Source organism: Python bivittatus, unplaced genomic scaffold (genome assembly GCF_059951505.1).
Source record: "Python bivittatus isolate LINGU-HERP-01145 unplaced genomic scaffold, Pbiv_v1 ctg000480_np1212, whole genome shotgun sequence".
Classification (NCBI taxonomy): domain Eukaryota; kingdom Metazoa; phylum Chordata; class Lepidosauria; order Squamata; family Pythonidae; genus Python; species Python bivittatus.
Window position 1 is genome coordinate 68,139,556 of NW_028277075.1, and position 56,975 is coordinate 68,196,530.

The 56,975-nt window shown below is 40.6% G+C and overlaps 1 protein-coding gene across 6 annotated transcripts; it reads left to right on the forward strand.

Annotated features, from left to right (window-relative positions):
* Positions 1 to 1,355: 1,355 nt before the first annotated feature.
* On the forward strand, positions 1,356 to 38,357 carry LOC103049811 (guanine nucleotide exchange factor for Rab-3A). Of its 6 annotated transcripts, none has more exons than XM_088146174.1 (12): positions 1,356 to 1,625; positions 18,380 to 18,629; positions 19,865 to 19,960; positions 22,546 to 22,623; positions 24,530 to 24,748; positions 25,391 to 25,519; positions 27,945 to 28,073; positions 28,170 to 28,282; positions 30,426 to 30,449; positions 31,820 to 31,919; positions 33,974 to 34,040; positions 35,035 to 38,357. In XM_088146174.1, the coding sequence occupies exons 1-12, from the start codon at positions 1,615 to 1,617 to the stop codon at positions 35,115 to 35,117; spliced, it is 1,299 nt and encodes a 432-aa protein (XP_088002300.1). In that variant the 5' UTR covers positions 1,356 to 1,614; the 3' UTR covers positions 35,118 to 38,357. The 6 variants fall into 6 exon arrangements, with proteins under 6 accessions (XP_088002300.1, XP_088002302.1, XP_088002301.1 ...); XM_088146176.1 differs by having other exon boundaries at positions 25,442 to 25,519; XM_088146175.1 differs by lacking the exon at positions 30,426 to 30,449.
* Positions 38,358 to 56,975: the final 18,618 nt, after the last annotated feature.

Below are 56,975 nucleotides of genomic sequence, written 5' to 3' on the forward strand. Positions count from 1 at the left end.
TCAGAATGCTTAACACCATGATACATTGAAATACCTTATGTGGAGTATAATTCCAGTTCCAGGAATAATTCAAGGAAGTTGACAAATCAAAAAAGAGTGTGGGCAGAGCTACAATGATAATAAAATATCTGCAAGGCAAATTACATTAACAGAAGTTGCATAAACTTTGCATGTTTTGCCCGCTGGAAGAAATCCTAGGAGATGTAAGTTTATAGCTTTCAAAATATTTATAATGATGTCAAAAAGAAAAAGGAGAAACATTTGTTCACTATTGCTGCTGCTGCTGCTGCTGCTGCTGCTGGGATAAAAAGCAGAAAAGAGCAAGGGTGGATTTGCAAACAAGCAGTTCTTCTTTCTCCCCTATTTTATCGACTCTTCCAGTAGAGAGCTGTTTGGAAAGGAAAGGTTAAAATATCTCTACTGTATAGTCACTTGCATTAATCACACAAACTGGGGATGAGAAACAAAACTGTTGCTATTTCAATTGTATATGCACACTTAGATGGAAATAAATATCATTGAATTCAGTATGGCTTATTTCTAGGAAAAGATGCTCAGGGAGATTTCCAAGTTTGGAAGAGAAAATTTGAAAATCCTAAAGCTGTTGAGATGCTGGTCTAGGGGCCATATGAATGTATCCTAAACTAAATAGGAATGATTTGTGAGGGAAAGAGGGATCCTAACAAAGGGTCAGTCTACATTTCCCCTTAAATCTCAGATGGAAACAATAGAACAAATAATGTGATGGCATTTTCAGCTACTTTCAACGTAAGTTTTCCTAAATGTGACTAAAGGGAACACTGAATTTTAGCCTCCTTCCCTTTCCCCCTATTATTCAAACATAGAAATGCACCAGATCCAACCCCCCACCCCCACCCATTTATTCAAGCAGTAGGGGAAGCTACCGTGCGGATTTCCAGGGGGTTTATTGAATCCCACGGAAAGGCGCTTTCAGCTTACATCGAATATAAAAAGAAGCATCGTACTGATCTGGGCCGATCCATCACCAACGTGGCCCGGCTCTTTTCTCATTAACTGTTTATTTATTTACTATATTTTTGTACCGCCATGCACCAGAAAGATTTCTAGCGGTTCTTCCACCGGGTCCTTCATAAACATGAGAAGGCAGCAGGGGTGGCTTCGCTGCAAAGTAAAATCCTCATTTGCAGATCGAAGGAAAACTAGCGGTAGCGGTCAAGCAAAGGCAGAAAGAGAACCGCAGGGACTCGGCGGAGCCTAACCTCACGCGCGGAGTAGAATGGAACTGAATGGGAGGCGGGTCATGTGACTCGCTGCCGCGCCGGGATGTGCACGTGCATCCTTGCGATGGGCAAAGGGAGGGAGGAGAGGCTTCGGAGAGGTCACGTGTCTCTCCCGGCTCTCCTCCTCCTCCTCCCCCCCAGCTGCGGAGCCAGCCAAGCAGCTGGCTGGGAGGGCTTCCACCACCGTCCAGCGACTGCCGCAGCGCAGCTGGGAAGAAAGGGGAAGGGAGAGGCCGCCGGCTCCGGATCGATCACCGGGTCCAAGCACGGCCTCAGGGGGATCGATGGCTAGCCCGTCCTGCTCGTGAGGCACGCGGCGCGGTGGCGCCTTTGGAAGTGCCGCGAAGCCAGCATGTGGACTGGGTAGGAAGTCTGAGTCTGCAGTGAATTTCCGACTGGGGTGGCGGTGATGATAATAGTGGTACTTTCTGTGTCTTTTGTCCTGTCGGTTTCTTCTTTCCATCTCTGGCCAAAACCCCCGTAGTCTGCTTTTGGAGGCAGGGGCGGAATCCAGAGATGGGTCCCCGAGCGCCGGCTGGGGGAAGCTCGATTCTGGGATGACTAGAGGGGAGGGGATGCGTTGTTAGCTGGCTTGCATTTTGCAGATAAGAACTTGGGTGAGTCTGATTACAGAGAATAGTCCCTCCAAGACAGTTCCGTGGCTGACGTGTAATTGGAATGATTGTGCACCGCGGCCAGCAAGGAGTCTAGGTTTGAACTGGTGTAAGGCACAGTTGGAGTAATCCAATTTTACGCCATAAAGCAGAATACTCTGCTGTATTCCAGAGGTGCTTCGACCACGACTCCCAGAACTGCAGAATCCTCATCTAGTTGGGGGTTCTGGCGCCTGCAGTTCCAGGACCTCTGATAAGCTCCGGGTTTGAAAATGGCAAAAGAGTTGCTTTCTGAAATTCCAGAAATTCCTGTGCAAATATACCCAAATATATCCTGCAGGTATATGAAATACCTGTCCAAGAACTGACAACACTAAGATGGGTTCGGGTGGGGGGTGAGTGGAAGTGCCCATGCACTTCCAGGTTTGGGGAGGTGGAGAAGGAAACATTCAGGAAGCCTCTGAGCCCATCTGGCTACCTGATTGTCTGCCCTGCTCCCTCTGCTTTCTCCTCTTCCTTGTCCCCACTACTTCACAACCACTACTGCCTCCTATTCCTTGTACCAGCCAGCCAGCCAGTCAAACAACATGGAAAGAAAGTGCTCTGCTGGCCATCCAACTATTCCTGTACAACATTTTAAAATGCCTGGCTGCAATTTCAGCCGCTGGTTGACATGTGTCCTTTTGTGGAGCCCCAGAAGTACACCTCAGAGTCTGGCCTTATTGATGCCTCTGTACACAAGAATCGATGATAATCACTTTAGATCAGTGTTTCTCAGCCTCATCAAATTTAAGACATGTGGACTTCAACTCCCAGAATTCCCTAGCTGGCATGCTTCCTGGGAAATTCGGGGAGTTGAAATCCATGCATCTTAAATTTGATGAGGTTGAGAAACATTGCTTTAGATCCAAAATCACTCTCCCCCAGAGATCCAGTTCTGCACACTGTAGAGAAAGGTACAGTACTTCTTTTCAGTGTCTCTAGCTAAAGAGTATTCTCATGAGCTGAAAAAAGGGGATAAAGGGAAGATCAAAGGTGGGCTGATGATATTGCCCGGATGCTCAGTGCCCTTGAAAATATTCAGGGGGAAGCAGTCAGAGGTTCTTTTGGCATAATAAAAGACTGGTATTGGCATCTTTACGGGACAGAATTTCAATGTATAGGCAGCAGAGCTTTATTGCAAGCTTCCAGAAGCAAGCAGCTTTGGCATATCCATATCTTCATGCTCAGGACTGTAAAGGAAGAATTAAAGTCAGTGTGAAACTATTTAGGGCAGTGTTGTCCAAACTTGGCCACTTTAAGATGAGTGGACTTCAACTCCCAGAATTCCCCAGCCAGCATGGTTGGCTGGGGAATTCTGGGAGTTGAAGCCCACTCATCTTAAAGTGGCCAAGTTTGGACAACATTGATTTAGGGGAAAGAATCTGATTCTGAATCTAGCTCTTTTGGCTCTTCAGCACCTACTTCTGTCTAGTTACTGTCTTTGAAGGGGTAACGGGCCGACCTCAGATGGGATGCAAAAAGATAAGGAGTAGGAAATTATATTTCCTTTTCCTTCCAGTAACGTTTTGGTGTTGGCATGTGCAATGGGCACATCAAAACCACAAGTTTACTTTGGTTCAATTGTTGATGTGCCTTTGAAGTCCTAGGAACTGTGTGGATCTTGAGACAGCCAGAGATTGTGGACTGTGCTGCCAAGGAATGTGTAACTTATTTCAAGAATCCTGTGCCAGAAATCCTACTAAAATGATTGTGTATCAACATGTTTATATATACTGTGTAGCATTTTGGATTTAATTCCAAAAAAGTTTAAGTTTCAGTTAAGATGTCAGTGGATTTCCCATTCAGAATTGTGGTATCAGGTTGATGATGTGGTAATAGCAGTTCAAGAAATATTGAGTATGGGAAAAAAAGACCTTGGTGAAGTAGCATGACTCTTCACCAGAAGAGCAGAAAGCCAGGAGCATATAGCCATGTGAATGTTATTTCTGTGTTAATAGTCAGTGCTGTTTCTGTTACATGTTTATGTGTTCAGACAGCTTCAATTAGCCTTTGTGAAAGCTTTGAAAAAAGATGATGATGATGCCTTGTAGTTTCCCAATTAATAATTTCTCTCCGGATATATATAAGAGGAAAATTCACTGCACAGTGGAATGTAGATTGCATCTCTCATTCTGGTGTGGAAGAGGAGATTTCTTTCATTGAAGAGAATATTTTCGTTTCTGGCCCTGCAGATTCCTTGCAGAATTCTACCAGAAGTCATCTAAAGGCATTTCATACAGGAAATTGCTATGTCAGATCAGCTCTGCAGGGAACTCACTGGGCCTTTCGCTAAAAGTGCAGATCTGGCACATTTCCCTCTCCCCTCCTCCTGTTTCGGCAGAATTAGATTTTTAAAAAGATCCTGCTAACAACTTCCCATTGTGAAGAGACTTTATGAGGCAGACGTTGGCCTCCCTCACTAAATGGATGGAATGAGCCAGAGGGTTGCAGCCCCTTAGTTTGTCTAGATCAGTGTTGCAGGGAGGAGCATCTGTAGTCTTGAAGCCTGGACTGAGGGCTGCCCCCTCGGCGGCTTCAAATTAAAAAATACTTTTCTAAGAAAATGACTGATGATACTCACTGACATTTACCCCAATACTTTACTGTATTATATTGCCCTCTTAATCCATTCCATTTAAATTTGGTTTTTTTTTCCTTCACAAGAAGTTTCTTCTTGAAAAGGGATACTACATTTGACTATTAAATAGCAACTGTTCCTGAAAATAAGGACCAGATTGCAACTTTAATCCAGACTGACAGTGACAATTGCACTGATGAATGCGCTGAGACTCACCTTTAGTGTGGTTGCTTCCAAATAGTGACACTTGCGCTGATTCCACGGCTACCCCAATCAGCTGATTCAAATAAACATAAAGTGCTGGAGTTGAGCAGAAACCAGAATAACTGGACAGTGTAATATTCTTAGATACTATATTGATATGGCTGGAAACTATATAACTCCATGCAGGTCAGAAATGACATCTGCAAAGTAGGAAGGGAACAGAAGCTACTGCAAGAAATAGACAACAGACAGCAAAGCCCAGAGAAAAGAGCTGTGGCCCATCTCTTACACTGTAAAGTAGGGGGAAAGTAATCCATGATTTAAATCCTGAGTGTTACCTATATAGGTGGTTAGAGTTCTAGACTTTGGAGAAACTGATCTTTGCTGGGACTAAACTAACGCCAGATCTGCAATAATAATTATTTACCTGTTCAGGCCTTGTGCTGATTTCCCAGAATTGCTGTTGCGGGTGGGCTCTAGTTCGGGAGGGAGGTTTATTGCAATCACCTGAATTTATTCTAGACTATGCATTCTGAAATCCAGGAGGAGGTTCAATACACAAGGGCATGTATTCAGTACATGAGAGCATTTAATAGACATGTTCATTCATCCCTGCTACATCCTATAGGATACCAGTTGCACTGTGACTGCAGCTGATAGGCATTATAGAAAGACAACATTTTCCCAGTTGTCTAATCTTGGTAGAGCACATCCCAAGTTCATTCCTCAGCATCTCTAGGAAGGAGTAAGGAAAGACTTTTATAAGAAAGGTTGGAGACTCATTCCTGAATGTTGCAGGCCCCATGCATCTGAAGAGCATCTGGTTTGGGGCAGGGGGTGGTATAGATACTGAGCTAGATGGACCAATAATCAGTGGGTGAAGTCTCTGAAGTTTGAGCTAAGTATGAGAGGCAAAGCTAGAAGAGTAATAGGGGGAGGGAAAGTGGCATGAAAAAAGTGAAGAAATATTTTCAGAAAGAAAATCAGGGAAAGGAAAAAATATTTCTGAAAGTACAGGAGCACTTCTTAAATGTATTGTTTTTTATTACATAAAAGTCTACTGTCTTCCAAGGATTTGTGAAAATTAGTTTTTTGCATTCCCAGAGTTTTCATACATAAGCTACCCAAAACCTGAAACCTTCAGTTTACTGCCTTGAATAAAATAAAGTTCATACTTTTATATTTTACTAGGGCTCAGTAAACTTAATATTCTCTGATTCCTGCTTGTTTATCTTTGCTGAGTTGTCACTAGACAACTCTTTCTAATAGAATCTCCAGCCTTGAAATATTTTTAAAGTAACATCTGATTTCCACATGAAAGCATACAAATGTAGTTACAATTTCTGTAAAGTGGGTAAGAAGCAGTTCATAAGCATTTCCAGAGAACTGGCAATAAAGAAGTACATGTGGGAATGGAAGGACTTTTAATGTAATTCACCCTCTGTTCTAGGAAATGATTTAGGACCTTAACTATTTTGCTCAATTGACAGTTGTTGTTTTTTTTAGGAAACTCTTGCTGACTGAGCTCCTTTTAAACTAGGCAAGCAAAAGTTTGGATGTTTCTTTTTATGAATGAATGGTTGCCTTCATCTGCTTGTAAACTGTATGTGTCAAATGTGGGTGAAATTTCATTGCACAGCAAATCACACTGCAGTAAGTTTTTATTAGCTATTATATATGGAAGCAGAACAGCTAACTGGTGTGTCATCTTACAGAATGTGTAGTAGAAAGGGAAGATCAGCAGGAAGTCCTGAGAAGGTTTTGGATCTCTTGAACTTGAGAAGCTAAGACATAGACTCCCAGCTCTGCCATGGACTAAATGAGACGATTTTTTCCGTGTTCTCCTATGGTTTCTGCTGTTCCAACTAGCCCTAGAATAATAATTACCTAAGGATGTTTTCAAAAGAGCTGTATATGCTGACTCAGTATATCTGATATCTCTTAGCCACACAGGAACCAAGACTTGCTGGTTCATTTTTACTTTTCCAAGAGGCAGACCAGACTCTGCCAGGATCATAATGGAATGCAGGGCCAGTTGCAAAAATAACGTAGGTTATTTGGTTCTTTTCTCCTCACTTTTGTGTTTGTTTTTAATGCAGCATGTTAAACTGATCATAATGAAATTTCTTGGACAAAGACTACTTTGCAGAATTTTCTAAAACATAAAAGAAGTGGAAAGTTTGTTCTGCAATTAATTACAAAGACAGCCTGTTGACCAGCAATTGGATTTGCAGTGATAGATGACCATCTAGTAAACTTCCCATAAATATAAAGGGAAGTAATGCTTGTTTTCTGTTTTTCTTGAAGAAGCTCTATTAGATCACTTTTTTTTTTATCAAGACTTTTATTAAGATATATAAGAAGTACAATTAAAATACAAAGCAGAAAGGATAGAAAAGAAAGAAGATACAGTAGAACTAAAAGAAAAAGACAAAACTAAAAGAGTGAGATCAAGTAGAAAGATAAAACAGAAAGTGACTTCCGACTATCTCCAATACAGATAAGAGTACAAATTAAAAAAAAAATCTCTTACCACTATTTAATCATAATTCACATTATTTCTATCAACATAAACCATCTAATCATTAAATCCCACAATCAAAGCTTCATTTTTCCCAACCCAAGCACGTAATCTAGGAAGGGTTGCCATGAGGAGACAAATTTAGAAACAGTATTATCTCTTATTAAAGCTGTTAGCTTCGCCATTTGAGCCAAGTCCATTAGTTTAATAATCCAACTCTTCCACTGTAGGTATTTGTGAGTCTTTCCATTCTATTAGATCACTTCTTTTGATGTCCCTAGTCCTTTAAATAATGTAATTCTTCTTTTAAAACATCATCTATTTTATTTTAGACATTTACATCCAGCCTATCTTATGGAGAGTGCTAGATGGCTCTCAACAGTTAAATTCAACTCCCAGCTATAAAAACAAAACAAGTCCCTACTGTTCTTCATCTTCAAGGTTTTTTTTTCAATGTTATTTCAGTTATTTGTAGATTTATATCCTGTTTTTCCTCCAGGACCTCAAGGCAGTGTACATAGCATTCCCTCCCTTTCCCACAACAACCACCCTGTGGGGTAAGTATATTTATTTATTGAAGTTTCCACATTGTGGCTGCTGCAGAATTTTCTCGAAGCCTCTCAAGGCTTTAACTAAGTAAGACAGCAATGGGCAGAGATTATTGGTTTGGTTCCAGAGAAGTACTGGTAGAAAGCAATTTCTCACCTTTCTCTCCTTCCAGCAGTCATCCAAAACCTCTCTTGAGAATTGGCGATCCCTCAGTGGGTTCAGTGGTGATATAGGAGGGTGAAGAGAAGGGTTCCTGAAAATCAGATGCAGGCATCTTTTGTGACTCTGATTCTTCAGTCTCTCTCTACTCCCCAACCCCCTTTCCACCCATGCAACCCATTCTTCAGCCTTGACATTTAGGGCATTTTTTGGGTAGGAGGAATAAGGACAGGAGCATCACCTTCCCATCCCAATTATACTAGGCCTTGTTTTGTCACTTATGTTAATCTTTCCATTAAAATCATCTAAATGCTCTTTAGATGTTAGTTTATTTCTCACTTGGCTCTGAAGGATGGTGAATATTTTAATTCCAACAATAAAGCCTACACTGCGCCCCTATTTATAAAATGTTGTTTTAAGATGAGCATAAAATCTAGTCTGGAATAAAAATGTCTCCAGTTGAGTCCCATATTTCCATTATGTGAGATGGAATAAATTTGTCCCTCATTCTCTCCGTCCTCCACTTTACTGAATACTAAAAGGCTTTCTAATGGGATTCTTAATATCTTGTTACGTTGATCTTTGAACCAAGGGTTGCATTTATTACTATTAAACCAGGCCTTTAACTGTGCTAATTGAGTGGCTTCATAACCCAACATAAGGTTGGGATTGCTAATATCTTATTTGTCTTTTCCTTTCTTTTTCATGATCAGCTAATTTACTCTGGGTCTTCTACTACTGCAAATAAAAGTGTTTACCCATTTTCTGTCTTCCTATTAGCACACTTCTATTAATCATAAATTGAATATAATAATGTTTAAATAATTCCTTGAATTAAAGTGATGCATATTGTTTTCCCTGTTAATTCCTTCAGGCAATTAAAAGACATATGCAAATGCATAATGCTTGAGGTGTACAATATTACACAGTCTAAGGGTCATCCCTTTTGTTATCCAACAGATGATGATTAGTTGAGGATATCTAGAGTAGCTATTTATAGCACCGTCAAGGCATCACTGTGCTAATAAAGAAAAGATAGCTGGATGATGCCATAAATCACTACTGTGGATAGCCTTTTTTTTGCTAAACTGTGCCACTTCATACCGCAGGTGGGATTTGATTCTTCATACCAAAAAGATCTCTGTACATAGAACTAGATCCTTTCTCATCAATATAGAGTTTTCTGCAAGGAATTTGGGGATAGGGGAATGGTCTGTACTGCAATATCAGGTAAGATTACCTGATGTTCCTGCACTGATTTTTTGTTTTTTGCCTAATCCAAAAATGTTTTCCAAATCTGTGACTTCGGTCTGGGTTGGGATTAGCTTTCTCCAGTAGTATTAGTTTCAGTCTTCCTGAGAGACTTGTTTATTTATTAGCCATTTTCCCCACCACGCTTAATTTTTTTTCCTAGCTAAAATGTTCAATCATTCCTATCTATTTAAGTTACAGGAAAAAAGTTGTGCTGTTGAGTTTTTTGCAGGGCTGCCACTTTCTTAAAAAAGAGTTACTTTGGATATCTCTGCCCCATGTTTTACTTTTCCAAATGATTTGGCCAAGATATAATTTAGTATGCAAGCCAAAAGATGGGATCCAGATTAAAGCAGGGAATGAAGTCTAAGATTTGAAGTGAAGGTCTTTCTTGATCACGTGAAGATCTTTTGGCATTTTTGTTACTCAATTTCTCAAAGTGGCTTTAAAAGAGATGGTATTGCTGTATCCTTCAGATTCCTGTGTTCTTCACTCATCCATATTTTAGTTCTTTCTGGCCGAGAGATCTTAAAAGTTGTACCTTGATAAGGAACTTCTTTTCTGGGAAGTAAAGAAACATCTGCCTTATTATTTTTCCCTAGCTTCTTTCTTTGTAATAATTGGTTTCTTACAGACTTTCTTAGAGATGCCTACTTTCTTCCTCCAGAAGTGATTGTCTCTGCAGCCCTTTTCAATTTGAATTCTAAAAACCACCTGTTCTGGAATGGATATGCGGTCAGAGTTCTAAAGCTGAAGAACGTAAGGGCTTCCATCCCAACCTTAGACTTTCATAGAACACTTTGTTTTCCCCTTTTTCTAGATCACTGAGCAAAGAACAATGTAAAGTCAGGTACAGGACATGCTGTAGAAGATTTCTTAGTCAGTAGCTTCCCAGCTTTTGCTGCACATTGTTTTTGATGCTGAGAGGGACTTTCCTTGATTCCAGGAATGGTAATTAATATCTAACAATAGAGGGCTGATATACATTTGATGTAGGGGTGGGGAATATTTTTGCGAGCAGGGCCTCATCCTTCTCCTCCTCCTTGCAATAGTTTGGAGGAGGCATGGGAATTATATAGTTATATCATCAGCAGGCGTGGGGCTAAACTATGCCTAGTGGAGGCTTAAAGCACTTTCAGAAAGTACGTTGGAAAACCGCCCTGCTGAAAATTGGAATGCTGCCTGCAAATTTCAGTTGCACAGTCTTGGCAGGAGCTTAAGGGACTGAAAAATGGGCCGGTGGCCTGCTGACATGTGACGGAATGGGTTTGATATCCACACCTCTGTGAAGAAACGATAGACATGTGGGCACTCCATGAAATGGAGAACTCTCCAAGATTCAGGTAAGCTGGTGGCATGGGATAAAAATGCGCAGGAGCTCATTAGCGCCCCGTTGCAGAGCTCCTGATGCTATCTCTTGCCTTTGGCTAGGATTGATGTTGATGTGCCTTTAGTAGCCTTCAAGGTGGGGAGAAGGAGCGCAGGCTCCTGGTTCTTTAATCATAGCCAAAAGACAGGTCCAATTAAACAAATGCTATTTACTGATGCTCGGGATCAATACCCATCTCTTCACTTTGTCCTTTTTAGAGCCTTTGAGCCTAAGTGTCTTGGTGTGATCTAGATGGCTTCCAGCAGGCTCCTAGTCAGGCTGTTGGCTGCCTAGTGTACTATTTTACTTGGAATCAAAGTTGAAGTGTAAGACAAGAACTGCCAAATTCAACATCTTATTCTTATTTTGCAGAATTCTTTGCCGAGATATCCTTTGCTTTCTAAACTTGCTTCTTGCTTCGCATGAATTTAAACCAATCCGATTCAAGGAAATCTTTGCCATTATATATCCGACATTCCACGCCCCCATCCTGTGTGTCTCGGTCTCTGTCTTTTTGGATTGTTGCTCAAGTCATCTTCCTCCTCAGTTGTACTCAGGATCTTTCATTCTTTCTCCCCACCTCCACTCCTTCTTTCTTCATAATATTATCTTATGCTCACAGCTGAACCCAAGTACTCCCTTTGAAAGCTGATAGCAGTGAGGTCATGTTCAAGCCCACTTTCCTAAGTTGTGTTTCCTAAACATCAACACATTTAGCTTGGGTGAAATGTGAAAATGCATATTTTCTTCTTCACAAACCTAGTAAGGGCTAAGTGTTCATTTTCTGCCAAATATCCCTCCCTTCCTTTGCAGCACAAATATTTTGTAATATTCATGTATTATTAAAGTCTGGAACTTTTAGAGTTATTTGTGTCTCTTCCCAATCACATTTTCTGTGTTCTTGTTGGGTTCATTATTTTCTGCGTGTTTGAAGCTGTTGTGTTTCTAAAACTTGGTTGAGGCCAAATATCCTCACAGACATCAGAAGAAAGGTAATCATTGTGCATTGCCATTGAAATATATCATAAACACCTAAAAAAGAGGACAAAAGCAAATTTGCCTGAAAGGATTGCATCTACTGTATTGGTTTGATATAAGTAGATGAAATAATGGCTTTGAATAGAAATACACTATACAGTGGTACCTTGGGTCATGAACGCTTCTGTTCATGAACAATTCGGTTCACGAACAGCACCGTTCGCAAAATTTTGCTCCCATTCGCGAACTCCACATCGGGTGACGAACAGGATCCACGGCCATTTTCCCTGCTTTGACACGTGGTCGTGGCTTCCTGTAGGGAGGGGGACTCTCCCTCCAAACAATAACCGCCTCCCCACCCGCCTTCCTGTCCTCCACGCCAGAAGTCGCCTCAAGCAAGGTTAGTGTTCTCTCTCTTCATACTGTACTGTACTGTACTTTGTTCCATATTTTTGTGGTTTAAAAAAAAAATACATATGGTTCAGAACGGATTAACCGTATTTACATTAAACCTTATGGGAAAATTTGATTCGGGTCGCGACCAAAATCGGTTGGCGGCCAAATTCGTAGGGGTCAGAACGGATTAACCGTATTTACATTGAACCTTATGGGAAAATTTGATTCGGTTGGCAATTTGGGTCGCGACCACAGTTGCGGAACGAATTAAGTTTGTGACCCGAGGTACCACTGTATTTCACTGTTGTGCGCCTATTGAGGAGCAACTTCAATATCCCTACTCTCCAATTTGAAATTTTAAGCCAAACCTGGACTTCCTTCAGGTCCATCCTTTAGGTAGAGGGCTGTTTTTAAATAAACACATCCCCCATACTATGCCTGAGTTAGGCCACTTCAGGAGACATAATATGACCAAAAGCTCTTCTGTATCAATTCCCTGCAGCCGGAAGTAGTTTCAGTCCAGTCACAGTTTTCTGCCACTGCATTTGATCTTCCTGAGAAATGGGTCTAAGAATTACTTGGTGAAGGAAGTTGAAATATTACTGTTTCCTTTCTTAAAGCCAACTTTTGCTGTTCTCCCTTGAAGGACAATGAAACAAGTTAGTAGACATTTCCCCTCATGATGGAACACTAATATATTTATGCTCTGTTCTTCCCTCAACTGCTTCTGGATTTGGGGTCCCATCTCATTGGGAAGATTCCCTAAATATATTGAATCTAGAACTCTCCTGCTTCTCAGTGGAACAATGGGACAGTCCAACGAGTGGAGTAAATTAAAAAAGTTGAATTGCATCTAGTAACTGATGTTTAATTTGCTTACAGGCCAGTTGTATATTTCCAACGTTACAGAATTTAAGAAAACTATCCCACATTTTCCAGAAAGCAACAAACTGGCTGGACCTTCCAAGATGTGTTAATATGTTTTTGGCACTCGTTTAGAAACTTTTCAGAATTTGAGTAATTGCCATTGGAAAGTCTACCATAAAGGAAACACCCATTCTCTATATTGATATGTCTGTGCGTATGTTGGGGGATGTGTGTGTGGAACATATATGAAACATAAACAGCTGCCTTAATACTTTATTAGGCCATTGGTCAGTAATGCTAGAAGTGGGTCTCTAAGATTTTAGGCAGAAGCCTCTCTTTGTCCTATCTGGAGGTGTCAGGGATTGAATCTCAGACCTCCTGCATGCAAAGCATTATTACTGTGCCTTTTCATATACTTTTGATTTGCTTCACTCTGAGTTATAGGCGATGTGAAAAGGAAAAATATTTTACATGTATATACACATGGGAGAGCCAGTTTGGTGTAGTGGTGAAGGTGCTGGCCTAGGTACTGGGAGACAGTGAGTTCTAGGCCTGCCTTGGGATGAAGCCAACTGGTGACCTTGAGCCAGTCCCTCTCTCTCAGCCCCACCCACCTCACAGGGTTGTTGTTGTGGGGAAAGCAGGAGGTAGGAACATTAGGTATTGTACTCTGCTTTGAGTTCAGCAAAAATAAAGGTGGAGTAAATTTATTTATTTATTTATCGAAGTTGTCACTGCCCATCTCGTTAGAAAATGACTCTGGGTGGTTTACAGAAAAGGTAAATATTAATTAAAAATACAATAAAACAATTAGTCCTAAATAAATAATAAATATCTCCCAAGAAGTGATGGTAGCTAGAAATTATTAGGCTATCAATATTTAAAATATTGATTTAAAATATTTAAAAATAAAAATAATAAAAATATTTAAAATATTTATTTAGAAATATTTAAAAATCAATCAAAATTACTATCAGATAAGTAAATAAGATTGACACACAAAGACACATGCATGTACATATATGTATATGTGTGTGTATGTGTCTTTGTGAATATATGTATGTACATATATATGTATGTATATGTATATATATGATATTTCCGGCATGAAAAAGACACTAGTTTTCAAATTGCATAGGATAAAGAAAGAGTGTCATATGATTACTGGAGGAGGTCTTTTGCATCTGCAGACATTGTGGTGACAAGTTATGCAGGCCCTTTTGCTCTGCAAAATCAGGAAACTAGGTTAGAATTTGTTTTAAAACTGAATAGATAATCATATTTTCAGAACCACAGAAATGCCTTCTTCCGCTACACCCATCCATGATAATACGAGTCTTTCTTCATACAATACCAGTGTGATAACTGCAGGTCTTACATAGGGACTGCTGTAGTGATAGTCTTGGAAATGAAAGAAAAAAGAGAGCTGTGCCCACAAACAGGAATGCTCAGGCCAGAGTCTTCGTCTGCTTTGCTAGTATTGTTTGTTCCCTTGGTTTTAGGAGTTTGCAAAACTTTCTGAGCATAAAATCGGCATTCTGAGACTCCCATGTTTGACATAAAAATCCAATTCTCCAAAAGTTTTGTTTCTTTCTAATAGGCTCAGAACAAAAGCTGGCCATTGTGAGTGGTGTTGTTTTGAAAGTTCTGGGTTGTTCTGAGTGCTGTGATCAGAGTTTGTTTTGTGGCTTGTGATAGGTTGCCTTTCTTTCGCTTTTTCCATGTCCCTGCTGGCTGTGGGATTGCTGCTACTGGCTTAGACTGGATGGAATGATCTAGGGAACCCTGAGGCAAAGCAGCCCTTATTGAAGCCCATAGCTCAGAACTGAAGACCCATTGTGGAGTCTGCCCTGCTGCTCAAGTGAGGGCAGGAATGTTGCAACCGTGTGACCTAGGTTTGTGCATGTGAGTGCATTACTTGTTTCATTCATAAGCATGGCTGAAACTCCTGGAGTCGTGTGAGCTGTAGATGCAAAGACTACTATTGTTATCTATGTTGGAATGATTTGATTGATTTCTACACTGTAGTGTGTGTGTGTGTGTGTGTGTGTGCATGCTCTTGTATCCTGTTGATATTGAGCTTCAGAGTCTCTTTTCAAATAAAATAAAGCAAAATAATAAAATAAAATAAAAGTCTTTTTATTTCAAATGCCCCCTGAAGTTCAACCCCCAGAAAAGACTTCTGGCTTGATTTAATTGACTTGCTGAGCTTTGAATACATTCGGTTAATGTTTTTCTTGACACTGAGTTTTCAGAGTGCTATGGAATTCAGATTTTGTTGGCAGTTACAAATATAGTTCTGTGTATATATGTATGGGGGATATACGTGTGTGTGTGTGTGTGTGAGAGAGAGAGAGAGAGAGAGAATATTTGCTGTAATGTTCAGGTAAGAGCTAAGCAACAGCGGCCCTGTTGTGAAAAGTGAGGCAGTGAATGGTATGTGTCCTATAGCCAATTTAAAATGTTCTGACTGAATATTTTGAATGGGACTGTTTTGCTCTGAGCTTGAAACAAAGATAGGTTTTTGGGTTCATTTGCACCACCAAGAATATAGTTGCTCTTCAGCATCTCCGACAGTATAATTTCTATTCCTTTAATTAGAGAATGTGGAATCGTCTTTGTGCAAAATATTATTCTTCTGTTGAGCTACGGTCCATCCTTGGAATGACTGCTTGCAAGCTGTATAGCTTTTGAAAGTATTTTTATTTTTAAAAAAAATAAATCATGTACAATACTTGGAAGAGAAGAGAGGTAGTGCAACTCCCCAGGTCCTGCAACATCTTTTGATACCACTGATTGACTGATTGATTATTTATTTATTTATTTATTTATTTATTTATTTATTTATTTATACATCATATTTATGTGGCCGCCCATCTGGCACAAGCAACTCTGGGTGGCTTACAACGTTATTTATGTATTAACAATGACTAATTTCTCTACAATTACTAATCTAATTGTAGATTAGTCATTATGCTAATACTAATTACGGAACCCTTCTGATTGAGGAGTTACAGTGCTGCTGCTCTGGTTCTCCTCCTAACTGCTGTCAAACTGCTGTCCAGGTGCCTGGAAGCTGCTTGGGTCTGTAAGGGGAGGAACAGGGAGAAACTCAGTTCCAGCAAGACAGAATGGCACTGGGTTTGAAGGTCTGCTGATTCCAAAGAGATACCATCTTTAGTTCTGAATGTGGTTCCATTCCCCAAAATAGAACTGGTTTGCAATTTGGGGGCCCTGTTGGATTCCCAGGTCCTGCTTGAGAAGCGTCTTGTATATGGGGCCAAAAGGGTCATAGCTCTTCTTCTGCACCTGGAACAAGAAGCTTTACAGGCTGTCAGTCATGCCTTCATCACCTCTTGACTAGAGTACTGCAGTGTACTCTACATGGGACTGCCCATGAAGAGCATTTGGAAGCTACAGCTAGCCCAGAAAGCAATGGCTTGAGTAGTTATGGGCATGCCTCAGTATGCTCGTGTAACACCTATACTTTGAGAGCTGCCTTGTGGGTGCAAGTCAAGGTACTAATTGTCACCTTTAAATCCCTTCATGGTTCTTGGATATGTGCAAGACTAGATACCTCAAGACCTGGACATCTTCAGGACTACCTTCTGATAATATTTGCCCACCTAGTAAGATCTAGTAGGGCAGACCCTTTATGTGTCCCCTCGATCACAGAATGCCACTGGTATGGATCACAGAAATATGCCTTTTCACTCACTGCTTGCCTTCTCTGGAACAGTATCACCCAGACATTCAGGCAGGCCCTTTCTTCCTGATTTTCACAAAATCTGTGAAGACTTGACCATTTCATCAAGTCTGGGGGCAGGACAAGGCTGCTGTGACCATCTCTTTGGACAAGTAATTATTTTTAATGGTGTTTTTTAGAATATTTGATTCCCACTGTATATGGTGGTTTTATAATATATGGTCTTGATTTTGATTTTTGATTATTATGTATTTATTTTAACCCAAATTACAGATTTGAGGAGTTGTAAGCTCCTCAGAGTTGATTGATTGGAGCGAGTTGTAAATAAATAAGTAAATAAACTAGTGATGCCAAAATAGCAATACAGTGGAACCTCAAGTTACGAATTTAATCCGTTCTGTGACTCTGGTTGCAACTCGAATTGGTCGCAACATGAGGCAAATTTTCCCATAAGGTTCAATGTAATTACCGTTAATCCGTTCCGGCGTCTGCGGACCACGTGTCAGGGGCGGAAAAACGGCTGCAGACCATGTGGCATGGCGGAAAAATGGCCGCGGACCACGTGTCAGGGGCGGAAAAATGGCTGCGGACCACGTGTCGGGCGGAAAAATGGCTGCGGACCACGTGTCAGGGGCGGAAAAATGGCTGCGGACCACGCGGCAGGGCGGAAAAATGGCCGCGGACCACGTGGCATGGCGGAAAAATGGCCGCGGACCACGTGGCAGGGGCGGAAAAATGGCTGCGGACCACGTGGCAGGGGCGGAAAAATGGCCGCGGACCACGTGGCAGGGCGGAAAAATGGCTGCGGACCACGTGTCAGGGGCGGAAAAATGGCTGCGGACCACGTGGCAGGGGCGGAAAAATGGCTGCGGACCACGTGGCAGGGGCGGAAAAATGGCTGCGGACCACGTGGCAGGGCGGAAAAATGGCCGCGGACCACGTGGCAGGGCGGAAAAATGGCTGCGGACCACGTGGCAGGGGCGGAAAAATGGCTGCGGACCACGTGGCAGGGGCGGAAAAATGGCTGCGGACTACGTGGCATGGCGGAAAAATGGCCGCGGACCACGTGTCGGGCGGAAAAATGGCTGCAGACCACGTGTCAGGGGCGGAAAAATGGCCGCGGACCACGTGTCAGGGGCGGAAAAATGGCTGCAGACCACGCGGCAGGGTGGAAAAATGGCCGCGGACCACGTGGAACGGGTGGAAAATGGCCGCGGACCACGTGGCACAGGCGGGAAAATGGCCGCGGACCACGTGGAACGGGTGGAAAATGGCCACGGATCCGGTTCATAAGTCGAGGCGAGTTCGCAAGTCGAGGTAAATTTTTGGGGCCGGAGCTGGTTGTATCTCGAAAAATTCGTAAGGAGGGGTGTTCGTAACTAGAGGTACCACTGTACATGCCCAATGATGACATCATCCAGATGCTGCCATTACTTTGTGTTCTGACAAAATACTTACTGTGTGATGCTGTACTACATTTATATTTTTTGGTGAGCAAGAGTTTGCCAAAGCTAATTATTGCTAGTCTCATTCATGTTCTCAGCCAAGGAAAAAAACATTGACAAGAGATTGCTTCCTGAAGAAATATTTCTAACATGGCCTTCTTGTCATGTGATAGCCAATTCTATTTGTAAAACTCAGTGGCAGGAAAGAAGTTCCTTATTTTAAAAAAGGAAACAGCCTACTTGACTCCTGGTTTGCTATGTCTCTCCATCTTCACTCCTTATTGTATGTGTGTGTATGCGTGTCTGTGTATGTAACTATGGAGGGATGAAACTTGTGTTGGACCTTCTTGAGAGGAATATATGTCAGGGGAAATAAGGGACAACTTACCCATAGTGTCCTTTTTTGTAATCCTGAACTCATTCATCTCTTTCTTACAGCCAGGCCCATATTGAGGAGGCCAGGCAACAGCTCCAAAAGCAACCAGTGGTGGGACAATGGAAGCCTCTTGCAACAACTAACAGAGGGCAAGAGTTACAACCCTCAGAGCCTTCTGTCAAGAGCCTGGCAGGTGGGGATGAGAACCAGTCAGTGGCACAATTGAATGTCTCCCGCTTGCGCAGCTCCTCAGTAGAAATCCGTGAGAAGGGCTCTGAGTTCCTGAAAGAGGAGCTCCATAGAGCTCAGAAGGTAAGGTGTGAGGTTAAGAAGGGATGGCGAATTTGGCCACTAGCCCAAAACCTACCTGTTGGCAGGTACAAGGCATATGCTCCGATGTTGTGGCTCAGGAGGTCTATAAGCTTCATCTGAATTGCGCACTGAGAAATAACTGTGTTTTTGTCCATCTGCATTAGGAAATTGATGCATGGGGAAATTGACATTTTGTCCTGCCGCTCTGCTTGTCTTTAGGTGTTTGTGAGCTCCTATACATTCATTCCATTCTATCAAAAACTACTTCATGCCAATTCAGTAGGCAGTTGCTGAGCAGGTAAAACACTAGAATACCATTAGGAAATTAAAAAAGAAAACCAGATGATTTATTTTACAGTATTCCATCTTTTTTTCTACTGTGTTTTTACTGTATAACATACGATTTCCCGCATACTCTGTGTGAGTTCATACATATATTATACAAGGCCATTTTATATTTCTGATTTTGGTGGTTTTCTAAGTAGAGCTTGGACGAAATGTCCATTTCTGAACTTGGTTTCATGAGTCTGATGCTCTTACAGAACCCTTACTGCTTCCTATTCATAAATGATGATCTGTTGCTTTTGAAGCATGGACCACTATGTCATATCGATTCTGGATAGTCTAGACTGCAGAACTGATAGGCTACAAGGCTAGTGTTTTCCATAACAAAGTATCAGAACTGGAATTTGGGGTGACACACTTCCCACCTTGTGCTGATCTAGGCAAACAAGAATTCCAATCTGTTGCTTCTCTAGATCCCAGACTCTGATTTGACACCTGTTTTTCTTCCCCCTCTTTCCAGCTCATATGGTCTGGCTCTGGATCACAGCTGAAGAGTTTAGGTAGTCAGCTGAGTGTCTCATGTTGCCTCTGGTTGCCCCTAGGGCGGCCCAAATTAGGGTGTGCTGTTTTGTGGGTTTATTTTCTTTATACTCATATATTTGACAACCTGAAGTGGAAGTGGTAGGAAAGTGGAGCCTAAGCTCCATACTTTCTAAGCCCTATGTCCACATCCAGCTTTTGCCATTGCCTTCTTTAGTAAAGATTTTTGGCTAGCAGGCCCACTAAACTTTTTGCTTGAGGGTTTGGAAAACTACTTTCAGTTATGATGGAGAACACTGAAGTGGATGGGCTGTTGACAAGTTTCACCGTAGGGTAGTTCTGTGTGTGTGTGTGTGTGTGAACTAGAATGCCTATAGGGAGTCATTATCTCTTGCGTTCCCCCTCTGCAGGAGTTAAAGTTGAAGGATGAAGAATGTGAGAGACTCTCCAAAGTCAGGGAGCAGCTGGAGCAGGAACTGGAGGAGCTGACAGCAAGCTTGTTTGAGGTATTGGCACTTTCTTAACTTGAACTTGGTACCCAAATCCTGAAGAAGATGGTGTGCATCCTTTAGAAATCAAGTCCAAAGTTGAGCTTAAGTAATCAGCGTACACCTTTGAAGACATCTATATGGGCATCAGAATCCATGCATCTCTTCTCACCCACAAAATATGCTCTGATAGTCTTTTGAAAGCCATGCTTGTCAAAAGAGCAGAATTGCATGTTGGCTTTTTTTTTTTTCTGGGCTCCATTATTTCAGATTATGCATGTTTTAATAATTTACCATAAGCAGTCCCCTTATAGGAAACAAACATGTTGACCCTGGTTATTTCCTGGAACTGTATACTTTATATGTCCAGAAGAGCTTTACTGTGTAGGAGCAGTAAAGCTTGTATTCCACTAGAAGAAGTTAGATCCAGCAAAAGCCACACCATGTTGTTTCTTTGATTATGTAGGCCAGCACTAACAGGAACTGGGTGTTTGCAAAAGAACACTGTCTCCTCAGTTAGCAGAGCAACCATTACTCTTTCCCTAAAGTCAGCAGCATCCGAGCTGGTGCCTTTTCTGTCTCGTTACCCTGATGGGTTCTGTTCCGCATAGGAATGAAGATCTCTCATTTTGCATGGATGCATAGCTTTTTTCTGGGGGGTGCGGCTATCCATCCATGGGCCTCTCTGGGTCAGAGAGGTATGCAAGCCGTACTTTTGCTATTGAACACTAGCTAAGGATGAGTGAGAAATTTACTCAGTTCACATATTTCAGGGAATTTACCTAGTTTGCTCTTTCTGAATTCTTATGTGAACTGAAATGCTGAAATTTGGAGTTTGTGATGCACTTTGGAACTAAAAAAAAAATGGAAGGATATGCTGTAATGTTTCATAAGGGGAAAAATGTATTGTAAAAATGTACACAAAATTTTGTGGAGTTTTTTTTTAAAATCAAAATTGCAAACTGGCCATAGTAGGCCAAATTTCACTCAGGCTGGAAAAATGAAACATGGAATATAATGTAAGTGGATTGATTTGCTCTAACTTTGAACAAACTTGAGAGTAGAGAGGTCGGCCTCTGCAATCCACATCTAATACAGGTAGTCCTCACAACAGCCACAACTGGAATCGGCAACTCCATCACTAAGCAACGCAGTCGTTAAATGAAACATCACATGACCGCATCTGACTTATGTCACTTCTGCTGCGGTTGTTAAGCACGATGTCACGTGACTGCATCTTGCAACTTACTGCTAGCTTCTCCATTGACTTTGCTTGTCAGAAGCCAGCTGTGAAGGTCGCAAATGGTGATCATGTGACCACAGGGCGCTGCAACTGTTTTAATTCAAGGACCAGTCATAAACTTACTTTTTCAGTGCTGATGTAAGTTTGAATGGTCGCTAAACAGGACAGTCGTTATCCGAGGACTACCTGTATGTAAGTGTGTGGTGGAAAGGGAGGTTGTGCTCATCGGTTTGGCAAGATCTTATTGATAGAAGATACTCAAGGATAAGACAAGGTAGTTGTCTAATAAGTGCTATATGGCTTCAGCTGAATACTAAATATAAATTGAATACTGAATACTTTGTTTATTTTTAGTTTGTTTTTAGGAATTTTATGTTGTGTTCTTTCAAACAAATTCTCAAGGAAGATTAAGAAAATTACAGTAAAACATGCAAGCAGAACTCCACATATTATAAAAGTAGTTTAAAATTGTCAATCAAACATAAAGCTCTTTGTGTGGCCTGCACACTCTAAATCATGTGAGGACCTAATTTTTTGTATTGGTGAAGGGGCTGGACTAAGAATAAGGATTGGCAATGACTTTTCAGCTAAGAGGATTTACAGTATATCAGCCCTATCCTCTCAAAATTCCAAAGTATTCTATGGCAGCCCCCATTTAGGTCTGATGAATAAAAGATATGTCTCAGTCCAGTATTTTTTTTTAAACCTTGTAATTAAAATATTGGGTGTATTTTGGTTGTCCAGAAGAAAAAGGCCCCAGAAGAGGAACTGTCACCTGAGAACATATGGTACGTATTGCCATCAGGGAAAAATTGCCATATTATATGATAACCACACCTGTACTTTCCACTGCTTTTTATGGTACTGCAAACCACGTGCACAGCTGCCACCAATTTGTAGTACATAAAAGTGATGGATATGACGACAGAAGACAAACAGCAAAAATTAACCTTTGGAGAAGAAAATGGATGGAATGTTTAAAAAATTCAGGCTTTAATCTCAATGTTCCTACTTTCCATGTACTAATTTTCCACCTTCCACGCTCATTTTCCACCTTACCCTTTCCTCATGAAGCCTGCAGCACATTCTTCAGGACTCACCGATCACCACTGATCCTGAGAAAAGGTGTGCACCCCTGCTCTATGTGATTAAATGTTCCTTATTTTAATGTGGTTTTTCTAGAAGAGTCCCACATATGTTTGTGTTGGTTCTTACCGGTGGCAGTTTGGGAACAGACATGCTTTGACAGGTGGACCTCCATTCCATCTTCTTCTTTAAAAATTGGTCTTGTCATTTTTGAGAACCTGATTGTCTTGTACAAAAGTGTGTAACTCCTTATATTTTGTGCTGTCTGCCGCAGGAAGCCCACAAGATGGTTCGGGAGGCAAACACCAAGCAAGCGGCATCAGAAAAGCAGCTGAGGGAGGCCCAAGGGAAGGTGAAGGAATCCATTTCATACATTGCCTCCATTTGTACAGTTGTGGCGACTACAAGACCATATCTACTGAGCATATCCCCAAAGTCCATGAGCCTGACACTGAAAGGGAAACTTTAGATATGGGCTCTCCACATGATCTGGATAGCAGACCTGCTTGTAATAGTTCCCAACTGTGTGAAGAGAGTGTGTATGCATACACAAGTGCTGGAGCAGGCTTTTCTTTTCAGATGGGTCATGCAGGTAGTCGGGACTATTTGGGTGTAGAACATTTAACGCAGTTCCTTTCCTCTTCCTTGTTGGAGGCCACAGGTCAAAAAGTCTTTTACATGGCAAAGTAGTCCAAATCAAGCAGTTTCACAGGAGCAGGAAAGCAAATGTTGGATCATACAAAGGTGTTTCGGAGGGGTATTTTTAAAATGCATTGTCAGCCTGTTGCCTCAGTGCTAATAACTGTAACAAAGCCCAAGCTGTTGGGACATGTTTCCTCAGTGAGTGCTTGTGAGGATTGATGATAAAGCAATTAAAAAAAAAAAAGCAGAGTTTGTAACAACTTCAGAAAAATGAAAACAAAACAGCTAAACATAAATGCACTCCAATCAAAAAGGGGAATCCTCTGAAATCAAAGACCTGAATTTTGCTGAAGCGGGAGAGTTGTCTCTCGCTGTCTGAAAGCTCATGTTATTTCACGTGTTTTGGGAAGCAGAGATGTAAAATGCTTTCCATGCAATTCTGGCGGTCCCAGCTCAGAAACAAGTCCTGCTGAGTTTGCTGGGAGCGTAGGGTTGCAGCCTTAGTTGGCATGGCAAGACCAGAAACAGAGGGGCGCCCCAGTGCCTTGACACCAGCCAGAGTTCGGAGCGTATGCAGAAGGCAGAGAAGAGATCAGACCAAAATGTTCTACTTGCTGAAGTGGAGACTGATTTGTAACAGAAGACCGTTTAGCTCCGGTCTAGCAGTTATACATTCAGAAACACATCCGTGCAAAAAAAAAGAAAAGAAAAGGACCAGTTAGCATAATCTAGTAATACATTGTCTGAAGGAACAGGATAAAGCCTAGCTGTTGGATCCATTGTGAAATTGCCCTTAATGTCAACACCTTCATCTTAATCTTCATCCCCAAACTATCCATGGTAACAAGCCAAATAGGTCTCATCCCATCCTCTGGGGGAGCAGAGAATAAGTCTTTGCCTCCAGCGTGAGAAGCCTTCAGGTATTTGAAGAGTCTCATCCAACCAGTTTGTGCAGGAGAGGGGATACCAAAGATTAGTAATTTCTCACTGATACATCAGCTTCCACAATCCGTTTCTTGATAACTTTAGAAGAACTTGCTGAACTGGAACTTCTTGTGTATTCAGAAACTCGGAGGCACAGCTAAGGATTTGTGAAAGGGATTTGTAGCTGTGGAGTAAGAGGCTGCCATTGTAGTGTGATTATATAGCGCCATCTGTTGGTAGAGCTGAAGCGAATCACCTGAAGGGCTTTCTGTGCTGGGAAGGGAAATCAAGAGTGTGGCCTTCTTTGCATAAGCCTGTTTTGTCAGTATTTGTATAAATAAAAAATCTGCACCAAGAAAACTAGATATTTGTATATATGTAACTAATAGTATGCAAATCTGTATATGTCCTATCCTTTCACTATATTTAGTACTCTTGGTAGTTAGGATCTGGGGGGAAAAGTCTCTATAAAGCCTATATACTTAACCTTTGGGAATTGTCCAAGGAAATAAGAGCTACATGTAATTTAGAGGAATTAGACCTAGTAGCGCCTGAACTCAGCTTCCTGTTTGCTTCAAAGAAGAGTCATGACTGAGTGGTTTAGTGAGCCATTAAATGTTCTCCTGGACATGGCATAATCCTGGGACTAAGGCTTTGCTGATCATTGCTAATGGCTCTTTGTATCCCGCCAGATTGACATGCTGCAAGCAGAGGTGACAGCCTTGAAGACACTGGTGATAACGTCAACTCCTTCTTCTCCAAATCGGGAGCTGCACCCACAGCTTCAGAGCCCCACCAAAACAGCCTTCAGGAAGGGACATGGACGCAACAAGAGCACCAGCAGCACGGGTGCAATCACAGTTGCTGGCCAGAATGCACCCCAGGAGCCAGTCAACAGTGAATTCAAAGAGGTGGGTAAATGTGATCAGTCAGCAGTCTAGCTTGACGCCCTGGGAGGAAGCAAAATATTATCAGCTACACTATGTGTGTGTGTGTGATGGGGAAATGGAGTAAGATCAGGGATCTGGTGGAAAAGTTTGTTTTATCTTGCACTCACAGACCCTGCTTCATTGCAGAAAGTGATGAGGACTCTTTTATTGATCTACTTTGATTAATTCCATGGTTCTGGTTGGGTTCTTTTGGTGCACTAAGTCAGAGTCAAAGAAATAAGCAGTAATTATACTGTGACTGGGAGTGAAACAAGCTTAAATATAACTGGAGTCAGACATGAGAAGCATCCTGTTAGATCAAATCTTGTAGCTTCTGACCATGTTGGACTAGAGTTCCCAACATTGTTGGGGAATGGTAACTTGGTAATTCTGGGAGTTGCAGTCCCAGTACATCTGGAATAGACCAGCATTAAATACTGTGGCCACCTTTATGAAACTTCTAGGGTGGGATATTTCTGCCCAAGGTCTTTTATGTCTGAGGTCGTCTTCTTTCTAATCTTCTGTCCCTCTCACACCATTTTGCTTTCTCTCCTTGTCTTTATCCTCTTTTCCCCTTCTCTCTGCCCTTGTCACCTATCTGTCTTGCTCTCCCATTCCTTAAAGTCTGGGGTACCCACTCTCCTCTCCCTGCTGCTCTGTATCGTCCCTGCGAAGGCGATCCACATCACCTATGAGCCAGGCTGGCGGTTCCTGGCAGCAGACTCTCCTTTCTCCTCTCCTCTCTCGCGGCAGGTAATCTCTCTTAGGGTGGGGTGAAGTAGGGTAGTTCTGCGACTAGGAAGGTAGGCTCAGCTATTTGGTTACAGCACTGCCAACAAGATTGCTTTGGCTGGTGAAGGTGGTCATGAAAGTCTGAGGGGAGCTCTTCTTCCATACAGACTGTAAAGAGCCCTGTCCTCCTCCTCACATTGGCTAGATTAACTATCCATAGTAGGTGTCTCCAGAAAGGTTGGGATGCAACATCAAGCCAGGCTGGTTAGAAAGTTCTGAGAGTTGCAATCCCAATCAGTCTGGCTGGAGAAACTGGTTTAAATTATCTTGAGGAAGGATCAGTTCTTGGGACAAGAAATACTTTTTGGATGCACTAGCCTCTAAACACCTCCCCCTGTTCAGTTTTTTCTTTAATACTAACAGACATTTGTTTGTTGTTGTTTTTTTGTTTCTCTAAATGTTTCCCCCCCCCTTCCCCATATGGGTGCTCTGAAGTTGTTTCCTGGTCTCAGGTGAGCAATCTCTGTATCTTAGTGCTTCTATGTTGTCAGTAGAGACTTTTCCTTGGGGATGAGGAGCTTCATTCACTGCTACGTTCTCTTCATACTTCCCGACGTGTTTGTGTTTTGCTTTTTTTAAAAAAAATGTATAGTATGGGCAGGAGAGGAGGAAAAATCTTCCTCAAATATTCACCATTGGAACTTATTATAAACTTTTTAAAAATGCAGCTAGGCATGTCAGAATTTAGTTACTTCTGATTATCATGGTTCTGCCTTATATTCTGGAACTTTCTAACCCTCTCCAACATTTGGAACAGAACGTGCTGGGAATGGTTGGCAGTTTTCTATCTGAAAAGAGGTATTCATAGATTTTGAGGATTTGCCTTTATTTAAAACAAAGATCTTGCAGTTTTATGGCAGTTCTGTGGGCTCAGGTTGAAAAACCTAAAAGCTGAGAATGGATCCTTACCACAAATCAAACACAAGCATCTAACTTGGTCACCTTTGAAAAGGAGAACTTTCAAATTTATGGAAGATTGGAGAGTCAGTGGCTACCAGTCATGATTGCTGCATATTATGTCCAGTACTGGAATCAGAAATCCCAAATGTTTAGCAATTGCTAAAAGCAAGAGTGAAAGGGGGCTCTGCAGTCATGTCTTACTTGTTTCAGGTTTCCCAAAGGCATCAGGTAGAGCTTTGTGGGAGTAATCAGCATACTAGACTTAATCCACCACAGAATGTTTAAAATTCTTTTATTCTTAAAGGGTGTCTACAAAAGTCAAGCACGAATGTCTTCTTTATTGGCCCTGTTTGCCTGCTAATGCAAGCCATGGGTACTTAATCTTATTTATTTGCTTGTTTAAATATTTATTTACTTACATCTTCACTTACTTGTCAGATAAATTTATAGCCACCACAATTGACAAGACTCTCTGAACTTGTGAGTCTTCTCCCTGTAGTCCTTTGTCGGATGGATACACTACTAGAAAAGGGGACTCTTGCATTCTGCCTTTTCTTCCTAGTGTGTCTCATTTTGTAGCAGTCACAGATTCTTCAGAACCTAGAATGCTTCAGCTATGAATTGTTCCGGAATCGGGACCCTGATCCACACAACCAAGTAGCCATGCAGTCTTTTGGAAAAACCCATTTTCCTCAACATTGGTGAAGGGATGCTTGCTTCCTGGGATGGGAAGTGGGTTCCTTTTGGTGAAGTAGGGGGACAACTTTGCATTGGACTGAACTTCCCCTTCTTTTCATGGAAAAGCCATGGAATTTCCTTAATAGCTAACTTCCCATTCAGTGATAAAAGTTGTATGATTCAAAATACATATCACTGGTTTTGAACAGTTTAACTTTCATATTGGCAATAGTAATAAAGTTAAAGGAGAGGTATAGTTGAGCTGGCTAAGGTTTTCCTGCCCTTCTTCTGGACCTGTTGGAAACAACTGATTTGTCATAGAGAGAAGCAGGAGATTTTGCTTAGGCCCCACCCTCTTTCCTTGACATGCTGCTTGAGTATGAATGCAGATCACAACCTATACTAGGTTGCTTCCCCATAGAGAAGGAGGGAACTGATTTTCACACATGATATGGCATGTGAGTCCCTGTACACTCAAACCTTTATAGGCTAATGACTTTGGTTACATTATTGGGGTACTACTGTAATCTATTGATAGAGGATATATTGTCACCTGATGCTATTCCCTCTGTCATGCCCCTTTCTATAGTAACTGCAGCAGGAGGTAGAACTGCCTGTGGTTGGCACCTAAGTCACATTTATTCTACTTCTTTGTCTTACCAGCTGCCTAATGAACATGATGTATCCTTGGAGAATGTTTTGGATTTTGTAGAGGAATATCTACTTCCTTCTCTGTCTTTGTGTGTGTGTTTTTCTCTCTCTAGTTCTCTTCAATAGACTTCCATTTCATGATTTTCTGTCGCTGCAGATGGATTCCATCTTGTTTGCAGAATTCCAGGCTTGGAAGGAGTCTCCAACGCTGGATAAATCATGTTCTTTTCTCAAGAGGATTTACCATGAAGATGTAGGCCCTTGCCTGGACTTCACCAAGCATGAAGTCAGTTTAAAGATGAGTTGTTCAGAGATTTCTGAGAGATGAAGGTGCTGCTTCCTTGTTGACCTGAGTTCCTTGTGTTTGTTTTCTTTACTGCAGCTTTCAGAGCTGGTTCAGGCAGCTGTGGAGCAGAACACCCTTACCATTGAGCCAGTGGCTACCCAGGCATTGCCTGTAGTGAAGGTGTCAGCCATTGAATGTGGTGGACCAAAGTAAGCTCATAACAGCTTTCCAGCTGCTTTTTCTACTCCCCCTCTTCCTCCACAGATGCACCATTAGTCTCTAACGTGCTACAATTGCACTTGCCTTTGTAAGACATGGTCTTCTGTTTGGTTGTTCATGGAATCTGTTTTATTGAATTGTTGTGTATCTTTCCTTTCAGTTTGTACTATTTAGCTACTGTTTAGCATAAAAACCAGAAGAGAAACCAAAGGAGGGAAGGCATCAGTAATAGGAAAGGGGATCAGATTACAACAATATAAGTATTATTGGCAACAGTCAGTAGTTCTGCTGGCACTGAATTGACTTAGGAAGGAGTTACAAAGGATGATACCATCATTGAGAAAGCTAGCAAAGCTTGAGAAGGTTGTGGCAATTCAAATGGAGTGGTATAAATTGACTCCAGTATGCTGAGTTTGCACATATATCAGAAGAATCTTCCTCTGGCCCATAGTTTTGTAGGGACTTAGTTTTGTGGATACAGCTGTCGTCATGTTGTGGCCTGCAAGAAGCCTATTTCATTAGCTGTATTCTGATTATTCTTTTCTTGGACTCCAGCTGTGTCTGTTCAGTGTTCTGTCATCTTTTCCACATCTGTGTATAATCTGGCACATTTGAAGAAGGATTTGTACAAATGTTTGAATTGTTAGTGAATTGCTGAACTATTGTACTGTTATGGTTCTTTTTCTATCTGTGTGTACATACTTGTTGGAACCCTCTTCCCCTGTTTCTGACAGTAAGTTAATAAAGCAGATAAACAGAATTTAGGTTCTGCTGTGTCCCCATAAAAAAAGAAGTTTAGAATCTCGATGCTGGCATCAGTATCAGAAAGGCCCTGATTGTTGGAGCTGCTTTTCTGATCTTACATAAGGAGGTGGAGCTAAGCCCATGCATGGGCTATGTGAATTGTGATTGAAGAGTCTGTTTTTACCCTGTTTGGTGTTTCATGTATGTGTTGTTTTGTTTTCTGTTTTTTTGATGCTTTTATATTCTGATCACTGTTAACCAGCCAGTCACAAACTTGAGATGGGCAGCCATATAAATTGAATGAATGAATGAATGAATGAATGAATGAATGAATGAATGAATGAGTGAATGAGTGAATGAGTGAATGAGTGAATGAGTGAATGAATGACAGCATGATAGAAAAATAGGGCTTCTGGTCTCTACATTTGGAAGAATTTGCAGGGGAGAATACATTTCCTGGGGTCATCTCTTTTCTTTATGAGCAAAAACTGGGGCAGGTGAAAATTGTTTTATGCTGGTGCAAAGTAAGAACTTGACTGAAGGGAAAGGGATGCGTATCTTCCAGTCATGGAACTCAGACATTAAGTGAGCCTGTGAGATACGATTAATTATTGCTGATGGTTATCCCTTAAGAGCCAAGTGACATCAGGAGACAAGGCTTCAATAAAAGCCCCAACTTTTGTGAGCAGGAGATAAGAGATCCCTGCTCCTCATATGCTCCTGCAGAGAGGGGGGAAAAAACGTGCAGGATGAACATGAAGCATCAGTTCACCTTACAAAGTGGTTTGGGAGATAGATAAATAGATAGATGATAGATAGATAGATAGATAGATAGATAGATAGATAGATAGATAGATAGATAGATACATACATACATACATACATACATACATACATACATACATACATACGATTTGATCTCTACATCTACTATTTGTACACCACTCTGGGCAAAGGGTCCAAACTGGCTGGAGCTGCCCAACTGTTTTCTTCCATCAGACTGGAGGGCTACTAGGCAGTTCATCTGTTGTACAATTCCCCCCACCCATTGCAGGGTGGCCCACAAGAGAGAGTAATTACTTACTTTAGGCCCAAGAAGGGGTATGGACCAGTCTGCTGGGCTGGAAATAACTTATCCTTGAGACAGGTATTCTCTTTGCCCCATTTCTTTTAAAGCTTTAGGAATAGTGCAATCCAGAATTCTTCTACTCTGAGGTAGGTCTTGTTGGTTTAGTGATAGGTATAGGATTGAAGCCTAAATACTTTAGATGTTAATGTTCCTTCAGTGTGAGCTGTGCTTTATACATGCATACCACCATTAGTCCAAGAAGAATGAATGTTGCCATTTTCACCCTAATAGTAGTTTCAACTTCTTATTTCTTCTCACAGTGGGTTCCGGTCCCAAATTATAACGTAAGTTATTTCTTTTAAGCCAGTGAAAAGGTATTTACTCTATTATTAATAAGCTACTAACTCAAGTTGTTACTAACAGCTTTGAAATTGGTGCTATCAAATAATTTGTAAACATTTGGGACACTGACGGTACACCGTATAATCTTCAGTTACAACTGTCTTTAAAATGGTTGGTCTCCATTCCTGCACTACTGGATATATAAGCCCAGAGGGATATTTTTGGTTACTAACTGTCAACTTTCTCCTGTAATATTAACTTTACTTGGCTTTCTGAGTTGCTGGTACCTTCCCAAATTACATAGCTAGACTTTTTCAAATGTCAAACTTTAATGCAAGAAACTTTTAGCTGCCTACTGGTGGCCAAATAGTCAATTTTTCTTCTTTTCTGATTTTTTTTTAAAGTTACATTATTTATAAATATACAGAAAGAACAAGGACAACATGCAACAAATATGAATACTTTTAAAAGATACAATTGTTCTAAAATGCTCGTCTTCGTAATGATAATTGTGTTGATTCAGGGGAGGAAGAGCTGACAGAATGGAGGCACAGTATTTGTAAATGCATCTTTATGAGCCATCAATTTCTTAATATTTTTATTTCTAGTAAGGCCAAATTCCAAACTCTCTGCAACCCCTACAGCAACGACATGTTGAAACTGAATGCCAAGAAGTGTGCTTTTCAAGCAAGCTGCAAATAGCAAGAACAGAATCAAAGTTTGATTCAACAGAAATATTAATTAGCCTCCAAGATTAAAAACAAGAAGTAGAAGGGCTGCACAAAAACAAGCTATTTAAAAGGGTGGTTATAATTTAGATCAGTGTTTTTCAAACTTGGCAACTTTAAGATGTGTGGACTTCAACTCCCAGAATTCCCTAGCCAGCATGCTGGTGAATTCTGGGAGTTGAAGTTCACACATCTTAATGTTGCCAAGTTTGAAAAACACTGATTTAGATCCTCAGAGTTTTAGCTGGCAGAAAAGGAAGGTCTCCTCCCAGGAGATAATACTGTAATCCCTAATATGAAGGTGCCAAGTTTGCAGTCCATTTCTAAGAAGAGAAAATTGTACTGAATTGAGTTGAACTTCTTTGCTAATAAGTATGCTAGCTTTATAGCCTTAATATCTTTTAGGATAAATTCATAGTACAGAGAATAACTAAAAGAGGTGACACCATACTATGGAATCCTTTAACAAACAGGTTCTAAAATTACAAGTTCCCTTTAGCATTCCTTATATTATTATTATCGCTGATGCAAAAGTGAAGGTCTTTGCTTTTGGTTTGCATTGTGGTGACCAGCATCATGTTCCCTCAAGGCCTCTAGATGACATCCTGCTTGACTTTTTTCCATTCCCACCTCCCCTTTTACAGGAAATGTGCTCTGAGTGGTCTGTCCCGAGCCTGCAGGCATCGCATCAAATTGGGGGACTCCGGGAATTATTACTACATTTCCCCTTCCTGCAGGGCCAGGGTAAGTTCTTACAAGTAATGCCCCTGGCAGAAAATGATCTAATCTTCAGCCTGATACCATAAATGTGAATGCTTGCAGAAGAACTGTGTTCAGCTTGCTTGCATTTGTTTTGCCCTTGCTCCACCACCTTTGTTATGTACCTCCCATCTGAAGCCAACAGAGTCACCTGGCATCTTAAAGACCGAAGACCATACTATAGTCTGTGCTATTCATCATCTGTATTGAGCAGTGAGTGAAGATATTAGAAGACTTTGTAATGTTGCAGTGTTTTTATTCACTATCTATTAATCATCTCTCTCTCTCTCTCTCTCTCTCTCTCTCTCTCTCTCTCTATCTCTATCTCTATCTCTATCTCTATCTCTATCTCTATCTCTATCTCTATCTCTATCTCTATCTCTATCTTCTGTCTATCATCTCCCCAAATGTTTTTCATGTTAGGCTGTTTTTTTAAAAAAATGATGCACAATTAAAGTAGAGCCTTCATTCACCAAAAGGTTGAATTGATTCCTGGGATACTTCCTATAGTGCATATAGGTGATAACACCTGGCAGGCCATGGCTGATCTTAGAAATCTAACCAGGGTCAGTCCTGGTTAGTACATGGATGGAGACCACCAGAAAATCCCAGGCCCGTAGGCTAGTTTGAGAAGTCTTTTTTTTTTTTTAAACCATCTTGGAGGAGGCAAACTAATTCCATATTGATGCTGAGAAAACAAAATGGACATGTCCATGAAGACACCAGAAGTTGAGCCTGGTTCCAGAATGACTTTAATTTTATGTTATAGTTGCCAGGGACTTCAGTGGATAAAATCAGAGCCCATCCACAAACCCTATCCCTCCAATTTTCTGCATGTGTAGAAAGCACAAAGAAATAATGTCATAGACATCTATTCCTAACCACAATGATTACCAAAAATGATGATACCTTTTCCTACTTGCATCGTACACTGCATGCAAGTATGGAGGGGCAAGGTTTGCACCACTTGCCCCCTCCTGTAGTTGTCTATGAATCATATCTGTACATAGAGAAAGTGATTCTAAGGGGACCAAATTTTTGTGACGGAGGAGGAGTTTCCAACCAGGGCTTGTGGGCCAGAAATCCTCCATGCCCTTTCTAAGGATTTCAAGCATGGCATTGTGCTCCTACCATCCCAGGTTTCTATTTTCATTTCTAGCCAATACTTAAGATGAGAACTAGCAGTTCCAAGGCTGAAGAGGGCTGTTACATAAATGTATCTCAGTCATCTCCCAAGGTCAACAGAACTATTAATTCAGGAAGAAGCTTAGTGTTTAAACTATAAAGCACAAATTTAATGTCTGTCTGTCTGCCTCTGGGTTCTTTGCACTGCAGTGGACAATTGGTGGCTTGTGAGGCTTCAAAGTGTCTAATGTAGCTGAATCATGTCTGGGGATCTTCTCTCAAACTTAGCCAAGAGCTGAATTATGGGTTAAATATCTGGAGACTTCTGATTTCCTGCCAGGCCTTGGTGTATAGTCTGACAGCAGCTGAGCATGCAAAGGCCACTTGGTTTGATTTTTTAAATTTGGGATTTTATACATATCTGCAAACTTAGGGCTTCCTCTGAGCATGCTAACAGTAATGCTCGGCTGAACATTTCTTCTGCATTTTTTTCTACCTTTCTCATTCAACTGGATGAAAATGAAATTGTTCCTCAAGGGCAAGCAAATTTCCATGAAGTCATGGGTGGAATGAGATGTTCTGCTTTCCTACACTTCAATCCCCAAAGAGATCAGCCTCCCTGGTTTCTTTAACCTTTCTGCAGTTCAATACAAAAGAGAAAATAATCAACCCTTTCTATATAATAAGCCCAAAATACACGACAAAAGACATTAGAAAGAAATTCTAAAATATTCTGAGAATGAGGTAGAATAATAGAAGCCATTTACTGGGTTCCAGGAGAAGAAAATGTTCAGGAAGTGGAGGACAGATTTCACCTCAGTATTAATATATCTATACCTATACACTCTTGTATATATTTAGTATAAATAATAAGTGTGCTTATAAACAGGTGTAATGTTTGTTCTCTCGTTCAGATTACAGCTGTGTGCAACTTTTTCACTTATATTCGGTACATCCAGCAGGGACTGGTGAGACAAGATGGTAAGACTTCTCTTCTCCTTTTCAAATGTGGAGGTTGGGCTCTTCCCTTTATAGCTAGCTCACCAGGTGCCTAACCAACCTATTAGATTATAAGTGGGACTGCCAAATCACTCCAAGCATTTTGGAGATTTGATAAAGGAGCATTCAAGAGAGAATTACTTTTTTTTCTTTGTAAATGTTACCCAAAGCAGGTAGAAAAGAAAGGTAATCTCAGTCTAGCTGTACAATTAAATGCGTGGTGGGTTGAAAAGTTCACATGCAGTAGGTAAGTGCATAAAATCAAGCACAGAACTGCAGAAATAAGATCAGGAAGGTGTATGTGATGTTAAGATCCAAGTTGGGATTTGATCCTGGCAGAATTTGGACTGTTTTTAGGCCAGTATATTTATTAATAAAAAAACCAGGCAGGGGTTCAACATATAGATGCCTTCCATTCAGTGAGGGGATAAGTGTGTTGGTGTAATGGGCAGAAGGAATAACCTTGAGAACAGGAGGAAGAGCCGCAACCAAAATAATGCTCAGATAAAAGAAATCTGAGTCCGGGGCAGAAATGTAATTTGAGAAAGTGGAGGGCTGACAGTGGTGGAAAAAGGAGAAATCATACTGTTAAGCAAAGGACAATGGTAACATCCCTCCCCCACTCTTGGTCCATGGGGAAGTAGCATTGCTAGTTCGTGGCCATTTTTGTGGGGCAGGGATTATGCTTTTGTGTTAGTGGATCATAGATGCAACACATTAACTCCTCTACCTAGGAAAGGGATCTCTCACTAAAATATGAGGTGGCTTTTCCAAAGGGAAAGGATAGGTTCCTCAGATACTTCTCATGGCTCCTGATCATTTGACCATGATGGCTGGGCTGATGAGTATTGGTCCAGAAGTTCAGGAGAGCACTAGGTTGGAGAAGGCTAGCCCAGAGCAAGCAGGTTTGCCTTCAGCCACAAGGATTTCTCATTTGCTTCCCTTTTTAATCTCTTTGTTTCTCTTTGACCCACAGTGGAATTGATGTATTGGGAAGTCATGAGGCTCCGGAAGGAAATGTCCATTGCCAAATTGGGCTTCTATCCCAGTGAGATGTAAATGGAAAATGGTGATCAGGAAGGATATTTTCCTACAGTTATTCTGTGGACACCCAGAAAATTGACAACAGAATGTCTGCTCATATTCAAGATGGCACAATATTAATTGAAAATGTAACAAGCAGGGGCTTTCCCTATTGAGTGACTGCCTCAGATTCCTGAGAGCAACTACTCCAGGCATATTAACCCATTGAATATGAGCTCTCTGGCGCTATGGAGTGAGGCCATGTTGGGACTCCTTCCTTTTTTTCTATGCATTCCTCCTCAGCCAGTATATAATATTCTACTTAAAAGCCACTATATGAATATATATATGTATGTATGTATGTATACATATAAATATATAAAAAATATTCCTGAGGCCTCGGCTGGACCTTGGGCTCATTACCCGCTTGCTACTCTGAAATCTAAATGCTGTTGGTCATTGCTGCATAGATAGAAAGATAAACTCTGCTGTTCCAGCTTTCCAAATGCCAGCACCCACTGAAAACTGTCTTCCTTGAGAGTTGTGAAGTGCAGACTCCTCCAGTATTTCTTAAGAGCCTGAAAGAAGTAGCCAGGAAAGGCATAACTAATGCTTTTGACTCTGGTTGTAGCTCAGGGTTTGCCTTTGAAGGATCCATGGACCCCATGCCACACTCTGAAGGCTGGCATTAATTCTAGGCCAATCCCAGTCATGATGGAAGAATGGGGAAGTGACATAATGGCTACCAACTCATGACTATGGACTTCTTTTTCATGTCATGGACGTTCTAGAAACAGCTCTTCCCACCTGAAATCATTCTTCCCCAAGGCTTCTCCAACTGTGCTTTGTTGCATTCAACATACTAGTCATAGATCCATTGCCATGATCTTCCTTAACCCCACATTTCAGCTGCACTCCTGGTTCTCATTAGACACTTGCATCTGGCCAAGTATTTTCTGAACTTAAGCATTCTTGTTTTGCTTTATTCACGTCCAAACAAAGATTGACCTCAGATACTGAATTTTCTAGCAAGTTATTAGAAGTTACGCAAATTCTGCATTTTTGAAAATGTGGGGGTTATTTGGATTTACTTGGTAAAACTTCAGTTTTGGTCCCAGAGTGTTGGTGAGGATCTCTCTCTTTTTGTTGTACTTTAGAGTATAATCAGACTTGACGCTGAATTTTTAAATCAAAGATCAAGATGACCTGTTGGATGTTAACAAAATAAAGCCCCTCTTCATTTTCAAGTTAAAGAAAGAACCAGCTTTCTCTTTTGGATATTATTTTGAGACTTCTGAGATAAGAACTGATACAGGCTTCCTAGAAGTCATACAATTTGCCTTGGCAGCCATTCCCTCCTACTTTCAGACAGAGTTGTTTAGTTGGTGGTTACTCATTGTGGAAGGCACCTGCTATTTCATCTTCCATCCATGAATAATGGCCATGAAACTCAGGTTTTGCTGGTAATCCATGAAGTCTCTATAACCAGAGCCTCCTGCTAGAATGAATTAGCAGATCATTTCAACTTATGTTACAGAGTGATTGCTCCACTGGTTCCACTGGGCAAATATCCCTGTTTGGAAGCAGAGTTTTGCATACAGTGTGGCTTCATTTTGTCCCCTGATGTTTGTCCCCTTTTCCTGGGTCTGGATGGACTTACCAGACTTTCAACTTTACCATCACAACAGGAGGAAGCCAAGATGGGTAGAGGCTGTCAAGTGATCATTGGTGGGTTGTGGGGATTCTCTTCTGAATGGGATTTGAAGCCACATCTGACAGTGCTGCCTTTAATCTCTGAATTGGACCCTACCATTTCTATTCTTGAGGAATTAGTGTTTTCTTCAGTTTGTCTTGAAATTACTAGCTTGATTTCACTACTACGATATGTTTATGAGCAATGGAGTAAGAACTCTTGGGTTTCATGGAAGTTACTGACTTGGGGGTGTTGGATAATGTTGCATATCAGTGGCTGTCTTCCTGGCCCTAGTTGTTGGAGTGGAACTGAAGATCTCCTGCTGCTTTGCTGTTTACTATCCCCTGGCTACTATCCTAATCACTTATAGTACCACTTGGGGGCTAAGGACTGTATACATTCATGCAGCAAATAGAAACTCTTCTCCTGAAGGATGTATTTGGGGAATATGCTGTTGAAATCATGTAACCAGGAGAACTAGCAATAACACTCCCTTTTCCTGCTGTAAGATTGCTGTACGTAATAGGACAGCCGCACCCACGTGAAAGACTAAATCAGAGTTTTAGAACTGCTTCTTTTACAGCAGGCACTGCTGCCTTTCTCATCTCACCACCCAGACATCTAAAATGCTCACTTGAGCTATGTGAGTGTATGAAGAGCAGTCGTTTGGGCCAGGGAGGCAGTTACTCATGCAGCATCTTGCAAAGACCTCGGAATGAAATTGGCAAAGGAGGCCTTAAATCTGTTTATACTCAGTGGTGAGCATGTATCTGATTACTTTTCTGTTGAGCTGTAATCAGATATGGACTTGCTTCCAGCAACATTTGCTTTGGGGACATTGACTTTCACAACTTTGCCTGCAGGGTGGTACAGGACTTGACCCATTAAGCACCTCAAAGCATTCTGGTGGCTTATATGCCATCAGCCTCCTCCAGCCTGGTGTTCTCTTGAGGTGTTAGCTGAGAACTCTAGTTCAGCCCATCTGGAAGGCAGCAAGATGGTGGAGAGTTCACTAAGGCACTGGGATAGGCAAGCAGATGATTAATTGATTTGATCTGATTAATGGTGGTGAAGGACAGCTGAAGGGTTTCCAGTTGCAATAGCTGGTCCTTGTAGAGATGGTGACTCTCTTACGAGAATGTTCAGTTTGTTCATTGAAAGGGGGTTTAGCATTGTTTTGAGTACAAAATTAACTGCTGTGAAGAAGTGTATCCTCTAAAATCTCACATCTGCACAATAGGTACTTCTCACACCAAATTCATTGCGAAGGCCCCCAGTTTATTTCACACTGGCTGGAGGTTCTGTACTGTAACTATTTACTTATTAATATCTGGTCCTATAAGAGATGACGGAAATGATTATATCAAGATGGCTTTGCTAGCTGCATCATTTGCAGCCAACTTTTCCCAAGTTACAAGAAGCGCATTGGTTGCCTGAAAAGAAAAAAAAAGCTCTTGCATATTACAGGCAGCTTTGAATCTTTTCTCCTGGTTGCATTACTCTCTCTTCCTTACTTGTATGTTCCTATTCTAATAACATATGCTGATTTCTATTTAATAAATAGACTCCAATGCTGACATGAAGCTGGTCCTGCCTTTAGAGTGATTTCTTTTGAAGTCTGCATGTTTTCCAGTGACAAAATAAACCAGGCATTACAAGCAGAATTGGTTGTGTATATATTAGTGTTGAAGCTTGAATTATTAGTTTTACTGCTTTAATAAAGAAACATCACTATGCCAAGTGTTTTTCCATACAGGCACCAGCAGTAGAACCCAATTCAGCTCACTTAAATACCCAAATCAGAATTGCACCCAGAACAAACCCCTGCCTAAAAAGCACTGGTATCTCCACTGGGGGTCAGAATGACCTGTCAGTTGGGGTATGACACAGTTAAGGACCAATTAACCATGGAAAGGATGCATATCCTGTTCAAGCTGAGACATCAAAGGCACCTAGCCCCAGAGTCCAAAACAATCCCTTTTGGCTTGCATAGTTCATAGTAAGACAAACAACCAAGGAGGAAAGTAAAAGCAGTATCCACTGACAATACCTTGACAGCGTTCTTTATTTTAGCATAAAAAAGGGCCTCACTTTGGATCAGAGGAATGGAAGAGGCACAGTCTGTACAGATTAACTACTTTTTCTATTAACTGCCTGCCTCCTCAAATTTCTTCCCATCAGATATTCTGCTGTGCGCTTTCCTGATGAGTCTCCCTTTGTAAGCATGCATCTGGATGAGTAGAAAAAGAGCTCTTTGTGCAGGGGAAAGAGAATGACTTGAGGTAGAAAATGGCTGTTTCATTCAGAACACACCCCAAGCATGCAGATATGTATTGTCCTCTCTAGGACTGAGCCTGGACTGATGTTTTTCTGGCATTTTGCTTCCTTGAGCACGAATCCTAAAAGCAAGGAAAGGGGATCTGTGAAGGACTTGTTCACAGGGACATTCAAGGATCTCCATATGCATTTGAATGTACCCCTTCCCTATTTCTTGGACAACGGACAGTGAGCCATCCTTTGATTTTATGCTCCTCGGAGTATTGCAAAATTCAAGACAAAAATTAACTGATCAGCTCACATTCTGATAGGCAGTTGATTGTCTATCAGACGTATGAGTGTCTCAATAATGAGCAAATGTGTTGAAATTAAGTAGCTGCTCATCTCTGTGCCGCCTAGTTCAGTACAGTTGCCCTGGCGAAGATTGTTCATGGCTTTCCTAGTTTTCTTTTCTCCAGTCATTCATGTGCTGTATGTTTAAAACTGCAGATGAATGTAGGCGTGGGCTTGCACACAGCCTGATGAATGAACCCATATGAAACTCTATAGATCAGAAAGAAACTGCCTCCCTGGCTTTAATTGGATTCTAGCTCCTGGTGTTTCCTTTTTTTTATCTTGCCTGTTCAGAATCTCTCTATATTTGTGGGCTCTGGGTAATTGTGAAAGAAAGTGAGAACTGTGATGAGCAATTGGCATTTTTGGAAGAGCCTGAAACTTTACTTCTTTTTTTTTACTACTTAGAACAGCCTGTTTCTTCCTGTTGCCTCTTAGATGCATTGAGCTTCAACTCTAATAATCCCCAAGCAGATGGGGTTTATAGGAGTTGGTCTAATGTATCAAAAGGACAATTAAGTTGGGAAGATTGGCTTTCTGGTTCTGGTACAATTGTAGTGGGAGCTTCTGGAACACTCTTACATGTAATTGCTAACTCCTGGAACTAAATCCTGATTGGGTTAGCAATACTATAAAAATAAAGGGTCCATTCTTTATTTAAAACTTTTTAAAAAAAGGATATTAAAGCAATAAAGTGACAGTGATTGCAAACTCTGAGATGCTCGATCTGAAGAACCATGTAGCAAAATTTCAAATGAGTCGGTCTTTGATATGATAATTCCAAGAGCAACAATTATCAACAGGTAGTTTCATTTTCTTGCTCAGGAGCAGCTAGGAAATAAATGATACAACAAGTGTTCATGTGTGCTGGCTGCTTGAATATAATATGCGGATTAAAATCATGGCTCAATCATGTTCTGGGCTGCAGTAATGCTATAAATGGGAAAAAAACTGCAGTATGAAAAGTCTGGATCCCAGAGAAACGCTGAAGGAAGGGAAAGGAGAGTTTAACATGCAGCAGATTTCCATATCACACAGGCTGATTTCCCTATGCCCATCATAAAGCATCTGTGTTTCAACTATTCACTTCTTGAACAAAAACTACAATAATAAGCTACTCAAAGTAGGAGCAAAACAAGTCAAGGGCTGGGTTCAGATATTGCTTGCTCTGGGATGGGTTTGATTGAATTTAAGTGAGATTTATTTCAAGGAATCATATACAGGATTATAACATATCTTGCACTGTTAAATTTTTTATAAATGGCTGGAAAAAACATTCAAAACAGTAGAGTCAACATGAGTGTCATCCCACCTGAATCTCTGAAGGAAGCCAGGTTTGTGCAATGATCTTAAAATAAAAATTACTGGAAACAACACAGAAAAAAAATCCAAAAAGCCACAGTGAGAAATAACAATTTGAGCTGTCAGTAAACATTGTCTAGAGATGAAATCAGTCACGTTCCCTCTCTTTGGATCTGCATTGTCATAGCCTTTTAGAGAGAGTGCAGCTTATTTATAGCGATAACCCTCTCCTGGGAGCCAAAAAATTGTTGGCTCTCAATCTCTACTTGCAGGTAGATAAGGGACGTTTACTACTTGCAGCTGTTGCCTTCTTATGTTCTAAGTAATCCTCAATTTTTAGCTCTTTAGTTGGTTTATTGAAGGAAGATGATTTAATTGATGTGCTCACTAAAGGGATTTCAGTCCCATACCATTTTGAACTCTTTCCCCTGCACAGTGGGTTTTGTTACCTTTATTGAGTCCAATTAAACCATCACAAAAATAGTTCTGATGCGGTGGCCCAGCAGCTTAATGACGCTGAAAGTTGCTGGCCAGAAATGGTCGACACTTCAGCGGTTCGAGCCCAGCTTTGCGCAGCAAAGTGAGTTCCTGCTTTCTCCCCAGCTCCTGCCAACTCAGCAGCTCGAAAACTTATGTGAGTAGATAAATGTGGACTCTCACTCCGGTGGGAGGAAAAATGCTGGCAGCGCCCTGCAAAGGAGACGGGAGCAGTTGCCGGTAACACAGAAGCCACGCATGCCCAAAAAAGGTGCGAAGCAATGGAAACCCCGCCTCCTGCGCTCGCCAGCTGGGCTCTGCTCTAGGAAGGAGGCTCTGGCAAACCACTTCCTTGAAAACTGCATGGACTCGTCCAGGCAGTCGCCGCAGAATCGGTAACGATTGAGTGTGGATTTAAAAAAAAAAGATACTTGCCCTGTTGATGCTTTTAGATTTTTTTATTCAGTTGGTGCCTCAACTTTTAGAGGTATTTTCAGAAATTAAGACATGCTTTCAATGTATTGTCACAAATATGGTGTTGAAAAAAAGGGGTTCCATTGATGCCAGTTACAGCTGTGGCCAAAGAAATGGCAGTGAAAACTTGGCCCCCTGAACACAACACAAAAGAAAAGCACTTTTAGGGCAGGTCCTATATATCTTTTACATGGACACAGGAAAAAAAAAATTTCCCAGCAGGAACGTTAGTAGTTCTACCCTTCAGTCTAGGATCCTCTGCAGGAAATGAAATGATCTATTAGTGGGATTCTAAAAAAAAAAAAATGTCTTTTTGATGCCACTAGGCGGATTTGCATATTTACAACTGTAGTTTCTATAACAATAACACATACCTAAATAAGACATTTTCCCTTTGGGTTTTTTACCTTGATTGCATTGCTGGGGGATGAGCATGAGTCTTTGGTATCTTCAAATCCTCATGTTGTTATTCTTCTAGCTGCTAAGGTGGGTTTCAGGCATGGAACATCATTTACTGGTGGATCTACTTCTTTCTGAAGAATGGGTGCAGGGGACTGTTGTTCTACCTCATGTCCTTGGGCATATATCATATTTTTTTTAATGTTAATAGAGATCTGCACTAGTTTTCTTGCATTTCCATTGGCCAACACTTAAGGAAACGGTTGAAACTCTGAAACAGTGTTTGAAGTGGTTGAGTGTAAACATACAATAGAGAAAGGTAACTCTGGAAACACAGCTGGGAATACTCTTGGATTTAATCTTTTTAAAATGGCAGATCTAGGACAGCTCTTTATTCATTCTGTCCCTTTATGTAGAAACATCAGATCTAGCTTCAGTTGTTGTTCTGACCACCTCCAAGTTGGATTGCTGCACAAGATTTTATGTAAGAGTACCTTGAAAATTATCTGCAAGTTGACTCATTGGTTTCTAGACTCAGTTCAAGGTACTGGTCATTATCTTTAAATTGTTTAGGAACAGAATATCTCAGATGGTTCCTTATGAAGCTGCCTGGGAGTTCAGTTTTTAGTGCTGAGGCTCATCTCTCCATTCAAATGCCCACCCACCACTGACATAAGTGGGACAGGGTGTTTCCAGGGGCTGGAAAAGCCTCTGGAGAAAGATTCATTTAGGAAGGAAGTGAAGACCATAGTTTCAGCTGGCCTTTAGTAATAACTTGAGCAGAGTTGTTCTCCATAAATATATGTAATCTATAGTTGTATATTTGTTCTTGTTCAGTCGTTAAGTCGTGTCCGACTCTTCGTGACCCCATGAACCATATCGCGCCAGGCCTTCCTATTCTTCACTGCCTCTCTGGGTTTGCTCAGTTTCATGCTCAATTGTTGTATATACACTATTTTATTCATTTTTTTTTTTTGCTAGTCATCTTGGAGATATGAAAATAAAGGAGAAATATAAATATTGCTATCACTGCCAGTACAAAAGTGTTGCCAAAACCTCTCTGCCTGGTATTATAAAAATACAATGATAAAAATAAATGTTATGTCCTATTTTATGGATGTTCATTTGTCTGGTGAGAAGTGATCCACAGAGACAAAAATAAGCCCCAATGTGTATCTGAGTCCTAAATCTAACAATGTAGTCTTCCTACAGCCATTGCTAATCTGCAGTGCAAGTCCTATAAATCTCTGATAAAGGAATCACCAAAAATGGTTAACCATTGATGTGGATGTGACTGATCAGAATAATAATGATATTGAGTATTAGGTCACAATAAAAAAGGTTGAAAAAAGGCATAGCTTACAGAAAAGGTTGCTGATGCCACTAACACACCTAAGTTGGAATCTCTAATGGGAAATGAGCTGTAATATGATATTAAAATACTCTATTTGCCAGACCTACACGGACTCAGGACTTCTAGAGAATCCCCAACCTGGAGTGGCAATATGTAACTGAATATCATCAGCATACCATTGGCACCACACCCTGAACCATGGGTCACCTTCCTTAGCAGATTTATGTAGATGTTAAATAACAGGAGGGAGAGAGATGAATTCTGTAGCACCCAACAAGTGAAGTTTTTCCCCATTGCCACCGACTGGAAGAAAGGAGCAAAACCATTGCGGAAGAGTGTCCCCAACTGCCAGCACTTGAAACAGTCCAGGAAGATACTATGCTCATCTCTTTATTTATTAATGTGTGTTGTGCAGAATCAAGGCTCATGTTGTAGTAATCCAGGGTGGGAGGCCTCACCTGCTATTCTAAAAATAAAACCCCAAAGACCAGTGGACTGATTTGGCAGCTCCTAAGCTGAGAACAATAAACTACAAAGGAAGATTCCAAAAGAAATGAGGTGGCTGGGGACAGACCAAATTTTCATGGCTTTTTTTCTTCCTTTGATAGGAATAACAAAAATTGTCTCAGTGTTGGGAATATTTTTCAATAAGTAATTTTGACTCCAGCTTCCTGTGAAATTTTACCACTTCTTCTCCATTGGTTCCTTTCTGCTTAGAGAATGTTGTGATATGTGTGGCAGAGGCTGGATGTCCACAGTTGTCATATGGTGTCACTGAAATATCCTCCTACCAGCCCTAGGCATATGCAAAACAAGGTACATGATTCCAAACACAAAGTCTTGCCTCAAAAAATCACCTTTTAATAAAGAATATCTCTCTCCTCCATAATTGGAGATTGGATATATGGAGAACCTACGCATAAGATAAAATGGGAAAAGAAATAATTTAAATAATTATTTAATTATCTTTTCTGGCAGAAGGGACAGGAAACAAAGCAAAACAAAAATCCCCCCCAAAAAACAAAACAAAAAAACAAAACCCACCAATGTATATCAGAAGTAGACGAGGAGAGGGGGAGGCACTGTGAGAACAGAAGGCAACATGAGGAATTTTACTAGCTAAATTAAACTTGAGAAAATGCATAAATAGCCAGGAGAAAGCAAATGACAAACATGGAGGAATGTTAGAAAAGAATGAGGAAGAAAAAGATTAGAGCAATTACATTTCTACCTAGAAAGGACATATCACCAACAGTTCACTAGTTGGCATCTTAGATACTGAGTGTCAATTCTTCCTTGATCTGAGCACCCTTCAAATATGCAGGACTAGAATCCTCATCATCACAATTCATCTTGTTCGTTTGGAGTTCTAAGAGTCACCAACTGATACATCTGGAAGTCACTGGATTTGGAATGAAGAATCCAATTGCTTATTGAGCCTGACATTGTTAAACTGTAGATACATTTGCAGGTCCCTGAAGTTCTAATCCCTGTCTGGAGATCAGAGGTGAGACTTGATTTCAGTTTCCATTTCAATTTCCTTTCCATGCATATTATACACAAAGACACATAAGAGAAACCATCCTACCTCTTTTCTCAGAGCACTCCTACATGGCACTCCCCAAAATTTCTGCTTTAGAAAGAGAAGGGTCTGCATCCCTTATTCCCTTGATATTCCTTTTTTAAAACAAAACAAGACAAAATTAAATAGGAAATTCTTTCATTGCGAGCAAAAAAAAGTTTACACCAGCTTCAGAACTGGCATAGCTTGTGGGGCTAGCATGAGGCTGTAAGGGTTTGAATTCAGTTGACATTTGAGGCATTGGATGGGTCTGAACTCAATCTTCCAACCTTCTGGAGGCTGCAAGATGACCTGATGAATCACCAGAAGGGATGTGGCTGAATGTTTTTCAGTCTTTTTGTTGCTGTTAGCTTTTTTGAGGTGATTTAAGGATAGAAATTGGATTGGGAGAGATCTAGCAGGCAAACTGCTCACATTTTTACTTCTAACCCATCTAAACCTGAACATGTTATGCAGAGTGCAGCTATGACCACAGTTCATGCCAAAAATACACACCAGCGTTAGAGAGATTTAAAGAATGTAATGTCCTTATCTTGTTCTCCAAAGAAATCCAACCAGAAAGTATAAAATATTTGGTTGTTTATTGAGAAAAGTAAAAACTACATAAAATACAAGTTTCATGCAAAAAACATAGAAAAAATCACTTCTTCTCATATATGTGGCATCCAAGACTTATCCACTACACAAGTTTAACAAAGTCTCTAGCCAAAAACTCTCAGAGAAGAGGTACGCTACTTAGTTATTAGTTACTACTACATAACCCATAAATCTGATTACATGATGGCTAAAATTCTACTGAGCAGTGAGACATGTAATCTCACACTTTAAATAACACTATGCACCACCACTTGAGTAACTTACATACAGACGCCAATAGGTGGCAGTAAATAGCAGTATACATGCAAACTAGAAGGCCAAAATAAGTTGCATGATTTCTCTAGTCAAAACAATATGTTTGAAGATAGCGAGATGCTTTTCTTCCCATGAGAAACTCCTAACAGAACATCAGCCCCAGATTGTGCTGCTGGAATTTGGCCATGTTGTTGCTGAATTTCAGTGGCTAAATCTCAGAAGGCTGAGAGGCTGCATATGGTCTGTGGGCCACTAGTTGCCCTCTCCAGCATTAAATGCAACTTATCTGGCATACACACCCTGGATAATCCTTGACTCACATTCTTTTCACCTTCTCCAATGACAACCTTGGAAGATGAGGGATCAAAGATTCATTCCTATGCTGAACACCCCTTTCCAATGTCCCTGGAAAAGAACATTTTCTCCAGCTACAAAAGAATTCTGTTTTCCACTCCAGGGGAGACCCTCCCACATATGCTTCTTAGAGTATGCGCTGCCCATTGAAAAGCAAGGTGGCATCCAGTTATTAGTTTGCTTCTGCTTCCACTGAAGACATTTGCCTTACTGCCATCTGGGAACCTGCCATCAATTTTTCCCCAAACCATGGAAAGCCAAGTCAGGCCTGAGGCTATTTCTTTCCCCAAATGACAAGCTTTTATTTGCTGATTTGCACAGAGATATTTCCAGAATGTTATTGCCTTGCCAGCACAAAGTCCTTTCAAAGTCCTACAGAGTCAGCTAGCCTACCTTGTTAGACAGTTTCTTTCTCTCTCTTTGGACTTAGAATAAAAGAATTCAAGATCAAGCAGGATGTGCCCCAAACACAACCATTCGATAAGGAATTTAATACAGCAAGAATCAGAACATCTTGCAAACTACTTATGGCAATATCTTATCAATGAGGAGCATTTTTGATAGAATTCAACCGTAGATGCACTAGCTTTCTGCACCTACAATCCTACTGACCACTGGGGCTAAGAGATGTAGAAACTGTAAGCTTTCATCACTTCCCTCTCAGTTCAGTCTCCTCCTGCTTTGGACTGCAATTTGGATACTTACCTGACTCCCTCTGTCCATGGTGGAAAGGTTTCTTAGCTGTAGATACACTTAACTAATTCAGGATTTCTTATCACCTCATTAGTTCCTAAATAAAGCTTATCTTTATTTTCTTTCACTCAAGCAACATCCTCAATACTCTCATACAAAACATATACTCCTAATTTTATTGTTTCTCTCTCCATACCTACTTTCTACTGTATAAAGCTATCTGTTATACAACAGCTAGTTCTTCCACATCACATTACATTTTCTCTTGAAGTGGGTGAACCAGATACTGAAGGACACAGTTTACAATGTCTAAATCAAGAATATGGGAAATATAAAACTCTTCAAATGCTAGAATAATGCTTTCTAAGTTCACAGCACCTAGTGCTCTGTTTCAGAAGCTGCACCTTCATGGAAAGTTTTAAAGTTAGGGTAAGATTATTTAGAAGAGCAGATAAGTGTGTAAAGGGTGACATGTTTGAAAGAAGCAGAACCTGCTAGTAAAAGAACTTCCAAATATGTGAACAGCACTGGAACCAGATAAGAGTTCAAAGCCCACGGCCCACCTCCCTTGAACAGACAGACAAATATGGATCCTACTGTTGGGGACAATTACATACTTTTATGATAAGATCCACCAGAAGTCTCCAAAGAAGATCTTTTCCAAGGGCAGATACTGCATATCCCTGAGAGAAAATGTTGGCATATCTTCTCTGACACATGAATCAGCTTGATGCACAAGTGAATGTTTTTCCCCCCTAAAATAGCAGAACAGTCTCCTGTGTGGAGGATGCAAGAACCTGATGCTAATCTATTGTTAACCTTCTTACAGTACATCTCGTTTTCATTTTTATTCCCCACCCCCATGTGTTTCTCCTTGGTTGAGCTCATGATCAAAAGTAAGTCCAGCTTAGCACACAAAAGAATCATTTAGGTAGGTAACCAACTTGTGCAGGAAGCATTCTACCTCTTTTTCTGATAAGTACGTGTCATCCCATCCTCTTTCTACTTGACTATGGCAAGTCTAGATTTAAAGCCAGCTGCCACTGGGACCAGTTTGGCCCTAAAAAGCAAACCTTCTCAGTGACTGACAAAGTGGACAGAAATTACTGTTTAGTTTCCCCCCACAACTTCACCAACTACTCATTGAGACCAATCTTTTCCTGCCATACTGAATATTTGTAGTTAATAATCTCAATGCTTTTTATACATCACCTTTTGTGTGCCTGCTGTCTAGTGCTGTATCTCTTAATAGGGGGGAAATGGTTGGGATAGAAAAATAAGAAAATAAAGCTGGAAACTCTCCACCCCCTCCCCCTTGCCTCTCCTACAATCTCCTTTCTCCACTTCCTTCTGCCATTCTTTGCTCATGCAAAACAGGATCAGCTCCAAGCTGTTGCATGACCCAAGAGTGACCATGTTCCGCTGCCAAAAATAGCCCTCTCAACACTATCATACTGAAACCATGGGAGGGCCATCACCTGTCTGCTTAAGGGTTGGCCATGGTTCTTATCTCACAATAGAAAAATCACTTATCCCCCATTTAACGCCTAGCCAAACCTATCCTCAAATCAGATCCCTCAGATTTCCTGCTTCTCAACCTCAAAAGTGTATAAATTCTATGCTTTTCTATTGTTCAGGGTCCCCCTTTCTTGGAAAGCAGGCACCCAATGATCATTGCAATAAACATGATTCTTCTCCTCAGCATTGTGCTCCTGTCTTTGGCAAAAATTCCACAACATGGTTATATGTAATTTCTTTAACCTCTTCCTAGTAAAATTTTCTTCTCTGTGTTGTTTCTTGGAGTGTACTACATTTTGCAAATTGCAACAGGGTAAGTCTTGGTTTTGTGAACAGGGTTTTATAATCTGACCATCTTACTATTTTATACATTCTGTATGTGCACTTCTCAATGTGGTGTACATTGTCCTTCCATTCTTATTTTATCTTCACAATAATATGGTGGAGTAGGTTAAATGCCTGAGGCCACTAGAGTTCAGTTCAGCACAGAACTCTTTTGTTGGAATCTAGGCCTTAGGCCTTTAGTTCACTGGCTCTTCGGTCCCTATGCATCAAAGTAGCCCGTTTATGAAAAATGAGCTTAGGATGATGACAAGAGGTAGAGGAAGGAAAATCAAGCTGCTTCTACTTCAGAATACAAGCAGATTAAAGAAAGAAACTCAGATCATATACCAATAAAATAATTTATGAAATTTGTATGCTGCCCAACTTTCAATGGCTCACAACAATTGAACAAAGAAATAATAATAGTAAAAATAATATTAATGATATATGAAACTTGTATGCTGCCCAACTCTCAATGGCTCACAACAACCAAACAAAGAAATTACAATGTGTCCTTACTTTTACATTGGAAAATATATAGTGGTATTTCTCTCCTTCGCTTTGAAAAGAGCCAGAAGCCAGCTTAAGTTAAAGAAATGAACAGTTAAGCTCTCCTTTATGATTAACATGGGGAGTCCTGCTAGATCATACCATTTGGTTCACACAGTGGTATCTGGAGGTGGCCCAACAAATTTCTCCAACAGAAAATGAGCCGGCCCAGACTCCCTCTCCTGAGAAATGTGTGTGTCTCTGTGTGTGTACATAATTGTATACGTATCCATATTGTCCAATAGTCTTTCTAATCCCATTTTGAAAGTTGCTAGCCGTTCCTATCAGGTGGTTTGCTAGCAAATTATGGTGCTGAAAATAGTATTTGAGTCAAAAATCTGCTCTTCCTTTTCTCCCAGCCCCACATATGCTTATGACCATGGGATATTTCCCCTTTCTTATAAAATCGAGCAGGGTGACTGAGCTAGAGAAACAAAAAACAAAGTGTCATCTTTTCAGTTGGTTTGGCTTTATTAACCTCAAGGCAGGAGTTTATTTCTGGAAGGATCAGTGTGATAGTCCTGAGTATGATAGACATCATGCTGTGCTGATTTAGTATTTATGAAATTTGTCAGCAAAGAAAATTTTAAAAATCTGTATAAATTATGTGGATTTTACATGGATAGATGTTTGCAGATATAAACATTTATATTGGGACATAAAAAGCTTAAGGTTTAAGGAACCTACCATGGATATAGTTCCATGATCTGTTGGCTTTGGTAACTCAGAATGACTCCTCCTGAAGTCTGATTGACTTTTGTCCTGGGTTGGGAATCCATCTTCTATTCTGATTATGTGGAAGTTTGCCTTTGGCCAAAGAATTCAGAGATGGGCAGTCTTTTGGTGGCCAAAGACGGCACTTGATATTGGAGAACTAAAAGCTGCAAAGGGAGTGGGGCTGGGTGTAGGGGGAAGTCTAGGAAGGTGTTATTGATTAAAAACTATGATAGGCTTGATTTTTCAAACTATGATACGCTTTCACTGCAATTTCATGATTGGTGAGAACTCCGAGGACTGCAGAACAGAACTGTAGGTTTCCCCATCTCTGGAGCAGGGATATCCATTCGAGGGCGGGGGGGGGGGATCAAAAAGGTCAAGATGATGGCCTTGAGCACCGACTGAAGCCTCATCCCTTTTTTATGGGTATTGCATGTGGCACACACGTATAAAAAGAAGTGGTGCTTTGGTGGTGCATTCATGTCAAAAGTCACCATCTTGACTTTTTTGCTCCCCACCCCACTCCCATGGGCCCCTGGCCTGGAGTAATTTGACAAAGAAACAATACCCATTTCCTTAATGAGACTTGTGAGGTGACAGTATTAAAATGTAGTTGTATTTATGAAAAGAAATTGACATAATTACAGATACTAAATAAATATTTCTATAAACATTTCTTTGGAGTAAGCCTCACTGAATTCAACAAGATTTACTGCTGAATAGCCCCAAACAGAACTATTCTGTTGGTGCTCAACAGACTACAGGCTTAGTAGCCTTGCATTTGACATCTTTTTTAGAGCAAATTCTCTAGGAATTAATTTATTCCGGGTCCCAGATGTGGTGTCATAGTATAAATAGGCCACTGGACACTTCCATTAGTGTTTACCAGGCTTTTGGCCTTGCCTAATTTCATTTTAAAAAGGTTCTTTAAATTTAAAAAAGGGAACTTCTGCAATGGAAAGCACTTGCCTCAAGATTAATCTATATTAATCTATATTTCCAGCAGCATCTCTTGGACTCTACATAGACTGGGTGCTTTGCTTGGAAATGTGCCCATCTGCCAAAGGAAAAAAGACAAACTAAATTTGGCTGATATAAAGCCTTCTGGAGGGTTTAGAGTTGGTAGGTAGCTACCTCAGTGATTTATTTTCGGGTACATGGGTGCTTTGAAACTGGCCATACCCACCATAGCAGCCATTTTGTGACAGGAGTTGTAATATGCTCTGAAAATCCATAAAGGAAAGATTGTGACCCCTGCTAAACATGATCATGATTTTTTACTTGGTAGAGAATCCTGAGAGATTTGCTCATTTGTTTTCTTTTCCCTGAAGTGTGCTTCTATTTTTTCTGGACTTGAAAGGAAAACTCTCCAAGACATACTTCCCGCTCATGATTTTGACACTCCAGAAATTTTACAAGAGTTTCTAATCAGCCCTGGTCTCCGTTGCAGTGACTATACTCTGAATGACACACAAAAAAATGCACAGACGCAATGTATTCTTCAAAGAGTCACCCAAATGTGAATATATTTATTCGGATGAAATGCTACAGAAGGAAAGTCTGCAATTATTTGCTGCTTGAATGTGAAGTGGAGGGACAGCTGATGCGAGCTGAGACCAGCTGTCATGCTCTTGCATAAGTCTTAAAAGTTTCAATAGGGCCTCCACAAGATTGTTTTCCAGGATCCCTGCACTTTAATGTTACCAGCAATCCTGTCAGCTGTTGATTTTAACATGGGACTAAGGCAGAAGCCATGGCTGTTATGAAAAGGGCAGTTGCTTAATATTAAACCCCATCACTGCCAACCCTGATATGCTGAAATTAATCAAGGAGAGTCTACCATAAGCATCTCACTAATTCCACCTCGTTTCTGCCAGTCCCCCCCCCCCCCGGAAGACATTTATGGGCTCCCTCCTAACCAATTTTCTAGACTGAAGAAGCTGCTTGGACAAGCAGCGAAACATATCAAACCAAAAGAAAAGTCCAGTTGCCATGACTCAACCTCCAGACATATGCATGAAACGTACACCGAGATGTACTATACTTGCATACATCAAAGCAAGTCATTTCGTACATCTAGCACAATCTTTTCAAATGCGATTAAATCATCAAATCGACTTCTGATACGAAGCATGTTAGAGTTCCAAGCTTATTTTTCCATCCACTATTTTAAGACTGTAGGACTGATCCAGCATGCCTCATTTGGTCTCAGAAAAGCTGCCATTCTTACCATTCTCAAAGCCATAGCTACAGAAAGCCATAATAAAAGTATAGCTTGTATAAAAGTATAGGTCCCCAACCTGGTGCCTTTCAGATGTGTTGGACAAAGCCTAGCTGAATGGATTAGCTATTATCTCCTTGAATAAGATATTGGGTTTCAGCACATATTCAGGGTTTATTGCTGAGAGTATATTTGAAAGAAAGAAAATTTCAGCCTCCTGTTTGAATGTTGCCAGGCAGGTCCTTCTTTTTCTCTTTTCCCTCATCACTCCCTTTAGTTTCATAAAATACAGAAGATAAGTAAAAGCTACCTTCTTTGGAGAGGCAAATTCCCCTGTCCAAGCAACCAAAGGGTTGTGATACCTGAGTCTAGCCAGCAGATTGGCAATTATCTAGTGCAGTGTTGTCCAAACTTGGCCATTTTAAGATGAGTGGACTTCAACTCCCAGAATTCCCCAGCCAGCATGGCTGGCTGGGGAATTCTGGGAGTTGAAGTCCACTCATCTTAAAGTGGCCAAGTTTGGACAACACTGATCTAGTGGCTAATTCCATCTTCCTAGTGACTCTTGATAGAGTTACAAAGATTCATATACTGGTGTGCCATTGAATGAATGAGATTATTTGAAACAAAAAAATGACTTCCATTTATTCAGGCTCTCAGCTTGTTAGTCAACTTACCAGATGTCCCATGGGCACTATTGTGCCATACCAAAAACTAGAGTTTTGTTACAGAAAGGCTGATGTTGCCCTTACAAATGGAGAATGTAATAGCAAAGCACCTAAAATATTTCTAAATGGTTACTTGTCTACACTTAAGTCATGGGGCAATATCACCTGTAGAATTTTCAGCTCTAAGCTGTTTACAATCTAAATAAAATATATGCATTTCATCCATACAAAGACTGTGATAATATAGCTCAGAAACAGCCCTTCTGTCTTAAGATTTCTTGTCACAATGAGATTATTTTTCTAATTTAATCTTCAGAAAATTTAAGGAAGCTCTTCTTATCCTAACAGAAGTAGAAAAAAAGTCCAGTATAGCTGTTACTATCCTTGGAGGCAAATATGCTTTAACTATAGTGGCATCTGAAACGAATTCTAATCAGAGGCTGGTACTTCAATGCCAGATCCATTCTGTACGAACTATGCAAAGTGCAGGGAGGCTTACGATTTCTTGTTCTCAAACCTGAATATGTACCATTACAAAGAAAGAAAGAAAGAAAGAAAGAAAGAAAGAAAGAAAGAAAGAAAGAAAGAAAGAAAGAAAGAAAGAAAGAAAGAAAGAAAGAAGGAAGGAAGGAAGGAAGGAAGGAAGGAAGGAAAGAAAGAAAGAAAGAAAGAAAGAAAGAAAGAAAGAAAGAAAGAAAGAAAGAAAGAAAGAAAGAAAGAAAAGCAAGCAAGGAAGCAGGCTGCATCAGTTTGCAAGTCATGTGAAGGAACAGTTCTCTCCTGCATTGGTCAACCCCTTCTTGAGTACTGTGTGCGGTTCTGTGGACCACACTTTAAGGATGCAGACAAATAGGAATGTGTTCAAGTAGGGTAGCAAAGTTGGACACTAGGTCTAGGAGGAAAGGCTGAGGGAAACAGGAGGCTTCATTGTGAGGAGGCTAAAAGGAGATACATTAATACCTCTTAAAAGTACCAAAAGGGCATCATAAAAAGGGTCATTCTAGAGCGCAGGACACAAAAGAAGGCATTTAAGTTACAGAAAGACAGATTCTGGATGAATACAAGGAAAAATCCTAATTGGAAGAGCAGGTTGATGCGGAAGCAGATGATCTAGTGAGATGGTCAGCTCCTGTTTGCAAATATGTTCAAACAGAAGCTGTCAAGGATGCTTTAATTTGAATTTTTGAATATATTAATATTTGCAATGCTTCTACATTACTCTATTGTCTTGAGGGAATTATTCAAACTCAGACAATATAAGTCCTACCTTAAGCAACAGTACAGTTACTGATACCTCTGAAAAACAAAAGCTAAATATATTTTCCAGTTCATGGTATCAGATTTTCTGGGTGAACCAAGAATATGAAAATGGTACTAGAACAGCAGCATAAAATAATGTGTGTTCATTGTGAACACATTCGTTCCAAGTTCCTCAAAACTCTCATTACCTTTTCTCTTTCCCAACTACTCCAACTCTGAAATAAGTTCCATTTCCTTCGTTCTTTTCCTCTCCCTGATAACCAGGTATACATCCTCCTATTCTACCTCTCCCAGCTGATCGTTTCCATAGGTTTACCAGCAAAAACAGCCGGCCATGACACCTTGAGTAGAAGAAGGTGTAACTGTAATCCTTCAGCCATATTTTTCCATATAATTACATCTCAGGTGTCCTGAATAGCCAGGACTAAGCGGAAACGAGCAACCAGTTCAGCTGAACCAGCTTAGTATTGTCTACATGACAGTCCAGCTAGCTAAGAGTTCCATCTTCCTTCATTGTTTATACAAAAGGCCCAATACTCTTGGCAATTCTTAAACAACTTCCTAAGTAATTTAGTTAGAGAAGAAATTTAATGTGAATGTTTATATTCCTACATACCTTTATTTAATCATCCAAGCAGTGGATGGGGACATCTTTCTATATGTGTTGTTATTCTTTTAAATGTCTGCTCCTTGAGCCACAACTCTCTCCAAGTAGAAGTCTTTGAAATTAGAAACATTAGAGTTTGATATTTCGTTGGAAATGAGAACAGTCGCCAACTCACCCTAAGCAAGTATATACCGTATATTTTACCCCATTTGGTCAATCATTAGCAAATATACTTCATCAGTTTAGAATCACAGAATTGGAAGGGACTGTAAAAGTAACCTAGTCCATCCTCCTGCTCAGAGCAGGATTCAATAGCGTATTTCTGACAGATGACAATCCAGCCTCTGTTTGAAGACCTCCACTGAAGAACTCACTATATCATGTGGCAGCTATTCCTTTGGCTGAAAGCATGTACAGTAAATCTTGCCTGAGCCTACTTCCTCACAGTTTTAACCCATTCATTTTGGCTCTACCTATCTTCTGGGACCATATAAAATAAGTCCACTCCTTCTTGTGTGTGATCATCTTCAGATATTTGAAGACTGTTTCCCTCATTTGACTGATCTGTAGGCTAAACATATCTAGATGCTTTAACTGATCCTCACAGGGCTTGGTTTCCAGATCCCTCACCATTTTGGTAGCCCTCCTCTGAAGCTGGTCCAATCTGTCACTGTCCTTTCTGAACTAGGGAACATAGAACCAAGTATTCCAAGTAGAATCTGATCAGGACAGTGTAGAATGGAACAAGTATTTTGCACGACCTGGATTCTATATTTGTTTAGTGCAACATTTTATAAGGCTACACTAACCCAGAGAAAGCACAAACTATTTTGGAACATACTTGAATTCAGTTTGGTTTGAGAGAAAAAAAAAAAAAAAGGTCAGAAAACTGAACACAAGACCCAGTATTTAGAGCTAACATGGCTACATTGGAATCGACATTGGGATGTACTCATTAATGTGCACAGGTGATTACCAAGTATTTTAATCTCCAAGAACATGTGCAATGAAACAAAATACTCATCTTCCAAATGCAAAAGTCACCATTTTATTTCAATTTATTTCTACCATTTATTTTCAATTTATTTTTTGTTTTTTTGCAAACAAGAAAATTTGATTTAAGCAATCGTTGGGTTTCTTAGTTAAGGAAGGAAAAGTAACTATCACATCATTTCCTTTCCTCTGCCTATCTTATTCTAGTGGGGCTATTATTCTTCCAAGAATTGTTATGTACAACTGTGTATTGGCCCCTTCTTCTGTGGATTGTCCCAGCAACATTGCTGTTTACTTTAAATAATAATTCTTACCTAGAGGTGCTATCAATAGATGCAGCTGCCTTTTCCCCAAACTGCTGGTAGTGCAGGGTGTTTTACAGATTTTTTTTTTAATCAATACACCCAAACTGGTAAGAATAAAGCTATTGAATTGAGAAGGCTGAAATCCCAACATTCTGGGGCTCCTCTTGAGTTAAACAAATAGAAAATAGCCAGGCAATGCAAGGTGGCTGGGGTGGAACAAAACTATAGGAAATTGCTGCAAGTTCTGATAGAAATGAATTGTTCTTGAACAAAAGGTCGAGAGAACAACAAAGAAATCAGAAGCCTTCAGATTAAGTGAGCTGTCCAATTGGAAGACTGCATAAGAGATGCTACAGGATCTTTATTTTTGTGCTCATTCAAAATGAAGCATGGAAAATGAAGTACATTCACAGAACTAGGCAGGCATGACTAAGCCAAATGCCAGCACTTACATGAGTCAATGCTAAATTATGTGCTTAAATTGCTCACATTGAACTTTGGCTGGGTCATGCCCTGAGAGATTGACAGCCTTTCTTTGCTATCCTCCAGAACTTCAGCCCCCACAATCCCAATCTAGGAAGGCCAAAGATTCTGGCTCCAGACAACGGGAGGACATCAGATAGGGAAAGGCTGGATTAAGGCAAAGCATTGTGTTCTCCACAATGTTCATGTTAACTCACTTCCTATATTATATTCTAAGGAGGTTAAAAAATATGGAATGTTCCTGCTAATTCTGGTACCAGAGATTCTCAGATTCATAGTAAAAATTCTCTTGAATAATTAAGGTTAAAGCCACCATTGTGGTAGTTATATACTGTACATAGTGGCAGGTAGGAATTGCATTACTTGCCAATAATCAAGAAGCAATGAATAGGCATTAGGAAAAGTTTTGGCTGCAATTTGAAATGAATTCATTGAGAGCTAATCCAAAATGTCATTGGA

Bases quoted from the DNA above. Each gene is read 5' to 3' on its own strand.
- LOC103049811 (XM_088146174.1), top strand. The intron at 18,630-19,864 runs GTAAGGTGTGAG...CCCCCTCTGCAG, and splicing joins AGCTCCATAGAGCTCAGAAG to GAGTTAAAGTTGAAGGATGA. The intron at 25,520-27,944 runs GTAATCTCTCTT...CTGTCGCTGCAG, and splicing joins CCTCTCCTCTCTCGCGGCAG to ATGGATTCCATCTTGTTTGC.